Source organism: Myxine glutinosa, chromosome 1, assembly GCF_964187855.1.
Source record: "Myxine glutinosa chromosome 1, kmMyxGlut1.1, whole genome shotgun sequence".
Taxonomy (NCBI): domain Eukaryota; kingdom Metazoa; phylum Chordata; class Myxini; order Myxiniformes; family Myxinidae; genus Myxine; species Myxine glutinosa.
In genome coordinates this window covers 100310303-100382391 of record NC_136261.1, presented here as the reverse complement: position 1 = coordinate 100382391, position 72089 = coordinate 100310303, and the positions used below count along the sequence as shown (strand labels likewise).

At 45.7% G+C, this 72089-nt stretch overlaps 2 protein-coding genes across 3 annotated transcripts in view; one reads left to right on the top strand and one right to left on the bottom strand.

Moving 5' to 3' along the window:
* The window catches only part of SUGT1 (SGT1 assembly cochaperone of MIS12 kinetochore complex), a 33097-nt gene extending 1122 nt beyond the window's left edge, over positions 1–31975 (top strand). The window contains exons 3-8 of one of the 2 annotated variants that reach the window (XM_068115724.2): positions 2271–2306; positions 11681–11777; positions 12073–12177; positions 12261–12351; positions 22481–22656; positions 31066–31975. In XM_068115724.2, coding sequence (XP_067971825.1) covers positions 2271–2306; positions 11681–11777; positions 12073–12177; positions 12261–12351; positions 22481–22656; positions 31066–31173 — 613 coding nt within the window. In that variant the 3' untranslated portion in view covers positions 31174–31975. Of the gene's footprint in view, positions 1–2268; positions 2307–11680; positions 11778–12072; positions 12178–12260; positions 12352–22480; positions 22657–31065 lie in introns of both variants that reach the window. The other variant, XM_068115718.2, reaches the window with a different exon arrangement.
* A 5645-nt stretch (positions 31976–37620) lies between these two features.
* LOC137426365 (leukocyte cell-derived chemotaxin 1-like) lies at positions 37621–67443 on the bottom strand. The gene is made up of 8 exons (XM_078770924.1): positions 67321–67443; positions 67093–67197; positions 66706–66843; positions 65218–65361; positions 64919–65093; positions 64762–64814; positions 43587–43769; positions 37621–38394 (listed from the first exon to the last, which is right to left on the bottom strand). Exons 1-8 carry the CDS (start codon positions 67321–67323, stop codon positions 38167–38169), a joined length of 1029 nt encoding a protein of 342 aa, XP_078627050.1. The 5' UTR covers positions 67324–67443; the 3' UTR covers positions 37621–38166.
* Positions 67444–72089: the final 4646 nt, after the last annotated feature.

The following is a 72089-nucleotide window of genomic DNA, read 5'->3' as shown; positions in this document are numbered from 1 at the left end:
CCGTCACCGCGTAGCACCCTCCGGCAAAAGAGTGCGGTCCGTCACCACGTAGCACACTCCGGCAAAAAGAGTGCTGTCCGTCACCGCGTAGCACCCTCCGGCAAGAAGAGTGCGGTCCGTCACCGCGTAGCACCCTCCGGCCAAAGGGTGCGGTCCGTCACCGCGTAGCACCCTCCGGCCAAAGAGTGCGGTCCGTCCCCGCGTAGCACCCTCCGGCCAAAGAGTGCGGTCCATCACCGCGTAGCACCCTCCGGCCAAAGAGTGCGGTCCGTCACCGCGTAGCACCCTCCGGCCAAAGAGTGCGGCCCGTCACCGCGTAGCACCCTCCGGCCAAAGAGTGCGGCCCGTCACCGCGTAGCACCCTCCAGCCAAAGAGTGCGGCCCGTCACCGCGTAGCACCCTCCGGCCAAAGAGTGCGGCCCGTCACCGCGTAGCACCCTCCGGCCAAAGAGTGCGGCCCGTCACCGCGTAGCACCCTCCGGCCAAAGAGTGCGGCCCGTCACCGCGTAGCACCCTCCGGCCAAAGAGTGCGGCCCGTCACCGCGTAGCACCCTCCGGCCAAAGAGTGCGGCCCGTCACCGCGTAGCACCCTCCGGCCAAAGAGTGCGGCCCGTCACCGCGTAGCACCCTCCGGCCAAAGAGTGCGGCCCGTCGCCGCGTAGCACCCTCCGGCCAAAGAGTGCGGCCCGTCACCGCGTAGCACCCTCCGGCCAAAGAGTGCGGCCCGTCACCGCGTAGCACCCTCCGGCCAAAGAGTGCGGCCCGTCACCGCGTAGCACTCTCCGGCCAAAGAGTGCGGCCCGTCCCCGCGTAGCACTCTCCGGCTAAAGAGTGCGGCCCGTCCCCGCGTAGCACTTGCCGGCCAAAGAGTGCGGTCCGTCACCGCGTAGCACCCGCCGGCCAAAGAGTGCGGTCCGTCACCGCGTAGCACCCGCCGGCCAAAGAGTGCGGTCCGTCACCGCGTAGCACCCGCCGGCCAAAGAGTGCGGTCCGTCACCGCGTAGCACCCTCCGGCCAAAGAGTGCGGTCCGTCACCGCGTAGCACCCTCCGGCCAAAGAGTGCGGTCCGTCACCGCGTAGCACCCTCCGGCCAAAGAGTGCGGTCCGTCACCGCGTAGCACCCTCCGGCCAAAGAGTGCGGTCCGTCACCGCGAAGCACCCTCTGGCAAAAGAGTGCAGCCCGTCCCCGCGTAGCACCCTCCGGCCAAAGAGTGCGGCCCGTCACCCCATCGCACTCTCCGTCAAAAGAGTGAGGCCCGTCACCGCGTAGCACCCTCCGGCAAAAGAGTGCGGCCTATCACCGCGTTGCACCCTCCGGCAAAAGAGTGCGGCCCGTCACCTCTTAGCACCCTCCGGCAAAAGGGTGCGGCCTGTCACCTCTTCGCACCCTCCGGCAAAAGAGTGCGGCCCGTCACCTTCGCACCCTCCGGCAAAAGAGTGCGGCCCGTCACCTTCGCACCCTCCGGCAAAAGAGTGCGGCCCATCACCTCTTAGCATCCTCCGGCAAAAGAGTGCGGCCCGTCACCTCTTAGCACCCTCCAGCAAAAGAATGCGGCCCGTACCGGATAGCAACCACTCCTTCCCCCAGCTGGCTCTAAAAGAGCACATCCCTATTTGTTTGGACTATTAATTCTCAGACTAAGTAGGATGGTTACTGCTTGTGTGTGGTTGCGTCCTGTTGGAGAAAAACAAACAAACATTATGTTTAAATATATATTTGGTTGTATAGATGTATGGTACACTGCAAGTAAAAGTACAGGGTCCGTCCCCAGTGACTGGAAAAGCTAGCCATGGTGTTGATGAGATTAACCACAGATGTGACAGTCAGGCAGTTGTCCTGGGAAATTCAATCCATCCTATATCGCTCAACTTCACCAAAGGTGGCGCTATTCAAACGAACTGCACCAGCGAAGAAGTATACCCCATCATTTTTCCCAGGGCTTTCCCTTTGGCCGAAGGAGCCTCCAACCCTACGTATACCTGGCCGGTACAACCTTTTACCTCTGTGAAAATTTGGTCCAAATGCGTCCCGAGGTGTTGCATTGTGTATGTAACATACAGACAGGTCTACATTTATAGTTTTAAATTACTCGTTGGCACTTTTGGCCTCCATTTTTCAGTTTTCCTGTCAGCACAATCTTTATGGATTATGGGTATAATGAATACCTGATTTGAATGATTGTTTCTGCCTGCACTGCTATAGTCTGTTTAAACATGGTAATGGGATTTGAAACTTTCTAATCCAATATTGTTTTGTTCTTTCTCCAGGAGGGAAGATGTGTTTCGACAGCAGCCCCAAATATGAAGTTGGTAACCTGGAACAGCTGAATATATTCTGAGTACCTGTATATATATATGTGGCAGGAGGAATGGAGGAGCTGAATTAGTATAATTATTATTATTTTGACTTGTAATGAATCGTCGCACGAGATCAAATGTGAAATGTATATACAGACTTGGCATTTAATATGGAATATCTTTTTTGTGGGGGTGAACTTACTTTTCAAGATGACTTAGAACCAAAAGTTCATTGGAATTATGTTGAAATTATTCTAGCTTTTGTTAATGTGACCTTTAAAAGAAACAAAAATCACATTTGACATTTTGAAGTAAATAAATTGATCCTTGAAAGTGATGTAAACTGATATGGAACTCAATTCACGGACAGTACTGTGTTAAACTTCTGTACGTTTTCCAGAAGTATCTCTTTATTTTGCACATTAGCCAAAAAAAATTTCAACCAAAGTTAAATTATGACTGGGATTACGGACAGTAAAATTACACTTCAGTACTTCGTGTAACCCCCACGAGTATTCAGGAGAGCACGTACACGTCGAGGCATGCTGTTCACGAGATTTGCCAAGGTTTGGACAGGAATCGCTTGCCATGCAGTGAAAATAGCCTGCTGCAATTCACGCACAGAGGTCGGCTGCTGGTACAAGTTGTCGATTTGACGCGTTAATTCTGCCCACAAGTTCTCTATCGGATTCATATCCGGGGACATGGCAGGCCACTCCATATGCTCGACACCATGGTCAGCAAGAAAATGTTGGATCATGCGAGCACGATGAGGTCGTGCATTGTCATCTTGGAAGACAAAGTTTCCTCGAAAGGCTGCACGAGCAAATGGAAGCAATGTTTCTTCCAGAATGGCCCTGTACTTGAACTGGTTCAGGTTTCCATTCAGAACAACCAGGTCAGTTTTGCCCCCTGCATGAAAAGCAGCCCAAACGGTCACCCCACCACCTCCAGCTTGGACTCTTGGCACAATACAATCTTCGTTGTAGGCTTCATGCACTTGTCTGCGCACTCGGTTGCGGCCATCTTGACGATAGACTAGAAATCTAGACTCGTCTCTGAAGGTCACGTGATTCCAGTGTCCTGGCTGCCATTGACGGTGCTCTCTGGCCCACTGCAATCGACGCTGGTGGTGTTGTCTGGTCAGGCGTGGCTTTCTCAGGGGACGCCGGGCACGATAGCCTGCTCGTTGACTAGCCTTCTGGATACAGGCACAATTGTCAGTTGCTGCCACTCAGCCCGAAGCCGATTAGCTGACTTGGTACAACCATTGCAGACTAACCGGTGCAGCTGGCGATCATCTCTCCTTGTGGTTCTGCGGGGACGTCCTGGTCTCGGTATTGGAGTAGGGACACCCCTCTGAGCATTTCGTTTCAGGATCTTTGACACCTGACCTTGAGTGATGCCATACTGCCGAGCAATAGCACGCTGTTTCATGCCAGAATTTCGTAAAGCCACCACTCCATGACAAACGGCATTGTCGAGTTGACGGACCATCTCCAGAAGAAGCGGCAATAACTTTTGTAGACGTGCAGCAGTTGTTTTCCAATAATACAGAACGCAACGACCCTTATATACACGATTGTGAAGCCAATCGTCAAATGTACCTGTCCTTACATTTTTCACGCCACCTGTGATATTATCCTGTTATTGACTTCTTGCTGCGAAAGACAATCAGTGACATGGTTCTTTTAACAAAGAAATCACCGAAGCGTAAATGAAACTCACCAGATTGATATACTGAGTTCAGAAAGTAAACCCAAGTCAAGAAAATAAAATATTCCATATTAAATGCCAAGTCTGTATTACAAACAGCATTGTCTATCTCATCCCGGTGTGTACCCCGGTTTAGAATAGGTACACTGTATTCCTGCGTGTTGTAAGAGGCGATTAAAGGGTTGGCTTCAGGAAGGGCATCCGGCCATAAAACATTGCCTCAAAAAGAGAACCATGACGATTACAATTACATATGGGCAGGGTACAGCCTGAAGAAGACTGTGGGGGTCCTCGCCCCCTCTCGTCAAAAATCAAGGTGGGGAACCTGGTGGAAGCAAGGGTGGAAATCACTCCATTTATGACGACGAAACATCTGATGCCCCACGTGGAGATCGGTTTCTGAGGTTTGGGACACGGAATGTCGGGACAATGACGGGGAGATCAGGAGAAGTGGTGGAAGTATTGGTCAGAAGAAGAGTGGACATATGTTGTGTGCAGGAGACGAGATGGAAGGGAAGTGATGTGAGAATGGTGAAGGGTAGGCAGGGACAGAAATACAAGTTTGTGTGGCAAGGGTGCCCGGAAGGCGTGCATGGTGTTGGTGTGCTGTTTTCTGAGGAGTTTGTAGACAGTGTGGTGAGTGTGACCAGAGTTAGTGAAAGGTTGATGATGGTGAAAATGATGATTGGAAAGCTCTTGGTGAACATCATCTCGGGATATGCTCCGCAGGTTGGTCGGAGCGATGAAGAGAAGGACACGTTCTGGTGTGCAATAGAGAAGCTGATGGAAAACGTGAAAGATGAGGAAGTTGTTGTGGTAGGAGGAGACCTAAATGGACATGTGGGTAGACTGTTTTGAGGGAGTTCATGGGAGTTATGGATATGGTGTGAGAAATGGAGAAGGTGAAAGGATTTTGGAGTTTGCTGATGGAGCTGATTTGTTGATTTGTAATACTCAGTTCCAGAAAGCGGATAATAAGCTTGTTACATACACGTCAGGTGGGTCGACGACAACCATTGACTACCTGATGGTGCGAAGGCGAGATAGGGGGCACCTCTGGGACACAAAGGTGATCCCGGGGAGGAGGCTGTTTCACAGCACCACTTGGTTGTCTGCGACATGAGGGTGAAAGGTGCGAGGAGAGCTCGGCCGGTGAAGTACCAACCGAGAATGAAGGAGTGGAGGTTGAAAGAGGTGACAGTGAGGCAGGCATTAAAAGAGAGGATGAGTATGGCAGAGGATGATGTGGTTGAGCTTGAAAGTGGTTGGATGTCAATGAAAGGTAGTCTGTTGGGAGCTGTTGGTGAGGTATGTGGATGGACAAAAGGACCACCGAGGGACTCGGAAACATGGTGGTGGGATGATGCAGTTGGAAAGAGGATTGACGAGAAGAAGAAGAAGAAGAAGAAGAAGAAGAAGTTCAATGAGTGGCAGAAGGCGAACGGCTTGGGAGCAGAAGAGGCAGAGCCTGAAAGTTATGAGGCAGCAAAGAGGGCTGCAAAGAAAGAGGTAGCAAAGGCGCAGGAGGCATTTTGGAAAATGTTCGGAGAACCCTTGGATTCGGAAGAGGGTCAGAGAGAGGTATTCAGGATTGCAAAGCAGATAGCAAAAGAGAGGTGTGATGTGATGGGGGTGAGTTTGTTGAAGGATGAAGTGGGACAAATCGTTGTGGACCCAGATGGAATTAAAGGAAGATGGAAGAGATTGCTGCGCGGTGACGGACCAACAAGTGGAAATGCTATTGAATGCAGAGAATGAATGGGATGGCAACATAGAGAGTAACCCAGTTTTAGGACCGGCAGATAAGATAACTGAGAAGGCAGTTGAGGAAGTGATAAAAGCGATGAAGAGTAGAAAAGCGGGAGGGTCGACGGGAGTTGTGGGAGATATGTTGAAGGCAGCGGGAAGTTGTGGTGTGAAGACAATGACAGAGATCGGTAATCTGGTGGTGAAAGAAGGCCGCATTCCAGTGGATTGGGAACTGAGTACCCTCGTCCCTCTATTCAAGGGGAAAGGTGACCCTCTGGACTGTGGCTCGTATAGAGCGAAACAGTTATTAGAGCATGGAATGAAGGTATTGGAAATGGTGTTGGAGAAGAGGATAAGGAAGAAAGTGAAGATCGACGAAATGCAGTTTGGATTTATGCCAAGAAGAAGAACGAATGACATGCTTTTTATTGTAAGGCAGTTGCAGGAGAAGTACATGGAGAAGAGGAAGAAGTTGTTTCTTGCGTTTATTGATCTGGAAAAAGCATTCGATCGGGTTCCACGCGAAGTCGTGACATTGGCATTGAGGAAGTTGGGAGTAGAGGAATGGTTGATCAGAGTTGTGATGACAATGTACGAGAGCGCGTGCACAGCTGTAAGGACTAAGGACGAAGGACGGGGACAGTGGTGAGTTTGAGGTGAAGGTGGGAGTGCATAAGGGGTCGGTACTAAGTCCACTACTATTTGTAGCTGTGATGGATGTGCTGGCTCAGAACGTAAAGGAGGGTTTACCATGGGAGTTGTATGCAGATGATCTGGTGTTGGGGAGAGTATGGATGGACTGAAGGAGAAGATGAACAAGTGGAAGGAATGTATGGAGACAAAAGGTCTGAAGGTGAATATCGGAAAGACAAAGGTGATGGCAAGTGGAAAAGCATGTGGTGAGGTGGAAAGAACTGGGAAGTGTCCATGTGCTGTGTGCAGGAAGGGTGTCGGAGTGAACTCTATTCAATGTGCAATATGCGCTGAGTGGGTTCATCAAAAATGTAGTGGACTGAGAGGGTCATTAACCAGTGTGGCAGCTACATTCAAGTGTAAGGTGTGCACAGAGGGAGCTGCAGATGGAGGAAATGTTGACTTAGATCTTGGAGACAGTGTGAAGCTGGAAGGTGTGAAAACATTTTGCTACCTAGGAGACATGCTGAATGGAGAAGGTGGATCAGACTCGGAAACGGTTGCTCGAGTGAGATGTGCATGGAAGAAGTTTCGGGAACTGAGTGGCGTGCTGACGAGGAGGGGAGTGTCGTTGAAGCTGAAGGGAAAGGTGTATGCTGCATGTGTGAGAAGTGTTATGATTTATGGGAGCGAGACATGGGTAATGAACGTAGAGCAGGCACGAAGGCTGGAAACGGTGGAAATGTGAATGGTTCGGTGGATGTGTGGAGTATCGTTGAGAGAGAGGAAGACAAATGATGAATTGCTAAAGATGATGGGAATAGAGCCTGTAATGGATGCTGTGAAGAGAAACAGGTTGAGTTGGTTTGGCCATGTGTTGAGGAAGGATGAAAGTGACTGGTTGAGAAAAAAAAAAAAACAACCTTTGGAGGCCATTTTTCCCCGCAAGGCGGGGGTTGGCCTTTTTCGGGCACCGTGGTTGTTGTTGTTGTTTGTTGTTGTTGGTCCCCTTTTTTGAAGCAATGTTTTACGGCCGGATGCCCTTCCTGCCGCCAACCCTGTTTGTCGCCTTTTACGACAAACAGGGAATTACCAGTGAACTGGTACTCAATTAGCCGACCTCGGAAGGATGACAGGCTGAGTCGACCCCCCTGGTGTTAATTCAGCGATCGACCGGGATTCAAACCCAGGATCCTAGGATCCTAAGCTGGCACCCTAGCCGCTAAGCCAACACCAGGCCAACACCAGGCTGGTTGAGAAGAGTGATTGAAATGAATGTGGTAGGAAGTAGAGGATGGGGAAGATCGAGAAAGACTTGGCTGAAGGTGGTGGAAGAAGAAATGCGAGCAAGGGGGTTAACAAGGGGGTTAACAAGGGGAGATGCAGAAAATGGGATAAAATGGAGAAGATTGTCATGGGGCCCGCAAGGCTAATCCCCGCTCTCGCAGGGAAAATGGCCTTTAAATGCCTGTTGTTGTTTGTTGTGTTGTATTGTTTATCTCAGCTTTGCACTTCATTAATACTGTACATCAGAGATGAGAAGGGTGTGTGCTGTACGGTTTTTTTTTTTTTTGGTATGCAGAGTCCAGGCTCATGTAAGAGGTAACACATTACACATGAAAACATGCACGGACCCATAAAACGTACAATAAATAAAGGGAGCGGGAGACAAGAGGAGGAGAGAGAGGAAAGCATACAAGCACAACAACAGTAGAGAACAGGAACATTGGTAGATCTGTGGAAGGGAGAGTCCTGGTGGGGAGGAGGGGGAGGGAAAGGGTACAATGGTACATGGTATAAAGCAAAGGAACACTACTAGGAATTTCAGGAAAGAAGTTGGAGATTGAAAGAGGTGGATTTGGGGTGTTTTAACAGGCGTAGAAAAGATCAAGGTTTTGGATGGGGGAGGATAAGAGATGGTGGGGAACAGCTGTTTTAAAGATCTGGAGGGAGGAGTGGGATTGAACAGGGTGTGGGTGTTTTGTTCCAGAGGCTGGAGAAAAGAGGAATGAAAGAGTGAAGGTGAGCAGAGAGTCTTGATTTTGGCAGTTTTACCAGAAGAGGGTTTCCGGCAGATCTTGTACGTCCTGAAGGAATATTTGGGGGACAGAGCAGGGGGAGCTAGGCCGGCGACGAGTCCGTAGAAGCCAGAATGACCACCAACCTGCCTGCAGTGAGAGAGAGAAAGGCCCTCAGAATCGGCTTCTTTGTGGGAGATACCAATGATTCTGAAAGCTTTGGTTTCAACAGCCTGAAGGCGAACTTGGTGTGAGGCTGTAGCACCAGCCCAGACGGGAGAGCAGTATTCCATTGAGCTGCGGATGAAAGCTTTGTATGTTGTGAGGAGCTGAGAAGTGCGCAGAAAGGACTTTGCATGACGGAGGAAGCCCAGGTGGCGACTGGCTTTGGATGCCAGTTTGGAAATGTGGTTTTCCCAGGAAAGATCATGGCAGATAGTGAGACCCAAAAGCTTGATTGACAGAACTTCTTCAAGAGGATTGTTGACAAAGTAGATGGGAGGGTTTTCCAGAAGGTCTCTACGGAGAGACAAAGTGAGAGTGTGAGATTTGTCAGGATTAAAAGACATGTTCCACTTGTTTGACCAGTTTGTGATTTTGCCCAGGTCTGCAGAGGCTGCTGCCTGCCGATCTAAGGGTTGAGATGTAGAGCGGCAGAGAATGGAGTCATCAGCAAAGAGATAGAGGATTTTCCAGAATCGGAGAGATCATTAATGAAGACCAGAAAAAGCACAGGGCCCAGAACACTGCCTTGGGGAACTCCAGCCTGAACAGGAAGGGGAGATGAGAGAATTCCATTCAGGGCTACACGTTGACTGCGACCAGAGAGGACGTCCGCAAGCCATGCGTGGAGGTTTCCACGGATACCATAGGAGGAGAGTTTGGTAAGCAGGGCGGGATGCGAGACCATATCGAATTCGTGAGATTTGTCAAGGGAGACAGCTCTGATTTCCTGTTTGGCATTGAGGGCCTCCATCCATTGTTGAGACAGCAGAAGCAGCATGTCCTGATTAGAATGACCTTTTTGTTTAATACAAAAAGAATTTCTGTACTGTAATCTCAGTGCTCCATAAACTGTCAGAAAGGGAAAGGAGATGTCGATGTACTTTTACGGTTTGCCAATTACAGTGGCATTATCCAACAATGGACAATCGTCGTCCATGGGAGTTTTATCTGAGATCCAAATGCTTCCTGAAATACAATTTGAACTGTAGATTTTTCACGTGGACACAACCTGTCATGCAGCGGTGAATGGTGTTTGGGGGAAACACACATGCCGAGGTTTCACCTTGAGGCCTGGCCAAGCTTCGAGCTGAATTTATTTGAGTGCTCAGCCGAGCAGTGTGGTGAGCGACCCCTTTTCTGTGCGCAAAAAATCAAATCTTTCTGGTTATCAGGATTACCGTTTACTCCAATTCACTGTAAATCCCCATGTATAAGGCACACCCATATGTGTAATGCACATGGCTTTTTATAATCCCACTGCCCCCAAAAGCAGACTTTTACATAACTAATATACTGTACACCATACATCAACTTTAGTTCAGATGTCTAATATCTCAGGAAATCTCGGCAAAAAAGAAAAGAATAAAATTGTTTGCAATAATTTATATTGTTTGTAATAGTAATTGAACCGTTAATTAATGCTAAATTTCTGTATTTTTTTTACTTTGTTGAAACAGAGGTATGTAAGAAACCTTTCACAGCCATGTGTGTCCGTCCTTTAACTCTATAGCCGACGCTGCACCGGTAATGAAACGGTGTCGGGAGAGAGAAGAGGAAGACCTAAATATGTTTAGTGTTTATTTCTTCTTCTCTCATACCTTATTTTTTGAAATTGGGTAACCCTTGATAAGGGCTGTTGGGGGTTGTTTGTGACCACCAGAGGGTAATAAAGATTGATTAATTAATTTATTTGTGTTGGCCATTCGTCATGATGGGTCATTTCGTTTTGTTTCTCTTGTCTAATATCTTTATAAATACATTGTGTGTGTGTGTGTGTGTGTGTATATATATATATATATATATATATATATATATATATATATATATATATATATATATATATATATATCAAGTGGGGCCGACTCGGCCAAGGGCCCCAATAACTTGGGGCCGACTCAGAAGAAGACCTTTGTTGGTCAAAAGCTTGTCGAATTAAAGATCGAAGTCCTGAAGCTCCGTCCGCGTCTTATTCAATCTCCCGATTATATATTCAATGCAAATGAGACGCCCTGCTCGTACTGTGGAGTTTCTACTATTTCTCAGTTATGTATATATATATGTATGTATATATGTATTTTTATATATTTTTAAGAGATACGTGTGCGCTTTGTTTTTAAATCTTGCCACGCTTGATCAATTCTGCACATTGGGCTTGCCCTTAGGAGAATATATTGTTACAATTAACCTCTCGATAAGCAGCGGTGATAAAAATTTACCCTGAAGCACGGGATGAATGTGCCAGCAAAGGAGCCCCCGGCAAAGGGGTTACTCCGCAGTCCAGCACCACTGAGTGTCCCCTGCAAAAGAGCGCAGCCCGGCACCACAGCCTATTGGGCCATTATTTATGTCAACCAAATTTGGTAATTAAATTGGTTGTGTATTCGCAATTGCATGTTCTTTGATATTAAACGGAAAGATTCCTCAAATATTTGTTTATTATTTTGGGAGAATTTTCTTCTTTTTAAGAAGACCTGAGATGTGTTCAGTTACCAAGCAGCTAGCATTTGCCAAGCCAGCCATTGCCTATCAACAGGTTCAAATGAAGTGCTTGCTTGAGTTCTTAAGCCACTTGGTGAGTGCTTTACAAGAAACTTAGTAACTGAATACACCCTTAAATTTGGCTATACATTGGATCATTCATTCCTTCATTCATTCATATTCAGCCCTGGCTATTGGCTTGCATCATTTCATATTAGAGTGGCTAAATTGACTTTGCTATTTGTAGCAAAATCTGCCTTTTTTTTCATCTTCATATCTACTATTACTACTACTACTGATCCAAATGCCCAGCTAAGGAGCATGGCGACCCGTCCCTCCCTCTGGGAGGGGCGAGGGGGGGTTGAGGCTTTTGCAAATATTTCCCTTGGGTCAGGCAACATGAGGTTGTGGCAGGATGAGGAATTTTGGAAATTTCTGGTCGTAGTGTCAGCAATTGCTCACCGTTCATTTCTGCAGTCTGTCTTTTATTTTAGCTGCATTGTGTGGATATGATCATCAACCCCTCTCCCACTCCACCCTGTCCCAACCTCTCCTCCCCTCAGACATGACTGGTATCAGACAGAGAGCCATGTGGTTGTGACATTATTGCTGCGTCAAGCAAATCCTGATGATGTCGCAGTGAATTTAAAGGAAACTGAGGTCAGAATCTTTCCCACCACCAACCTGCTAGTTTCCCACCACCAATCTCACTTCTGCTGCAAAGCCTATCTATGCTTTATCAATTTATTGTAGTCTGTAAAGCACTGCCTACAGTATTTTGGGAGTCTTTGCATTCTCGTTTCATTTCCATTTTCTTGCACATTCATTTTTTCACAAGGAACATTTTCTTGTCCCACACTGTTTTTGTTTTGATACGTCACTCAGGTTTATTAACCTGATTTGGCAAGTAGCTTGTGTAACAACCTAGTGTTTTTTTGTTTGTTTGTTTTTTTAGGTGGACGTGTGTGCAACTGCTCCCTCTGGAAGTTATCATTTGAATCTGCACCTGGCTCATCCCATAACTGCAAAGCTCTCTGGGTACCGAGTGTTACCTTCCAAGGTTGGTCATCTATTAGATTTTGGTCACACGTACCAGCAATTTCATGAAGCAATTTGCACTTCCTATTTTATGTTCGTGAGCAGATAGAAGTAAAGATGCGAAAAGCCCATGGACATCACTGGGAGTCATTGGAGGGAGAAGGAGTAGTACCATCCATCCACTCCTTCAGCCAAGGTAAAGGCATCAATAAAATGGTGGAGAGGAGTAAATATGAATGAATGAATGAATCAATGATCGTTTTAAGGCCATTTTCCCCGCTAGAGCGGGGGTTAGACTTGCGGGCCCCATGACAATCATGGTTCCCTGTTTGAAGCAATGTTTTTATGGCCGGATGCCCTTCCTGACGCCAACCCTTAGTCGCCTCTTACGATGCGCAGGGATACGGTGTACCTATTCCAAACCGGGGTACACACCGGGATCATTCATCCCAGCAAGCTGGTACTCAATTTGCCGACCTCGGAAGGATGACAGGCTGAGTCAACCCCCCTGGCGTTAATTCAGCGATCGACCGGGATTCGAACCCAGGATCCTAGGATCCCAAGCCGGCACCCTAACCACTAAGCCAACACCAGGCTTCCAGGAGAGGAGTAAATATGAAGTGTTGAAATGTGACTATTTAAATATAGTTTTTAAGAAATTGCTTCTGACCATGATTCACTGTTATATACTGTGCTACAAACGTCCACTCAATATTGGAATGTCAAGTAGTGGGGATATGAACAACTTTACGTTGGTGGTGACCATTCCAACTTTGTAGAACGTTTCTATGCACACCGAGTACAACAACCACCTTTCAACTTATTTCGTCGAGTGGTTTAGGAGTGCGCAAAATATAGAATATGAATGTAAATTGGCAAAGTAGTTTTCAATAATATATGAATTTCATACAGAAACACCATTATAATACTGTACAGTAAACCACTCGGACTTGTAATACTCTCCCCACTGGGAGCAGCGCTATAAATACAGATTTACATGGAAAAAATTGCGTCTTCTACCCCCCCTACCCCCTCTCACCTCTCTGAACCCCCATGAAAAACATTTTAACACTTAAAATCCTCCTGAGCACAACCCAAGAACAACCACCAAATTTCAGTGGTTTAGGAGTGCATACAAGTTGAACAAACAAATTAGCATATCTACAAGCTCAATTTTTAGCTCACCTGAAACGAACTTCAGGGGAGCTTATGCGATGGCGCGTCGCCCGTCCGTCCGTCAATTCGTCCGTAAACACTTGCAACTTTTTCTCCTAAACCGCTGAAGGGATTGTGACCAAACTTGGCACAAATAATATTTGTTGTGTTGTGACTAAAGTTTGTTCACGGCATTAAAAAAATCGGGATCTAAGGGGGTTTACCGTGGTCAAAGTGGATCCAGGTTTGATCCCCCAAAATAGGTATTTGTTTTCTTCTCTGAAACTACATACACAATTTCGATGAAACTTGACCACAACCTTCACCACCCTTGCTGTACCAAAGTTTGTTCACGGCATGAAAAAAAATCTGCCCCTTTGTGGTCTTTTGGAGGAGGAGGGGGGGGGGGGGGGTTGCCCCTAAAATAGGTATTTGCTTTCTTCTCAGAAACTACACACACGATTTTGTTGAAACTCGACCACAACCTTCACCACCTGTGATGTACCAAAGTATGTTGAAAGCATTAGAAAAATTGGGGTCTTAGGTATATGGGGTTGAGGGAGGCGGTGGGGGGGGGGGGGGCAAAGAGGGTGGGGTTTGACCCCTAAAATAGTTTTTTTACTCCCACCAGGGAGTAATGCATTCAATCGTGTGTGTGTTTGTGTGTGTGTATGTGAACAAGATATTTGGAAAAGTTCTGAACGGATTTGGATGAAAGTTGGTGGGATGATTGCCCTTGGGATAAGGAAGAAATGATTAGTTTATGGTGAATCTCAGGATATTATTCCGGATCCAGGAATTTTTTGAAAGATTTTTTACCATTGGAAGATACGGCTCCAACTTGACCCACGGCTGGAGTATGCACTCTACTGAGTGGCATTTTAGTTTTGTTTGTTTGTTTGTTTCAAGTCTTATGATTATGTTAGTAAGATTCTACATGCTGTCCTGTCTTCTAGCAACCATTTAAATTGGTTTAAAATACCTTTAGCCGATGCAGAAAACTTTATTCTACCAGGCGAACGCCCAGGGGTATTTCTCTGTTCGTGGCCATGTGTCCTGTGAATTTGTGGTTTATCGTGAGTGCAAAAAAAATAAAATTGGTGAGCCGTGAGCATGACACAGTTATAAAACCCATCTTTCACCAGCCACCCACAAAGCAGCTGGACTTGCGCAAGAAAACGTCTTCTATGAGCCACGAGCATGACTTGCTTCTACATTTGCGGTGCTGTGCTTCACGTTTTCATGGCTTTTTCTGCCGCATAGGAATATTTTCGCCATGCTATAAGCATTCAGATGGTAGACATTGCTTCACGGGATGTCCCGTCATTCACACGGTAAACATTGCTTCGTGGGATATCCCGTCATTCACACTGAACATCTTCATGGGATATCCCATCATTTGGGTGGTCCAAAAAAAACGAAGCAAGTCAAATTGTTTCTCCACATACATTACTCACAATAAGTTAGGGATATTGTGGGAGTGAGTTTTTTTTTTTTTTTTCGAGGTTAGGGTTATGGGATTGAAATCAAGAATGCTGTATTTTTTCACACATTAATAACCATAGAATTAGGACCAACAACATTTTTCAACATAATTAATACACAAAATCAACCACACCAAAGAACCTGCCAATATCCCTAACTTATTGTGAGTAGTGTATGTAGTTTTTGTCCACGAGGGTTGATTTACTTGTGTGTAAAATTTGAGCTCGATTGGTGAATATTTAGAGATCGCCCCATACTAAAAATTTCATTTTTTCTTTTCACAAATAATTATGACGTCGTCTAGTTTTATATCTGCGCCTGAAAACTGGCTCCTTGGGAAGCCAAACTCTAACTTATCGACAGCAAGACTACCCCGTGGAATTGACGCACTCAGACTGGTCCAATTCCACCACATAGAAGAAGGAAGAAAGAACCCTGCCGGCAAGTTTCAAGTTGTCCTATGAAGCAGTTGTCGCTGTATGGGAGCGAGCCAGAATTCCTACTCAACGGATAGATTTGTGTGTCAGGAAACTGTCAAAAATGTACGAGAAGTATCTGGCTCTCAAGAAGCACTGAACTCGAGAATGAGAAAGTGACAGAACGAACAAAGAAATGTTCAAAGTGATCTGGAAGAGTTGTTTGATATCGCTACAAATAATGCGATAAAGGAAATCAAGAATGAGGAAGACCTGGAATTCCTTCAGCAGCAAAGAGAAGACATTTTTTCCTGCAGCTTAGTGGGGCTGACCAAAAAACGCCTGCAAATGAAAAGATAAAGAGACAGCGAGAGAAGACAAAGAAAGAATGGTGAAAGCGAGATGCATAGAAAGAAAGAGAAACCAACTCCATGATGGGGGCCACAATGGAACTTTCTTCCGCATAATCTTCTCACGAATCTCAGAGCAAAGAAGAATATCGACCTTCCATGTCAACATCTGCTGCTCCCTCACCACCAAATAAACTGAAGAATATCTTCAAGAACCATGATGTCGTTGTCACCTTGGATCGAGTCAATCTTCCAGATCGCAGAGCTTTGTTTGTAGCTGGAGCCGTTTCTTAGGCGCTTGGGCATAATATTTCACAACTCTCATTTTCCCGAAACTCAATCAGGCGGTCTAGAAGACTGGGAAGAGAAGAAGCTGCAGTAGCAGAAGAACAAGAATCTTCTGTGGAGAGACCTCTTCTTTTACACTGGGATATTTTTTTTTTTGTTTTTTTGTATACAACATCGAGGCTCGTGAAAGAGCTAACATTCATCACACAAAAAGTCAAACCGACACACAAAACACAAAATAAGGGGAGCGGTAGACAAGATGGGGAGAGAGGGGGAAGGACGGACACAGGCACAACATTTGAGAGCAAGGACATCGAGAGAACTGTGGGAGGGAGAGGGCTTGGGGGGGAGGTGGGAGAGGTATAAAACATGGATACTGCAAGGACTTCCAGGAAAGAAGTTGGAATTTCAAAAAAGTGTATCTGGGGTGAAAATTAGCGGGGGTAGAAAAGATCAAGGTTTTGGATGGGGGAAGATAAGAGATGGTGGTGAACAGCTGTTTTAAAGACCTGGAGGGAGGAGTGGGATTGAAGGGAGTGAGGGAGTTTGTTCCAGAGGTGGGAGAAAAGGGGATTCAAAGAGTGAAAGTGAGCAGAGAGCCTTGATTTTGGCAGTTTAACCATAAGAGGGTTGCTGGCAGATCTTGTGCGACCTGTAGGAATATTTGGGGGACAGAGCACAGAGAGAGCTGGGGGAGCAAGGCCGGAGAGGAGTCGGTAGAAGACAGAAAGACCACCAACCTGCCTGCGATGAGTGAGTGAAAGGCCCTCAGAGTTAGTTTCATCGCAGGAGATTCCAATGATTCTGAAAGCTTTGGTTTCAACAGTGTGAAGCCAGGCTAGGTGTGAGGCAGGAGCACCGGCCCAGAGGGGGGAACAGTATTCCATTGAGCTGTGGATGAAAGCCTTGTATGTGGTGAGGAGCTCAGGTATGCCAAGGAAGGACTTCGCACGACGGAGGATGCCCAGACGGCGACTGGCTTTGGAGGCTAGCTTGGAAATGTGGTTTTCCCAAGAAAGATCATGGCAGATAGTGAGACCCAAAATCTTGAGCGACAGAACTTCTTGGGGAGGATTGTTGAGAAAGTAGATGGGAGGGTTTTCCAGTCGGTCTTTTCGGAGAGACATAGTAAGAGTGTGAGATTTGTCATGATTGAAAGACATGTTCCACTTGTTTGACCAGTCTGTGATTTTGTCCAGGTCTGCAGAGAGTGAGGAGGCTGCAGACTGCCGATCTGAGGGATGAGGAATGGAGTGGCAGAGAGTGGAGTCATCAGCAAAGAGATAGAGAGGATTTTCCAGAGAGTCGGAGAGATCATTGATGAAGACCAGAAATAGCAAAGGGCCCAGAACACTACCTTGGGGAACTCCAGCCAGAACAGGAAGGGGAGATGAGAGAAATCCATTCAGGGCCACATGTTGACTATGACCAGAGAGGAAGTCCGCAAGCCATGCGAGGAGATTTCCATGGATACCATAGGAGGAGAGTTTGGTGAGCAGAGCTGGGTGCCAGACTGTATCGACGGCACGTGATATAATAATAATAAGAAAGGAGTCTTATATAGCCCCATCAAGCAGAGTAAACGACCCTCATGGCGCTTTACAGTATCATGCGAACGCACACACACCGCACACACATACACAAACATACACACACAGACACACCTTCACTCTTGCCCTATTCCTCTCCCTCCCCATTCAAAACCCACAGATGTGTACTCCCCCTCCTCCTCCTCCCCTCCCTCCTCCGCACATGTACACAGACATACACTCGATCTCTGTCCCACCTCAAACCAAAGGGAAAACAGGACTTACACTTTGAAAGACTTGTGAAACAGATAGGTTTTGAGGGAGGTTTTAAAGGCAGGAAGAGAGTCAACATGTCGAACAGAGGAAGGCAAGTCATTCCAGAGCAGAGGTGCAGCAAAGGAAAAGGATTTCTCGCCAAACGACTTGGTGCTGGTGCGCGGCGGCTCTAAGGTCATAGTCGTCGCTTGAACGAAGCCGCCGCCGAGGTTCATAGAGGGTGAGCAAATCGGAGAGATAGTGAGGTCCCGTTCCACACAATGATTTATAACATAGTGTGCAAATTTTGTATTGCACACGCGCAGAGACAGGCAGCCAGTGTAAAGATTCAAGAAGCGAAGTAACATGGTCAGACTTCTTCGCCTTACAGACAAGACGAGTGGCAGAGTTTTGAACCTTTTGTAACTTATCCAAGAGAAACTGAGGGCAGCCAGCATACAAAGAATTACAATAGTCTAGCCTTGAGAGGACAGGGGCACAGACCAGAGTTAGAGCAGCTTGAGGAGTAAGAAAGTGGTGAATGGATGCGATCTTTCGCAGCTGAAAGTATGCTGATTTGCAAGTTTGAAGTACTTGCTTGGAAAATGTCATGTTACAGTCGAAAACCACACCAAGGTTCTTGGCCGACGAAACAAAGTTTACATCGGTTTCACCAACATGAATAGTGGTAGGAAGTGAACATTGTAATGTTCATATGTCAACATATGTCAAGGGAGACGGCTCTGATTTCCTGTTTGGCATTGAGACCTCCATCCATTGTTGAGACAGCAGAAGCAACATGTCCAGAGTAGAATGACCTGGTCTGAATCCAAATTGATGATCGGAGATCAAGCCATTGGAGAAGAGGAAGGATTTGATATCCGAAGCAATGATGGATTCCATGACTTTGCTGATAATTGGGAGCAGGCTGATTGGTCTGTCGTTGCAAGGATCTGTTTTTGCACATTTTTTGTGTAAAGCGGGAATGTTTGCTGATTTCCAAGATGCTGGCAGATGACCTTGAGCAAAAGAGAGGGTGAAAATAACAAAGAGAGGGTGAGATAGAGCGGCAGAGCAGGATTTTAGGACCCGTGGGCTGATTTCTGTCTGGTCCAGTTGCAGAATCAGTCAAGGTTTGACAAAAACTTCTCCACCTTGTCAGGAGAGAAGGACACAGAGTCCAGGAGCAGTTTGGTTCGACTGGGTAAGGTGGGAACAGAGAGAGATGGGTTTGGGACACAAGATTTAGAGGCAAACACAGAGTTGAGTCATTCGACTTTGTCACGTGCGGTGTCAACTGTGTAGCCATTTGAAGTAAGGGAGGGGATGGAAGGGGAACAAACACCAGAAACGGATTTGACCAGACACCACCAGGATTTGGAGGAAGGAGACAGGTTTGAGAGTTCATTCTTGAGTGTGGAGAGATAGTGCTTCCTGGCACTCCTGAGGGTGGACACACACTTGTTCCGAGCTTGGTGGAAGGAACTGAGATTGCCTTCAGTTGGATTTGCCTTCCAAGAGGCAAAGGCAAGTTGTTTCAGGGCAACTGCCTCACCACAAGACTCAGTGTACCATGGACGGGAGGAAGGGTAAGACAACTGAAGACGAGATGGGATAAATCTGTGCATGAGAGAGAGCAGTTTGCTTTGGAAGAATTCCCAGGAAGAATTAATGTCAAAGGCAGTAGAGATGGGAGACCAGTCCAGATGATTGATGGCTGTCTGCAGACCGTGCCAGTCAGCCTGAGTGAAATGCCAGACTCGTCGGCGCTGAGGAGGCTCTCTGAGAATGGCCAGAGAGATGTCCACTTTAACAAGCACATGATCAGAACAACCGATTGGAGCAGAAGAAGAGCAGCAGACATTTGCAGGGAAGTTTGTCATAACCAAGTCTAGAAGAGAAGATACTCCATTGACTGAGATTCGGGTCGGGAAATTGACGGATTGTGTCAGTCCCAATGAGTCGCAGAAGTCCTTTGCTGAGGTGCCATGGCTGGTGAGAGAGGAACCCACACCCAGCCAGCTGGCATGATGACAGTTGAAGTCGCCATATATGAGGAAGAGAGAGTTTGGATGAGTTGATAGAAGTTGGTCCATGTTGTCAGACAGCGAAATGTAAATGGAGTCATCACTGTTTGGAGGACGGTACAGAACACATATGAAGAAAAGGTGGGAGCGGAGAGGAAGCCGTAGCCATAGGTACTCCTGGGGGTGGGGTGGAGAGAGGGCAGTGCAAGGAGAGTCAGGAAGAGAGTTTTTGATAAAGATAGCAACCCCGCCACCAGGACGAGGCTCAGGTCTATCGTACCGAAGGAGGGAGTAACCCGGGAGAGATATTAAGGAATCCGAGACATCCTGAAGGAGGAAAGTTTCTGTTAAGCAGATCAAATCTGGTTTGTCAGAAGCGACCTGTATGGAGAGATCAGTCAAGTTTGAGCGAAGGCCCCGGATGTTTGAGGTCCATACCGTTCATTGTAGAGGAAGGGGGAGCATCGGATACAGAACGGGGGGGGGAGGGGTCGGGGTCGGGTACGGGTAAGATGTGGAAGAGGAGGAAGAGGTCGGGAGAGCTGTTGAAAGTGTGTCAGATTTCAGAATAGCTCAGAGAAAGGGATGGGGGTGGACAAAAGGTTTGATGGAGATTCGGTGAGGGACAGTGAGGTGTTATATGAGGAGGGGAAGAGCGAGGATGAAGGTTGTGGGAGATGGAGGTGAGAATTGGAAGGGGGAAGAAGTGGGGAGGACGCTTTGAGGAGGAGGGGTGAGAGGGGGGAAATTGAGAAAAAATGAGGGTGGGGAGATTTATAAGGGGAGGGAATCAGGGGAAGTTTATGAGGGGAGGGGTTAGGGTGTAGTTTCGGAGGGAAAGGGCAAGGGGGGGGTATTTGAAAGGGATGGGAGATGGGGGAGATTTGGAGGGGAGGGGTGGGGGGCATTGAGGAGGGGAGGGGTGGAGGGGCGTTTAGGAGGGGAGGGGTGGGGGGCGTTTATGAGGGGAGAGGAGGGGTGAGTTTGGATTTTAGAAAGTGTTGTATGATTAATGGGAAACGAACATTTATTGCAAAATGAGTTTCTTGTGACCTTCGAGTCAGAGATACGTTTCAGGATGCTGGAGGCGGGGGTGGGGGGGAGGAGGGGGGGTGGAGTGCAGGTGAGTTTAGGGAATGTAGAAAGGAGGAGCTGTAAGAGATGGAAATGTTTTTTGGAATGAATAGATTTGGTGAGCAAGTCGAAAGCAACCTTTTCAATAATAAGAAGAAAAAAGTGTTATACAGCAATACCCCGTTTCACGCCATTTCGACCTACGTCAAATCTGACTTTACGCCACTCTTCTGGAGTAAATTTCATACGCGTACGCTATAATTTCATACGCTATACGTACGCGTAGCTGCTGGTTCTCATTCAAAACAAAGGCGACGCATATGCATTTTGTCCTGTGCTGCGGTCGCGTGCTTGCTTTGCCTTTCGCTGTTATTTTTGTGATTATTCCTTTCCTGTGTAAAACAACCAACGCAATGTGGCAATGGCGAAACATGACGACGATGCCGGCTCGGACGACCGTCCGTGGCAGACGTCACCGTGCAGAGTGTGCAATGTCCGCGACGAGGTCAGTCCCCATGGCCCATGTGAAACGAACGACCGTGTCATGCCTCGAGCCGGGGTGCCTCTTCGGGCACCCCGCCGGCATCCGGCGTCAACGAACCGATCGACGTGTGCATGTGCACATGTGCATGGATTTGCAAATGCCTGCCTGTACGTCGTTTCTGCGTATATCGCATCTTCCAAAAAAAAAAGAAGCACACAACTTCGGCCGCTCGAGGAAAGACGGGGCATGCCTACGACTCGGAGGCGAGCGTCGATCCCTGGGGCGGCCGGGTTCACGGAACCCTGAACTCGTTTGTTTGTCACAGACGACACGACACGACACGACCACCGGTGAAACTGCTCGGATACGTTGGGTAAAGCACGCCGTGGTGAAGCGGGCCGCGGAGCCACTCGGCACACAAGCCCGCTCACGGTCGACACGTCCGTGCCGGTCACCCCGTTCGAGGAGAAGACCCGACCGATAGAAAACAACGGAGGGACTCCTGACGGGGAGCGGCAAAGATTCAGGGCGAAGCCGCAGCCTCCTCCAGTTGTTTACTCTAGTTTTACGGTGTTTGTCTTCATTTGAATGCATTTTTAAGACATTACGGCCGGTTTACGTCAATAACCGAGTTACGTCACGGCTTATGGAACCAATTAATGACGTAGTCCGGGGTATTGCTATAATATACGACAGAATACAGCACTTCAGGGGAAAGTTGAAACATTTTTAAATTGAACAGTGAAAACTATCTGGGGAAATGGGGGTGAAACACATGGTCAAATAATGAATGAACGAACGAAAAGAACAAAGAAGGGAAAAAAAATTTTTTTTTTTTTTAGTTAAGATTTTAAACAAGGAAGTATGGGCTGAAAAGACTGGGAAAAAACTGAGAGAACGAGAGTAGGACCACAATCGACCACAGAGAAAACAAAGCCTCAAGGTAGGAAGCTTAAAGAACTAGGCCGCAAATAACGCGGCACGAAATACTCGAATAATTTTATACAGGTATGAATGATTAACACCGAGAATCTTCCTCGGGACACACTATAGGTACACACACGTAAGATAAATACAGTTTCGACAAAAATACAATTGTGAACAATTACTTAACTTCGAGCGTGCGTGAAGATCATGGACAGCTTCGAAAAACCCAAGGTTGAAGGGGTTGAAAGTTGAATTGAAAGGCACAGCCCACAATAAAGTGTTTAATCGGTTTTATTTAACCCAGTATTTCTTCTTCTTTTTCTGTGTTTTCTCAGATACACGACCAGCATACCCATCAGCATCAGGAAAAAACTGGGATGCTCTGGCCAGTCAACTGTCAGCTGAGGAAAAAAGAGAAAAGTCAGAAGGAGATGCAGCACTGAATCATTTATTCCAACAAATCTATGCAGATGGAAATGAAGATGTACGCCGAGCTATGAACAAGTCTTTTGTGAGTAGGGTGCTAAATAAACTACTGAATATAAAATGGAAATCGTAGTTTGGTGGACCGGGCATTTTAAAATGCATTCTTCAATATTTGGTTTGCAGTTCTTGCCATGCAGACGTCTTGCTTGGCTCTTCCAAAGCTAAGTTTTACCGGCTCGTTTGTTTTTGAACCCCTCCCACCCTCTCCCCATGTTGTAACTTTCTATTTTTATTTTTTAACATTTATCCATCATTGTGTTTATTCCTGTCTTCCTTCAAGTGCCCCATATGTTTGTTTTCCTGCTATTTGTAACTTATTTGGGTTTTCACAGCATAGGGTTGCATACTAGACGAGTTTACATCCCCAATTGCTGCCACATCTCTTGTCCCTATTCTCCACCCTCGCCCCAAAACTGTTCTCTTGCACTTTGTAGACGTCCTTTGTGTGAATTATTGGTATCTTATGTCCTTGAATTCCTCACATTCTCTCATACTGTTTTTCTTTTCCTCAATGAAGAAAATAATTTTAAAATGTATAATCTTTTAAACCAACTAACATTTTACCTTCCCCTCTTCGCTTTGTTATTCATTCTGTTTCCTTCCTCCTCTGCTCTTTGTAATTGGGTACTTCTCTGCATAATTAAGATGCACAGTGCATTCAGAAAGTATTCAGACCCCTTCACTTGTTTGAGCCCACAGAATCTTCTTTCTCACAGTCTGAGAGTCCTTTAGGTGCTTTTTTGCAAACTCCAAACGGCCTTTCATGTGTCTTTCACCGAGGAGAGGCTGCCATCTGGTCACTCTGCCATAAAGCCCAGATCGGTGGTGTTGCAGTGATGGTTGTCCTTCTGGAAGTTTCTCCCATCTCCACACAGGATCTCTGGAGCTCAGCCAGAGTGACCATCAGGTTCTTGGTCACCTCTCTTACCAAGGCCCTTCTCCCCCAATTGCTTAGTTTGGCCGGGCGGCCAGCTTTCGGAAGAGTCCTGGTTGTTCCAAACTTCTTCCCTTTAAGAATTATGGAGGCCACTGTGCTCTTGGGAAACTTCAATGCAGCAGAAAATTTTTTGTAGGCTTCCCCAGATCTGTGCCTCGACACAATCCTGTCTCTGAGCTCTGCAGGCAGTTCCTTCGACCTCATGGCTTGGTTTTTGCTCTGATATGCATTGTCAGCTGTGAGACCTTATATAGACAGGTGTGTGCCTTTCCAAATCATGTCCAATCAATTGAATTTACCACAGGTGGACTCCAATCAAGGTGCAGAAACATCTCAAAGATGATCAAGAGAAATGGGAGGCACCTGAGCTAAATTCCAAGTGCCACAGCAAAGGGTCTGAATACTTATGTCAATGTGATATTTCAGTTTTTTCTTTTTAATAAATTTGAAAAACTTTCTAAAATCCTGTTTTCTCTTTGTCATTATGGGGTATTGAGTGTAGATTGATGAGGGAAAAAATGAATTTAAACGATTTCAGCAGAAGGCTGCAACATAACAAAATGTGAAAAAAGTGAAGGGGTCTGAATACTTTTTGAATGCACTGTAATTGCTAATTGGGAATGTTCTATCGTTCTCTCCCTTTTTCCTTTCCCACCTCTGCTCCTGTGGTCTTCTCTCTATCACATTCTCCATCTCTTGTTTTTATCACCCCTTTGTTTTGCGCTTCCTTGCAAGCACAATAATCCAAATGCTGTACGTCCAACTGTCTGTCAGTCTGATCACTTGATGATCGTAAGTTTATGATCGAGGAACAACTTATTTCAATCGAATGTTATATTTTGGAACACGAATGGGAACATAAATAGGAAGACAAGTTTGCCGTACTTTGGCTCTGAATTTGTCCCGATTGCACACGCGCAGAGAGAAGTGAGATAATATTGTTACGGTTTTTAGAACCTTCACTAGTAAATTTTAGTAAATGTTTCCCTTATAAATGGTCTCCTGTAAATATCCCCATCAATTGGCTTGTTAAAGATCGCACCCTAGTTAGTCCATGTACAACACGTAGCGAACCATAGGACCTCTCTGTAGTTATTTCATTATTATGTGTTTCAGTTAAGGCTCTGTTCCCAATAGTTGAATCTGCGTTGCATTAATCAAATAAGATAGGCCCCTTTCAATTTCCCAATCGCCTCACCCACGTCTCCGCAACGTAACGGTCGAGCCCCCAATCGCCTCACCCACGTCTCCGCAAAGTAACGGCCGAGCAGCGTTCGCTGCTCCTTGCCTTGATGCGGTTGTTGGCCCCAAACCGCCATTAGCCATGCGGTCAAGCCGAGGAAGGAGGGGGTGGAGCCGCCACCACAAGGTGTGGCACGTCGACTCGTCATCGGAGGTGGAGTCAGCAAGCCCTTATCGACCAACCAGGGCTGGCGAGGTACCATCACGGGCGTGGCTCTTGAAGGACGGATTGATCTGAAAGGACGTAATATAAGCGCCAGCGCGAAGCCTTTTTGAGAGACGTGATCCGGCAGATGAGGGAGGTACCAGGCGAGCATACCGCTGGATCGTGAGGCAGAAGAGTGGGTCCATGACGGCGACAACAATGCAGTAGTCAATTGACATTGTCCGACCGTGTGTGAAACCGAATACATGAAGCCTGCCGCTGGCTGTTCGCTTTCAGCCCGGAGCGTGGACCTGGAGCGGACCTCCTTGCTGTGCCCTGCCCGAACCTTCCAGCCCTGCTGTCCCACTTGGACCCTTCTCTTTCTTCCAGTCATTCCTGCCTGCCATTCCCTGTCGTGTGAGTCTGTTTGTTTGTCGTGGGGAATAATATAAGACTGCTTAAGGCTGCCCTGTGTCTTCTTCTTCTGTATATTACTTTCGTTTCTTCTTCTTTGGTTTTGGTTTTGTATATCTATATATATAAAACACAGTTTGTGTGTGTGTAATGTTACCGATAGACTCCTAAACGGAGAGGCTCACGTACTTGATATTTGGCACAAACATGGCATTGAGCCTGGGAAGAACATGGCCGACCTAAAAATTTATTTCATAATATTTTTTTTACCATATTTTTACCTCAGCGCATTTCAGCGAGGAATATTATGACCGGAATGGCAGCGCAGCGCGCTGATTCGCTCAGAGCGATCACGTGATGTTCCTTGCCGCCATTAACTCAGTTACGCGTTCGCACGTATTTCAGAGCGAAAAGCGATTGCGTTTTTTCACATTTCAGCGAGGAACATTGCCATTTACACCACATAGGTTTTTTTTTCTTTCATCTCTAGATCCATATTTTTTGCCATAACGTGTGCATTATGGCTCTCTCGAGCTCGAGTTAGCCAATCACCTGGGAGCATGAGGCCACGTTGGCCACGCCCACGACACGACGCAGAGTTGCAATCGATCGCTCAGAGCGATCACGTGATGTTCCTTGCCGCGCGATTGCGTTTTTTTCACATTTGAGCGAGGAACATTGCCATTCACAGCACATAGGTTTTTTTCTTCTTTCATCTTTAGATCCATATTTTTTTTTCAGCGAGGAATATTATACACAGAATCTGAATCGGTGGCAGAGCAGTGCGCTGATTCGACGATTCGCGCGCCCTCCCCCCTCCCCCTCCCCCCTCCCCCTACCCCTCCCCCTCCCCCCTCCCCCTCCCCCTCCCCCCTCCCCCTCCCCCCTACCCGTCCCCCTACCCGTCCCCCCTACCCGTCCCCCTCCCCCCCTACCCCCTTCCGCTTCCCCTGCCCCTCCCCCCTCCCACCCCTCTCCTCTCCATCCCTCCCCTCCCCCTCCCCCTCTTCTCCCCTCCCCCTCCTCTCCCCCCCTCCCCCCTTCCCTCCCCCCTCCCCCCTCCCCCTCCCCTCCCTTCGCTTCTCCCTCACGTTTATACACAGAATGCCGGGTACTTCCCCCCCCTCTTCTCCCCCCCCTCTTCTCCCCTCCCCCCTCTCCTCCCCTCCCCCCTCTCCTCCCCTCCCCCCCCCGTTCCCCTCCCCCCCCCGTTCCCCTCCCCTCCTCTCCCCCCTCCCCTCCCCCGCCCGGCAATGTCGGGTACTTCCCCCCCCTCTTCTCCCCTCCTCCCCTCCCCCCGTTCCCCTCCCCTCCTCTTCCCCTCCCCTCCCTCCTCCCCCCTCCCCTCCCCTTCCCCCTCCCTCCCCCTCCTCCTCCCCCCTCCCCCCCTCCCCTCCCTTCCCCCGCCTGGCAATGCCGGGTACTTCTGCTAGTAGTTAATAAATGTCTGTTATTTCTTACCTTTGGTTTCTTCTTTCCCCGATCGCTTTCGTCCTGTCTCCAATTGAGTACCTGTGGCACGATTTGGCCAACGCTCGGAATCGGTTAGTCTTTTGTTAACGGCTCGAGCTGCAGGTTGCTAAACCGCTCGGCAATTACCATCTTGCCCATGGTTCGAGCAGTACTTGTCTCCCTGTTTTGCGGAGGGATTGGTAAAGGTATTCGGGAGAACACGTTGACCAATAACCCTGCCCAATTTCACCCCGCAAAAGAGCGTTATAAGTACCAGGACTAGAGACGGCCAGCTTAACAGGCCAAGGGGATTAACCCCCCCTTGCTAAGTGGAGTGCCGTCTCTGAGATCCGTAACAATATGTTTACTCTGTTGGCCTGCCTGGCAGTCAAGCTATTGAAAATCATTCCACCAGGAAACTTGGTTTTAAGGACATTATAAAGGTCAACAAACCTATGTAATTTGGGCCAGGCCTTCAATTTTTCATCCTGTGCCATCGCACAATATCGTGGCTGGGCAGTGTGGCTCCACTTACAGATCTACCCACCTGCTCAACTTGCGCATGCACTCCCCGGGCCACCACTGGGGCTGCCTCCGTGCGTACCTGCTCCTGAAGCCAACTCTGGGGGAGGCCCTTACTGTCTCTCCCCCCTCAATGCCTACCATGGCACCCCGGGCCCCTTCACTTGGGTACCTGCACCCACTAACACTAAACTGGCCCTCTGGACCTTACCCTGGCCGACAAGGCTCCCAGCGCCTGGGTTGCTCTTTACTCAAGACCCTACCTTCTCTGAACCACACTCCCAGCCTCTCAACAACAACCATTGCACCTTTGCAAAACACTTCTTACACACAGCACCATCCGCAGAACGACATGCATACCAAAACGTCAAAACCCCTCTACTTTAACGCCAATGCAGTGAGTTCGTCTCCATAGGGGGGTTGTACACTGCCCAACAAACACACCTTATACCATTCATTCAATCCTTATCGACAAAAGAAATTCCACACAACTCATTCACACCTCATCTCACTCGCAACAAGCGTTCCTGCATCATCCCTCAATGGTCGGGACCACGAGGAAGAAGGAAGGTGCTCAGCTCTCGTCTGCCAATTCAAAAGATAATTAAATCCCAACTCATAAATTTACATCACGTCACTAATTCTCTCCAATCTCTAACGCTGTCATTGTTCTGTCATTGTTCTGTCATCTGCCTACATACAGTCTCCTGCCCAATGCCTTCTACATTTAATTGTACCCTCTGGGTCACGTGGTTCCCCCACGGACCTAGGCCCTGACCTTTGTGCCGTTGCACGCGTGCGGAGGAACCCCGGCACCATGCCTCCCTCCATGCCTCCAAATGCGTGCTGCACGCCCGACACGGCACTCATGCCTCGAACAGGGCTGTGTCACTGGGCTCCGTGAACGCGAATTGCGTCATGCGAGCCCCACCCACACCCGTGGTGGTCACATCCATTCCTGCCGTGTTCTCAGCACCGCCACACCTCATAGCACTTTCCGTGCACCGTTCTTCTAAGCACGGCCACCCTCCTACACGCCTGACGGTTTGGCATGCACACAAACCCTGCGTCCCCCATGCTACCTCCACCTGCAATCTGCAGGTGCCCCCACTAACCTAATTAACCCCGCACTCCCCATTTGCTCCATTAATGTTGTTCACGTACCTTTTCTAAGCAGCAAACCCCAGCTCCGCCTTGTGATCAGGACCTCCCACCAGCTCAAACTGCACAGAAGCGCACACCTGTGGGATCATGCACTCCCTGCACGTATTTCTCACCACACGTGCTTCGACAACTTCCTTTCCCACACTCTATCTGTTTCCATGTTGTCTTCTACTATATAAGAGCTGTTTGGTCTGTCTGTCTGTCTGTCACCATTTTTCTCAGAGATGGCTGAACGGATCTTCGTCAAACTTTCAGAGGTTCATCAGTGAGTGACTGGGAGTGTTTTAGGCAAAAAAAAAAAAAAAAGCGGAAGTATAAAAGTTCGTTTTTTTGGATTAAAAAAAAAAATCGCTCAATAGTGCCTAAGCCTTTTTTTAAATTAATGACAGTTATATACAAGTATACATTCGCACGAATTAATACAAAACAATCACCGGACAATTGAACACAAATAAATCAAACAATTCCGGAAATGTACGACCTTCGTAGTAAGGCTTCTTCTTCTTCCTGTTCTGCATCACACTTAACTCAGAAACGTGATGAACAGCACATTCACCACCATATATTCAATGAAAAGGTGATGAACCCCCTTCCACTCCCCCCACTCCCTTCCTCACCCCCTCCCTCTCCTGCCTCCTCCCCCCCTCCTCCCCAACCCGGCATCACCGGGTACTCCTGCTAGTACATAATAAATCATTCTCGTGTACCAGCTGCTCTACAAATAACTTAACTATCCCGCATCCTGACTCTGTTATCGCTATCTCCCGTGGTTCTGTGTCTTCAGTTACTCCTAATGGCACTGTTCCCGGTACTCCCTCTATATTACCACTGGCCTCTTTGGCCGCCATTTCGCCCGGCTCGCCACACACACCTGCCACATTCTCCCGCGCATTTGTGTCACTGCCAGGGTCTGTCAGCCAAGCCTCTGCTCTCGCTTTTTGCCTCGCTTCCCATTCTGCCTTTATTTTTGCCTCTCCTTTAGCCATGCATCCCATTCTGCCTTGAAGGCTCTTGTTTTCAGCCTGCACCTTTCCCTCCTGAGCCTCAGTTTCGGTCTGCACCTTTTCCGCCTGCGCCTTTGTCTCCCGAGCCTCAGTTCTGCCTGCACCTTTGCCGACCGAGCCTCCGTTTCCACCTGCATCTCTTGCATAGCCAGCCTCATTGTTCCTCTCCCACCAATATTTACGTAATCATTGCTGTTAGCTGATTCATTTCTGACTGTTGGCTTCCATTTGGGCGCTGCATTTCTCGGGGGATGAGGGTGGGGGCCATTGTTCATGCTGGGTGCTTTTATTGGTTGCTGGATCAGAAATTTTACCTTATTATATACATTACTTACTACTCCAACCAGGATCTGCCCGTGTTGATCTGCCATTGCTCACACGAATACATTTAAATAAAATTTTGACTAAAGGCTCTGAATTGTTTGAGATATGTGAAGCACACCTCAGGTTCGAATTTGGTTCCTGATCACCAAATTGTTATGGCCATGGGTTTTGGGTGCACTTTGAAGGGGAATCCCTGGTTCTCCTCGAACTTATCGGGCCTGAGGCTACTGAGCACAAATAACTTTGTTTGCAGGTTGTGAGCCAACCGCGAACGCCAATTGGTCCACCACGTGGTCCCAGGGTCCTCCATCTGACCACCGTTTACCCGTGCCATGCGGCTTTCCAATCGGGGGATGCGCCCTTGGCTATGCAACAATGTTATCTTAATTAGGGCAGCTGAGCTTACCGCCGGTGCATGCCCGACTTGGATATGAATCAATTAATTGGAGAATTATAATCTCCCAGACTAACGTGTGTGAACATTGCCGAACCAATGAAGGAAAAGACAAAACGCAGACAGATTGGAAATGAAGTTCAACAAGAAGGGGGTTAATTATTTACAAACAGAACCAATTATGTAAAATGTGAATGCAGGATCTTGTGGGTAGGGAACTGAAGAACTTTAATGTTCAAACAGGCAATCAAAATGAATGTAACAAAAAAAAAAAAGTTAGAATGCAAATCAAAACGTACAAGGGGGAAATGGCAAGCAATAGAGTGCAGCAACATATGCAGCAAAGTGAAATGGACAAGATGCAGTCCTTCCTCTCAGGACCCAAAGTATCCATCTCTGCTTCGCTATGGGATCACGGTTCATGGACCAAGCTGTTCCATGCTTTCAGAGTTTTGTTTCAAGGGCTCTTTTCAGGATCATCATTGGTTGCAGATTGAACCCCAGATTGCCTCCAGTTGTAGTTAATTTATGGTAATATTCCCAGGCATGGTTTTTAAAATCTCAGGTGAGGTTCTTCTTTATCATTCCTGTTGCTCCAATGAATCACTGGTACAATTTTGATGCTCTTCAGCTTCCAAGATGTCTTGACCTCACTTTTGAGGTCCTGGTATTTGGTCATTTTCTTAGGCCTGTGTGTGTGTGTGTGTGTGTGTGTGTGTGTGTGTGTGTGTGTGTGTGTGTGTGTGTGTGTGTGTGTGTGTGTGTGTGTGTGTGTGTGTGTGTGTGTGTGTGTGTGTGTGTGTTTTTCAAATCACGTTTCACCTGTCTCTTTGCAGGTGGAGTCAGGGGGCACCGTTTTAAGTACAAACTGGGGTGAGGTTGGACAGGAGAAAGTCGAGGTGAAACCCCCAGACGGATTGGAGTGGAGGAATTATGAAATCTGATGCACCTTGCTTCTCCATACTTCAGCCACTTGTTAGTTCAAGCAAAAATAAAAAAAATGCTTCTGCTTTGCAAGATCTTGGATTGGCAGTGGTTATGGATTGGTTCTTTATTATGATATTTGGAAAGAAAGAAAAAAAATGGTCAAGGAAAGATGTTCTCACCTTTTTATATATGAAACAAAATTGCTCATTTATGACCAAAACACATGAAGTCAAAATAAAATTTAACAGGAGTACAAAATGTCAAGCAGGAACAGCTTTCCTTGCCATAATTAATTGCTTTGTTCACTTGTTTGATTTTATACTGCGCACAAAACCGTCCATATTTGGTGAAACGTTTCAACCTCGTTTTATTCGGAGTTGTGGTGTATGAATATGATTGAGCTGTTTTATGTTATGAATTGGTGTGAATGAGCCTAAAGCAACAACGACGACAAGCTTCTCACTTGTCACTTTTTCGAAGCAGAGCGGAAGGCTCCCCACCCCACCCTCCTCCACCCACCTTTGGCCTTGCCTGTCTGTTGTACATTGCCTAACCGAATTTGCTCCCACTGCAAATTGTCACTTTTACAGTTAAATCGGCAAACTACAAAAATTTTGTTCTGTGTATATAAAAAGATAACTGAGACTGATTGGAGAGGGGGTGAGGGGGAGATAAACCAGAAGGAGATAAAATACTTGTAATGTGGAAAGTTTAAAACAGAATTATTCTGCAGAGCAGTTTGCATCCTGACTACAAACACCTACCTGCAACATCAATTTCAAATATTTTTGAATTCTATAATAAAGTTTGTTTTCCGTGCATCTATTGCCATGGATTTGCCATGTCATTTATTCCATGCCATGGATTGCCCAGGATTTGACCATTGAATCTTGGGTCATGTTGAGGGCTTGCCTTTTGAGGTGAATTCTATAATCTGCATTATTAAATCGGTAAATTTGAAGACGGAGGGGTGCTAAGATGTGAATATCAGGTCAGGTATGGGACCGCATCCACTTTCTGACGGTACTCCAGGGGCCTCTGGCTGGTCAGCCCCTAGGCTGATGCCTGGTCCATCCCTATCTCCTTGAGATGTCGATCAACCTGCTGCAATCACGAGGCATGCGGTCGGCCCGTTGGCCTCCACTCACGAGGCTCCCTTGCTGAGAGTATCTGGTGAGCTGCATCAGCATCCGGAAAACAAGCCACATGCCCATACAGCCGCAGCTGATGCTCACGGACTATACAGGAAACAAATCTCATCTGGGTGTCTCTCAGCAACCGCTCGTTGGACACAAAGTCCGACCAGCGATAGCCGTTGGACACAAAGTCGCACATTTTCTTGGGGGTAGGGAAAAAAAAACTTTCCACCTGGTCTAGTCGCCCCAGTGGGTGTTTGGATATGGACACCTAGCAGGGCTAAAACAAGACCTGTCAAAGGGCGGAGGATTAACGGCCATCCATATCCGGTGCCCAACTGTGTCTGCGGACGTCCTGCAGGCGGGTAACCTTTTTCTAGGAGGTTGGGAGCAGGATTTGCACTCTGGCCACCATAAAAACATGTCATTCAGCAACACGCACAAAGAACACAACTTTTAAAAAAACCCACGCTGTGGGTGTTTTTCACAGGGCAGCTCACCTGATGATGGGATTGGGACAAAGCCTTCTGGACCTCCATTCCTTGATAATTAATAGGAGTAAAAGCACGGGGTAACTTTCCTGGGTTGGGTTGTGCAGGTATGTGTCGGGGCGGTGCTGAGGCGTCGTCCACCAGACGATGGTCTCCTTGGGTTAACACGAGGTATGTTTTGACATCTAGACTTGCTAAACATATACAACCAGAAAATCACAATACAGAAGCACATTTAATCAAAATAATCCGTCCACAACTTTTTGAGATATCCTGCTATATGTCAGTTTTGGCCCTATCTCCCAATAATGAAGAATCACTAAAAATTCTACGAGCTGGATCCGGATCTTCACCAAAATTGAACTGATTCTTCCTTGTCACACATACAACCTGTCCACCAAGTTTCGTCCAAATCCGTCCATAACATTTTGAGATATCCTGCTATGTATCGTTTTTGGCCCAATCACTCGATGGTGAAGAATCACTTTAAAATTAAATAATTCTCATATCCGAATCCATATTCAGATCTTCACCAAAATTGAATCAATTATTCCTTGTCACACACACTCAACCCACCCACTAAGTTTCGTCCAAATCCGTCCATAACATTTTGAGATATCCTGCTATGTATCGTTTTTGGCCCGATCACTCAATGTTGAAGAATCACTTTAAAATTAAATAATTCTCATATCCGAATCCATATTCAGATCTTCACCAAAATTGAATCAATTATTCCTTGTCACACACACTCAACCCACCCACTAAGTTTCGTCCAAATCAGTCCATAACATTTTGAGATATCCTGCTATGTATCGTTTTTGGCCCCATCTCCCAATGGTGAATAATCATTTTAAAGAATTGTAGTAGCCGGATCCGGATCTTCAGCAAAATCTAATCATTGCGTCATTGTCACATACACAACATCTCTGCCAAATTTTGTTCGAATCCGTCCACAACTTTTTGAGATATCTTCACAACAAAACAGACGGACAGGGGTCAAAACATAACCTCCATCCACCTTTGGTAGAACACGATAACCCCACGCAGTTACTTAATTCTCAGTTAAATTTTAATAAAAGTGATTTTAACAATATTGTTTAAAAATCTGAAAGTTTATTGCGATTGAAATAGTCCAGAAGCAGACCTGAACAGCACACTGACACACCACCTTTATTTAAATGTGAGTACTGCAAAACTGGAGGTTCAGGGACGTATTCAAAGCCAAAGTATGGTAAAAGGTCAACATAGGCGAAAGGTCAACAACTTCGGTGCAATTTCTAAAATCCTCAATTTTCATTCGATTGACTTGAAATTTGAAGAGGATTTGCATATGATCTCACTGAATTCAACCACTAATTGTTTTGAGGTAAAAAGTTGTGGAGGAGTTAGAACAAAACTAGGTGAATTTGAGTTGGTTCGGTGACGAGAACTAGCTGATTCGATTTTGGTTCAGATCCAGACTATCGGTGGAACACAAAACGTAAACTGTTCAGCCTGGTGGAGGTATGCACTCTTCCGCGTGCTATTCTACTTTGTTCTGTTTTTCCAATTGTCGCTCTGAGTAATTTTTCATTCATATGTTTGTATGTCCATCCCCTTCAGGTCTCTATTTGAAATGGATTTTCCAAAACTTAACCACCTGGTAGAGGTAGACACACTCTAGAACCATGGTATTTTTGAGGTCAAAAGTTCAATGCTCACATAAATCGTCGATTTTATTCTGAATGATGTGATCCACCTAGTTGGGACCAAAAATATTGGCACCCTGGCACTTTTTTCAACTAACTCAATTTTCTCTGAAAATAAATTGAAATTGTCGAAAGTATTTGGTCTCCACAATTCTTTATTTCACTGTTAATATTAAAGAACCTTTGTTTTTTATTCAGAACTTAATATATATTTTTTAATCAGAATATAAAAATAAATGGCATCAACAAAATGATTGACACCCTAGGGCCTAGACTTAATATTTGGTAGCACGGCCTTTGGACAAAATAACTGCAGTCAAGCGTTTCCTATAGCCATGAATGAGCTTCCGACACCTCTCTACTGGAAGTTTGTCCCACTCTTCTTGTGCAAACTGCTCCAGTTCTCCTAGATTTGAAGGGTACCTTCTCCCAACTGCTGTTTTCAGATCTCCCCACAGGTGTTTAATGGGATTTAGATCTGGACTCATTGCTGGCCACTTCAGCACAGTCCAGCGTTTTCTCTTGAACCATTCCTGAGTGCTTTTTGAAGTGTGTTTGGTGTCATTGTCCTGCTGCAAGACCCATGACCTTCGACGGAGACCCGTCTTTCTGTCACTGGGTTGAACATTGCGCTCCAAAATGCCTTGGTAATCTCCTGATTTCATGATGCCATGCACACATTCAAGGCACCCAGTGCCAGAGGTAGCACAGCAACCCCAAAACATCTCTGATCCTCCTCCATGTTTGACGGTAGGGAAGGTGTTCTTTTCTTTGAAGGCTTCATTTTGTTTTCTGTAAACATAGAGATGAGGTGTTTTACCAAAAGCTCTAATTTGGTCTCATCTGTGCACAGGACATTTTCCCAGAAGGATTTTGACTTGTTCAGGTGTGTTTTGGAAAACTCCAGTCGAGCTTTATTAGCAGTGGGGGTCTCCTACCATAGAATCCACTTTCATCGAGTTGGTGACGGATGGTGTGAGTTGAAACTGTCGTGCCTTGTGTCTGAAGGTCAGCTTGAATCTGTTTGGCAGTTGATCAAGGTGCTTTCTCCATCATTCAAACAATCCTTCATTGCAATCTTTGATCAAATATTATCTTGCTACCACGTCTTGGGAGGTTGGCTACAGTGCCATGGGCCTTAAACTTCATGATAACATTGCGTACGGTGGACACAAGAACATCAAGGTCTCTGGAGATGGACTTGTAGCCTTGAGATTGTCCATGCTTGGCTACAATCTTGTGTCTGACCTCCTCAGACAATTCTCTGGTTTTCTTTCTTTTCTCCATGCTGATTGCGGTACACACAGGAACACAAAACAGCAGAATGACTCCTTTTCTCTATTCAAAGTGGTGAGAGTGATTTTTATATTGCAGGCACCTGCAACTCACCACAGGTGAGTTCAATTCCAAAGTAAAGGAGAATCACCTGCTTGACATTAATTATTTCTAACAACTTCTAAAAGGTGCCAATAATATTGTACATGCTACTTTAGGATTTCTGTGTGGAGTAAGCTAAGATTTCGTAATTATTTCAGCTTTTTTTTTGTTTTGTTGTACTCCAAACCAAAGAAATATATCTGTAGATACCAAAATATATTTTTATTTTAACAATTTTCTGGAAGAAATGGTGCATTATTTGGATGGATGGTGAAGCCTCAAGATAAAGTCTCGGTCGACCCACATGAGTATGTCTATTAATTACATATGTTTGAATGTGAGTTGGACTGCATGTCTTCTAAATTACATGTTAATGGACCACGGTGACTACATATATTAATTACGGACTATTGGAATGTACCTTTCAGAACTGTAGTACTCCCATTGGACACTAACTACTATTGGAACATACCCTTTTAGACCCATTTAAGGTATTTGGACCACTTGAACCCAGTAGATCCTTAACAACCTAATTGCTATTGAGCCTATTTAGAACCAAATTACTTATGCAAAATACCCTTTTCACCTTTAGACCCCTTTATAGCATTTAACCCCTATAAACCCTTTGGGCCAATAAAACCTTTTTGACCTTTACCTCCTTTACACCACTTATCCCGATGCACTTGTTGGACCCCATTTGACCAAAACCACACAAAAATGTGAATAGAGTCTTCTTGCAATATACAAACTCTCCCTTTTCAGCAAGTAATGCAAAAACAACGCACCCAGAGGGTGGGTACTCTGCTTGGTTGAACAGAATTACCCTGCGCTCCAAAGCGAAAAGCAGGGTTAGGCATCTGGTTGCATACGTGTGGCGTCTGCCTTTTTAAAATTCATTTTTTCGGCAACCATTGGTCTGATTGACACAATTTTACCAGAGGAGCACCTCCTCTATCATTTTTACCCTGCGCTCACGAAGCGAAAAGCGTGGTAAAGCATTCAGCTGCATACGTGCCACGTCTATTTTGAAAATTCATTTTCTCGGCATCCGTTGGTCCGATAGACATGAAATTTTCACCATAGGAACGACTCCTGTAGAATATTTTAATGATTATTATGACGTCATAGGTCACGTGGAACAGGCGTAATGTTGGAAAAACTTTGCACCTCTATATCTCTGAAACCACTACATGGAAAAAATTGAGATCTGGCTGATTGTCAACTACTCCCCATGGGAATAAGATATGTTAATAATGATGTCATCGGTGCCTTCGTTATGACGTCATAATTCGACAAATACAACACATCCATCCGATCATTGCATTTTTTTCAGCAACTGTTGGTCTGATGGACGTGAGATTTTCACCATAGGAGCACCTTCTCCTTTAGAATATTTTAATGATAATCATGACGTCATAGGTCATGTTGTACAGGCACCATCTTGGAAAAACCGAAAAATGTTACACCTCTATCTCCAAAAAAGCTGCATGGAAAAAATTGAAACATGGCTCATTGTAAAGAACTCCATATGGGGAAAAGGCGTTAACGATGACGTCATTGGTGCCATAATTATGACGTCATAATTCGACAGGGACAACGCTTAGTCTGATCACTTTGAAATGTATTGAACGTGATCTATGCAACAATTATATTAGAGAATATAAATTTATGATGTCATCGCTCTCGTAGTCTGGCAGCCATATTGGATAATAAAAAAAAAAGTTCAAAACCAGAAGAGTTGGCTCGCAACAAGTTTTCAAAATTGCCAAATTGCTGTTTCCTTGTAAACTATTCTTTATTTCCATTTCACAATATTTGTTGTATTTTCTGTTCATTTGTTTTGTGTCCAGTACTTATACAGCGAGCACAATCACGAAAGTGTGTTTATTCATGAGGCTAAAAAACACATTCTTTTGAGAACTGCATACTCATATATGACGTCCAGAAGTTATATTACTACATCCTTTTTATTCATTGTTCTACATACTTTGGAATTATCCAGAAAAATGTTTCTTTGGTAAGGAATTTTTCAAATTGAAGTTTAGCAATAATTGGGGCATATGGTGTAAATACGTAAACAGGAGAAATGAAGGCAAAGTGAAACTAAAAGACACATAAGGAATATATAAGTAGGCATCAAACAAACTTGCAAAATACAGTTTTGGTTGATAAAATAGGTGTGGAAGCGCAATGAGCAGGGCTCATTGAAAACTGATACAACAAAAGGTTAATTGCTCGGGCAGATTAACTAGGGCAGTTATGCATTTTGACAACCAAGTGAGGCAGATTAATCTGTGAATGATGGTATGGGCCACCCCTCAGACCACCCCAAGCACTCGAGCTGCCCACCATGAGCAGGGCATGATGATGTTGCAATGCTTGCGGCAGCCACGATAATTGTAGGGCCAAGGCCAGTAACCACGCAGCGGTTCACAGACACGGTGGCAGTGGCGGTAACCACGACGGCATGCAATGCAACAGAACCCCTTGTGATCCAACATAGGGTCAAAGGTCATACCTCGATCCTGCTCACCCAATTCGGCCCTCTGCTTGGGGAAAAAGTGGAAACAAGAAAGACATTAAATCAAGTTAAAACAAATAGTTGAACGTGACATTTAACCCCAAAACCCTCCCTAAAGAAAAATGGGTCCCAAATTTCCATCCTTTTGTGAAACTTAACATTTTGGTGTGACGAATGTTTCCACAACTTTTAAAAATAAAAGTGTTAAAATTATACATAAAGATTAGTTCGTTTGATAAGATCGATTTCCTTGTGTGACAATTTGCCTTGAGTTATCCACATCAATCAATCAATGGAACATACCATACTCTTAACAGCATCGGGGCTGCCAAAGTTTAAATAAATATATATGTAGGTAGTGTAAATAGTAAAGTGTATATGTATAAATAATTCAAAATTGAGTGTTGGTCGTGGAGATGGTTAAGTGTACACAAATAAATAAATAATTCAATATGAAATGTAGGTGAAATGGTAAAAGGTTTATAAATAAATGATTGAAGGTAGTATGTTGGTGGTGGTGATAGTGAAGTGTAGGCAAATAAATAATTCAAGGTGGTATGTCAGAAGAAGGTGTTAAAATGAAATTTAAACAAATATGTAATTCATAAATGCTTTGTACGTTGAGGTAATATGTTGAAAATTTCAGCATTCTTGAGTTTTATTAAGAAAACCCTCGAGTTCACGTTGGTGTCTGTCCGTCCATCCGTCTGTCAGTCCATCTGCCCAAAATGTGTTGGCGCTCATATCTCAAGGGATATACATTGAAACGAGCTGAAACTTGTAATATACATCGGCCAATACGTCTAACCAATGGCTTTCAAAACAAGTTCCACCGAAGTGCTATAATATTAAATATATCTACATTGTTGGGGAAAATGCCAGGGGCATAGAAAAGGCCCCTTTATATGGTATGTGCCATGCGGCAAACTATAGAAAAGAAGGGACATTACATGGCTTCTGGAAAATGCCTGACGATAGAAAATAAGGGACGTTCAAAATAACTTGTGTGCATGCTGGACTACCCTCATGTTCTTAGGAGGAACCAAGTAATGTTCTAGTATAGTTCATATAAAGGGGCGCCCTACATATATCGGCTAAAACCCATCAGTACATAAAGTCAGTACATCAGCACGTAAAGCTGTATGAATCAAATTGGTGCCCCTTGAATCAAAGCTTGAATCTTGGAATTGAATCAAAGCTGAATGCAAGTTGGAGGATAAGGAGCTTGTGATTTTTTTTTGACCAGTTTGTGATTTGTTTTTTCCCCAAGGTTTGAAGAGAGGAAAGAGGCTGCAGCCTGCCTGTCTGAAGCATGAGGGATGTCACAACACAGGGTGGAGTCATCAGAAAATAGATGCAGATAATTTTTTAGAGAGTCAGAGAGATCACTTATGAAGATCAGGAATAGAACTTGTCCCAAAACACTGCCTTGGGTACTCCAGCCTTGACAGGGAGAGGAGATGAAAGGATTGCGTTGAGGGCCACACGCTGGCTACGATAGTCGAGGAAGTCAGTAAGCCATTTGTGGAGTTGGCCTTGGATACCGAGGAAGTCAGTAAGCCATTTGTGGAGTTGGCCTTGGATACCATAGGTACAGAATTTGGAGAGTATGGCGGGATGTTAGACCATATAAAAAGCTCGAGATACAGTCGTGGCCAAAAATATTGGCAGCCTTGCACTTTTTCAAATAATGCAACATTTCTTCCAGAAAATTGTTGAAATTTAAAAAATATTTTGGTGTCCACATACGTATTTCTTTGGTTTACAGTGGAACAAAACCAAAAAAAGCTGAAAAAATTACTAAATCTTAGCTAATTCCACACAGAAATCCTAAAATGGCCCAGACAATGTTATTGGCACCTTTTAGGAGTTTTTTTTTTTTTTTTTTTTTTTTTGGATACAACATCGAGGCTCGTGAAGGAGCGAACATTTATCACACAGAAAGACAAACCGACAAACCGACACATAACCGACAAACCGACACATAAAACAAAAAGCATCGGGAGCGGTAGACAAGATGGGGAGAGAGGGGGAAGGACACAAACACAACATTTGAGAGCAGGAACCGAGAGACATGGAGACATCGAGAGAACTGTGGGAGGGAGAGGGCTTTGGGGGGGAGGCATGCGAAAGGGGGTGGGAGAGGCATAAAACATATGGACACTGCCAGGACTACCAGGAAAGAAGTTGGAATTACAAACAAGGTGGATCTGGGGTGAATTAGTGGGGGTAGAAAAGATCAAGGTTTTGGATGGGGGAAGATAAGAGATGGTGGTGAACAGCTGTTTTAAAGACCTGGAGGGAGGAGTGGGATTGAAGGGAGTGTGGGAGTTTGTTCCAGAGGCGGGAGAAAAGAGGAATGAAGGAGTGAAGGTGAGCAGAGAGCCGAGATTTTGGCAGTTTAACCATCAGAGGCTTGCTGGCAGATCTTGTGCGACCTGTAGGAATATTTGGGGGACAGAGCACAGAGAGAGCTGGGGGAGCAAGGCCGGAGAGGAGTCGGTAGAAGACAGAAAGACCACCTACCTGCCTGCGGTGAGTGAGTTAAAGGCCCTCAGAGATAGCTTCATCGCGGGAGATTCCAATGATTCTGAAAGCTTTGGTTTCAACAGCGTGAAGCCGAGCTAGGTGTGAGGCAGGAGCACCAGCCCATAGGGGAGAACAGTATTCCATTGAGCTGCGGATGAAAGCCTTGTATGTGGTGAGGAGCTCAGGTGTGCCTAGGAAGGACTTCGCACGACGGAGGATGCCCAGTCGGTGACTGGCTTTGCAGGCCAGCTTGGAAATGTGGTTTTCCCAAGAAAGATCATGGCAGATAGTGAGACTCAAAGGTCCTTCAGGTCGCACACCTGAAGAAATAATTTCATGAGTTGGTAGAAATAATTAGATTTCAAGCAGGTGATTCTCCTTTACCTTGGAATTGAACTCACCTGTGGTTAATTGCAGGTGCCTTCATTATAAAAATCACTCATTCAACCAGTTTGAATAGAGAAAAGGAGTCATTCTGCTGTTTTGCAGAAAACAAAGAAAACCAGAGAATTGTGGAGGAGGTCAGACACGAGATTGTAGCTAACCATGGACAATCTCAAGGCTACAAGTCCATCTCCAGAGATCTTGATGTTTCTGTGTCCACCGTACACAATGTTATCAGGAAGTTTAAGGCTCATGGAACTGTAGCCAACCACCCTGGACATGGCCACAAGAGAAAACTTGATCGAAGATTGCAGCGAAGGATTGTTCAAATGGTGGAGAAAGCACCTCGATCAACTGCCAAACAGATTCAAGCTGACCTTCAGAGACAAGGAAGACACTTTCAACTTGCACCATCCGTCGCCAACTCAATGAAAGGGGGTTCTATGGTAGGAGACCCAGGAGGACCCCACTGCTGAGAGAGAGACATAAGAAAGCCTGACTGGAGTTTTCCAAAACACACATGAACAAGCCAAAATCCTTCTGGGAGAATGCCCTGTGGACAGATGAGACCAAATTAGAGCTTTTTGGTAAAGCACATCATCTCTATGTTTACAGAAAACAAAATGAAGCCTTCAAAGAAATGAACACCTTCTCTACATTGAAACATGGCAGAGGTTCAGTGATGTTTTGGGATTGCTGTGCTGCCTCTGGCACTGGGTGCCTTGAATGTGTGCATGGCATCATGAAATCAGGAGATTACCATGGCATTTTGGAGCGCAATGTTCAACCCAGTGTCAGAAAGGTGGGTCTCCGTCGAAGGTCACGGGTCTTGCAGCAGGACAATGACCCCAAAGACACTTCATAAAGCAGCCAGGAATGGTTCAAGACAAAATGCTGGACTGTTGTGAAGTGGCCAGCAATGATTCCAGATCTAAATCCCATTGAACACCTGTGGGGAGATCTGAAAACAGCAGTTTGGAGAAGACATCCTTCAATCTGGGAGAACTGGAGCAGTTTGCACAAGAAGAGTGGGACAAACTGTCAGTGGGGAGGTGTAGGAAGCTCATTCATGGTTATAGGAAGCGCCTGACTGCAGTTATTTTGTCCAAAGGCCGTGCTACCAAATATGAAGTCTGGGAGGGCAATAATTTCGTTTTTTATATTTATTTTTATTTTCTGATTTCAAAAGGATATATTCAGTTCTGAATCAAATACAGAGGTTCTGTTATATTTACAGTGAAATAATGAATTGTGGAGACCAAATACTTTTGTCAATTTAAACTTATTTTTAGAGAAAATTGTGAGTTATTTGAAAAAAGTGCATTGGTGCCAATATTTTTGGCCACGACTATGTCCAGAGAGACAGCCCTGATCTCATGCCTGACATTGGGGCCTCCCTCCATTATTGGTGAGTATAAGCAGCATGTCAAGTGTATATAGAGAATTGAATAATTCAAAGTTAGTTGTTGCTTACAATCCCGAATGGGTCACCACTCTCGACTGAGGATACTCGACTGAGTGTGCAGATTTTTTTTTGAATTACCCAGGGTGCTGAAAATAGCTCGTCTACTCTTCACGGAGGACACAAGTTTTCTTTTTGCTGATCGTGACACCAAACTTGTCACATGCTTTGGAGAAAGCATCAAAGATTGCCTGTAATCTGATGGCCGAATGGGAGAAAAGGGTGGCATCATCAGCAAATAACATCTCGCGGATGAGGAGTGTTCTTGTCCTCGTACTGACATTCAAGCGAGCAAGTTTGAAAAGATTTTCATCACATCCTGTGCGAATGTAGACACCCTCATTCATTCCACCAACTTCATATCACAACAGAGAAGAAAAAAAAGACTCCTTTTCGTGTTGGTGCCAAGACACGCAACCCTGCTTTACTGAGAATGGTTCAGACTCCTTGCCATCATAGATAGATAACACGTGCCTGCATACCATTGTGAAATGCCTGAATCGGACCAAGCATGGAAGGGGGGGGCAAGCCAAGGCATTCCAGGAATATAAACACATAATTAGTGCAGTGAGGAATTGGTTCGGTTGGAGTTTATTTAACCATAATTTCTGGATAAATCACGCTTTTATTTCCTTTTTTGGGGTGAACTGTTTTATGCATGTGAAGCTGAAATTGTCGTGAATAAAAAGTGTTGTTTAATGCAGACTTTTTCTTGACAGTTTTTGGCTTTACGTTTTCCAGTCAATCAACATTGTTGCCTCTAACAGATATTAAATTAGATGTAAATGACTTTGAATGAGGTTTTGAATAAATGTGATGGAAAAGCAAAAAGAGGAACTTACATGATAAGGATTTTCTGGGTTGTACGAATAATTCCCAACGCTGGAAGTCTGGCGTTCTTCTTTTTCTTCTATCAATTGCTTTTCTTCCTCTTCCCTGTCCCATACTTCTTCTGATTCCTTGCTCTCCTCTTCTGCATCATACACTTCTTCCCAGCCTCCCTCATAATTGTACTCTGTATCTGTCTGGAGGAAGGTGAGTGATAAGGTGACACAGGTGAGCAGATATTTTATTTCCATCTTTTGTGATTTTAGCTACAAAATAATAGCTTAACCATCGAAAAACCAACAGCAGAACCATCAGCCAAAAATTAATCATGAAAATGAATACAAACTGACATTTTGTTGCACAAACTCCTCCATTCTGTTTCAAAGGTGTTTTAATTGATTTGCATACTTTTGCTGTGAAGAAAGTCAAAATACAAGTGTCAAAGAATGCCCTCTAAGGGTTAAAGGTCATTCCTGCTAATATTTACTCCCTCTTTTTTAAGGACTGTGTAATTATATGTCCCCCTGAAGAGCTTTTTGTCATTGTAGCTGGATGTAATGTCATATACAGGTGACATGTCAGGAGGCTTATCTTTGTTGGTTTCACCACTTCTACAGGCAGTCTTCCCTGACGTTTTGTACTACCCAAGTAAACAGCATCGGAGATACCTATTTGCAGTTGTTGCACCGCCCCCCTCCCCCTCCCCGCCCAAAGCAAAAGCGAAGCGACCGACTATCATTAACCAGTATATAAGCCGGAAGGCAACAAAGTCACGAAGTGGATGGAACAGCACGCATTGCCCTGACGAGCCCCAATAAGGGTGAAACTAGTCAGTCACTTCGCTTTTCATCTGCTTGATGACAGCATATGACCTTGACATCTTTGCACTGCCAGAGGCCCTTCTGGGTTTGCAGTCACGACGTCGTTGTGATGGTATCATCATGGTGTTGGTCCAGGTTAGAGAACTTCAATAATCGTATTCTTAAAACTCGCAACTGCTTAAAATAATGGTGATACTTCCTGGTTGTGATTGGTAGGGCGAAAGCCAATGTGTCCATGTGGCAGGTGGCACTTTGGGCTCCAGATACAATCTAGCAACCTCACAAATCACAGTTACAGGTGTATCATTAAACAATATAAAGTGTATATATGTAGACACAAATATAATACAGTTTATAAAGGTCTTTCTAAACACCGACTCACAGACTGATTGATATTAATGTTCGGTACCTTCCGGATGTCGTAGAAAGCTGAAATTTGGCCTGCTGATGGACATCGAAGCCGGTAAACCGGGAAAAATCACAGAACCGTCAGAAAGCATCAGTAAATGAAAATTTACATAAAAACCCATCCGTAAAAAATAACCTCAATCGATATGTAGCATTTTAAAATTGTAATTTCTATAACTGTAAACTGCGAAATAAAAATGACAATATTCACCAAAAAGGGGAAAAAATAAAAAGTGTCCGTAAATGAAACTTCACGTAAAAAAACTGCAAAAGCGTCCGTAAAAAACCCCAAAAGTAAAGCAGTAGATCATTAATGCTTGCATATAATCATAAAGCTTCTATTTATGTACAACAACAACAACAACAGGCATTTTAAGGCCATTTTCCCTGCAAGAGCGGGGGTTAGCCAGTAAGTTAGCGGGGGTTAGCCTTACTTTTTCCACAAGCAAAATTTGCATTTATGTTTATTTAAATTATACAATGGACTACAAAATGTAAATGTTTCATGATATTTGTTATATTATATCACCTTTATCTATCAATATTGTTGAAATGAAGATCAAATAGCTGTATGTTGAAATATGTTGAAAAAGTCAAAACTTCACATGGGGTGTACTTACTTTTTCACGCGACTAAGTATTCATACCCTTTGCTATGACACTTAATTTTAGCTCAGGTGCCTCCCATTTCTCTTGATCATCTTTGAGATGTTTCTACACCTTCATTGGAGTCCACCTGTGGTAAATTCAATTGATTGGACATGATTTGGAAAGGCACACACCTGTCTATATAAGGTCTTACAGCTGGCAATGCATATCAGAACAAAAACCAAGCCATAAGGTCGAAGGAACTGCCTGCAGAGCTCAGAGACAGGATTGTGTCGAGGCACAGATCTGGGGAAGCCTACAAAAATTTATTTTTGCTGCATTGAAGGTTCCCAAGAGCACAGTGGCCTCCATAATTCGTAAATGGAAGAAGTTTGGAACAACCAGGACTCTTCCTAAAGCTGGCTGCCTGGCCAAACTGAGCAATCGGGGGAGAAGGGCCTTGGTAAGAGAGGTGACCAAGAACCCGATGGTCACTCTGGCTGAGCTCCAGAGATCCTGTGTGGAGATGGGAGAAACTTCCAGAAGGACAACCATCACCGCAACACTCCACCGATCTGGGCTTTATGACGGAATGGCCTGACGGAAGCCTCTCCTCAGTGAAAGACACATGAAAGCCCGCTTGGAGTTTGCAAAAAAAAAACCCAAAAGGACTCTCAGACTGTGAGAAACAAGATTCTGTGGGTCCCCACGTATTTGCAGTTGATAAATTGCAACCTACTTCTAGATTCGCGGCCCTGTGTCCCGCGAATTTGTTGTTTTTCGTGGGCGCAAAAATGTTTTTCCCATTAGCCAGGGAGCATGACTAGCTTCTACGTTGTTGGTCCTCCTCTTCGCTTTTTCACAGCTTTTAACAGCCATGGAAAACATTTTTAGCCATGCTAAATGCGAGCTTCGCAGGAGATCCCACCATTCACATAGTAAACATTGCTTCACAGGATATCCCACGATTCACACGGTAAACATTCCTTCGCGGGACATCCCGCTATTCACACTGTGAACAGCTTCGTGGGATATTCCACCAGCTGCCTAAAACATCATCCCCCACGAGTTACTGTACAGAATGAAAACACTGTACTGCATCTATTCGTGTGATTAGCTGTCTACCTTATCCCCACTGGAACAATGCCCTGACATTCGCAGATTTTCATCGACATTTGCGTTCCGATTTTGCCTCGACATCCGCGGATTTTAAAATGCTCAGAACCTAACCCCCTTTTTACATTGAAACAATGGCCCCACATTCGCTGTTCCAACTTTTGCGGCATTTCCCATGAACGGATCCCCTGCAAATGTCATTTGTGGTATTAAATATATTAACAACCAAACTCCACATAATTCAAAACACGTCACCACCACGAAATTCAAAACACCACACCACCACGTAACTCAAAACATCTCACCACCACATAATTTAAAACACCTCATTAACATGAAATTCAAAACACCCCACCACCACGTAACTAAAAACATCTCACCACCACATAATTCAAAACATCTCATCACCACGTAATTTAAAACACCTCATCACCATGAAATTCAAAACACCCCACCACCAGGTAACTAAAAACATCTCACCACCACATAATTCAAAACATCTCATCACCACATAATTTAAAACACTTCATTACCATGAAATTCAAAATACCCCACCACCACATAACTAAAAACATCTCACCACCACATAATTCAAAACATCTCATCACCACGTAATTTAAAACACCTCATCACCATGAAATTCATAACACCCCACCACCACGTAACTAAAAACATCTCACCACCACGTAATTCAAAACATCTCACCACCACGTAATTCAAAACACCTCACCACCACGTGATTCAAATCACCTCACCACCACGTTATTAAAAACACTTCACAACCACGGAAACAAAAGTTTGAGGGAGTAGTTCAGTGACAACACAGACACTGCCCAGCTATGTAGATTGTAGATATATAGATGACTGTACTTGAGTTGCTGTGTTGTCATGGTTTACACGAATTATAATACAATTATTTTGCACAAATGTATTTGTAATATGCGTGATATTACATTTTAAAAACAATTGAAGTTGAAGCTTTAAGTAAAAAAAAAAAAAAAAAATCAAAAAGTTTTTTACATTTTTTTTTTTTCCAAAAAGAATACCCTAAGGACACACGGGAGAGATAGGTGCATACCAGAAGTTTGGTGCGATTTCACAAAAGTTTGAGGGAGTAGTTCAGTGACAAGACAATACAGACACTGCACATATATATATATATGTATATTGCTACGGTTTTGAGATTGGCACATTGAAGTCATTAAAGGTTAAACGGTTGCCCCCCCATAGTTAGTCACACGAGCAACATAGGCCCATTTGTAGTATAGTTATGTCTTAGTATGTGTAAGAATAGGCCATTTCCCCTCTTAGTGCCTGCATTGTGTAAAGACAGAAATAGGCTTTACTTGCCACCGATTTCCCAGCCACCCTAGCCTCGATCCAGTTTGTTAAGCATTGGCTGCCCACTAGTCAAGTAACACGAGGTAGGCCTAAAAAGGGTGGGGCTGGTATTGAGGTCGGGGAGCGGCAGCGGGAGACGGTAAGAGCCACCAGCCAATCAGGGCTCTAGCGGCATGGCGTGACAGGGCGTGGCGAGGCACGTCTGGTGAGTTCGAGAAGGTTCGCGGGGCGGGCCTATATGTCACTGCGCAAAGCCCTTGAACAGGACTTACCAGAAGGACTTGTTGGAAGAGGACTTGACTTGCATCACTAGCGTGGGAGGACTCGCAGAGGAGAGAGAAAGGATAAGGACTCACACGCCAGGACTCACAGAGGAGAGAGATAGAGATAAAAGGACTTGCGGGGGTTTGGTCATTGTGAAAGGGATCGTTGTGAAAGGACTCGCATGCCAGGACTTGCAGAGGAGAGAGAAAGGATTCGGACTCGCAAGATACGTGCGTTTTTTAAGGGCTTGCGCAGAGAGAGGACTCGCAGACGCGGGAGGACTCGCAGAGGAGAGAGAAAGGATAAGGACTCGCACGCCAGGACTCGCAGAGGAGAGAGAGAGATAAAAGGACTTGCGGGGGTTTGCTCGTTGTGAAAGGGCTCGTTGTGAAAGGACTCGCACGCCAGGACTCAGAGGAGAGAGAAAGGATTCGGACTCGCAAGATACACACGTTGTTTAATAAGGGCTTGCACAGAGAGAGAGAGAGGAAGAGGCGTTGAACCGTGCCAAGTACACGGGCGCAGCCAGACGCGCCGGGAACGCGAATAGCACTTTTCACCCACGCTAGTAAGCGTGGCCATAGCCGCAAGTGAATAACCGCCAGCCGCATCAAAGTCCACTCTCTACCAATTCGCCCCGTGATAACTCGCTCCGTCCAGACGACACGCGGAGAGCTCCTGCCTTCACCTACTCCAAAGGACGTGCCGTGGACCGGAGAGAACTGCACGAGAGCCATCCCTGGGCGATCTGGTGAATATCGTCCTGCCATCTGCAAGCCCCGTGTGAGTGTGTGTGTGTGAGACGGGCCCGTGTCCTTGGGATTAAGTATAAGACTGTTTTAAGGATTGCTCTGTGTCTCTGCTCTTGAACCATTGTACATTGTAAATAATAATAATTAAACCTGTTATTCCTTTGCTTCCCAATTCGATAGCCTTTGTGATTTCTCCATTGACGAAGCGTGGTACGAATAAGAACCGCTTGAATCGGGGTCTCGGAAGTGATAACGGCACGGATCGTGTGTATGCAACCGCTCGGCGTATCACCACACGTGGTTCGTGCGGAGCTTATTTCCTCGCTTCCAGGGCAGCGCGAGCGAGTATTTAGGTAATAGCGAATTTGGTCCTAATACCCCATTTCGCGCTGTCCCGAAGGGCTGTCATAGGTCCCGGGTCCCACCAGGCCAGTCAAAGACAAGGGGACTAATCCCCCCTCGGTAAGAGGGGAAGGCCGGCGGCAGATCCGCAACAATATATATATATATATATACACAGACTTGGCATTTAATATGGAATATTTTTTTTGTGGGGGTGAACTTACTTTTCAAGATGACTTAGAACCAAAAGTTCATTGGAATTATGTTGAAATTATTCTAGATTTTGTTAATGTGACCTTTAAAAGAAACAAAAGCCACATTTGACATTTCGAAGCAAATAAATTGATCCTTGAAAGTGATGTAAACTGATATCGAACTCAATTCACGGACAGTACTGTGTTAAACTTCTGTACGTTTTCCAGAAGTATCTCTTTATTTTGCATATTAGCCAAAAAAAATTTCAACAAAAACAAAAGCTAAATTATGACTGGGATTACGGACAGTAAAATTACAGTTCAGTACTTGGTTTAACCCCCACGAGCATTCAGGAGAGCACGTACACGTCGAGGCATGCTGCTCACGAGATTTGCCAAGGTTTGGACAGGAATCGCTTGCCATGCAGTGACAATAGTCTGCTGCAATTCACGCACAGAGGTAGGCTGCTGGTCCAAGTTGTCGATTTGACGCGTTAATTCTGCCCACAAGTTCTCTATCGGATTCATATGCGGGGACATAGCAGGCCACTCCATATGCTTTACACCACGGTCAGCAAGAAAGTGTTGGATCATGCGAGCAGGATGAGGCTGTGCATTGTCATCTTGGAAGACAAAGTTTCCTCGAAAGGCTGCACAAGCAAATGGAAGCAATGTTTCTTCCAGAATGGCCCTGTACTTGAACTGGTTCAGGTTTCCATTCAGAACAACCAGGTCAGTTTTGCCCCCTGCATGAAAAGCAGCCCAAACCGTCACCCCACCACCTCCAGCTTGGACCCTTGGCACTATACAATCTTCGTTGTGGACTTCATGCACTTGTCTGCGCACTCGGACGCAGCCATATTGACGATAGACCAGAAATCTAGACTCGTCACTGAAGGTCACGTGATTCCAGTGTCCTGGCTGCCATTGACGGTGCTCTCTGGCCCACTGCAATCGGCGCTGGCTGTGTTGTCTGGTCAGGCGTGGCTTTCTCAGGGGACGCCTGGCACGATAGCCTGCTTGAACCAGTCGTTGGTTGACGAGCCTTCTGGATACAGGCACATTTGTCAGTTGCTGCCACTCAGCCCTAAGCCGATTAACTGACTTGGTATGGCCATTGCAGACTAACCGGTGCAGCTGGCGATCATCTCTCCTTGTGGTTCTGCGTGGACGTCCTGGCCTCGGTATTGGAGTAGGGACACCCCTCTGAGCATTTCGTTTCAGGATCTTTGACACCTGACCTTGAGTGATGCCATACTGCCGAGCAATAGCACGCTGTTTCATGCCAGAATTTCGTAAAGCCACCACTCCATGACAAACAGCATTGTCAAGTTGACGGACCATCTCCAGAGGAAGCGGAAATAACTTTTGTGTATGTGCAGCAGTTGTTTTCCACTAATACAGAACGCAACAACCCTTACATACCCGATTGTGAAGCCAATCGTCAAATGTACCTGTCCTGACATTTTGTCACGCCACCTGTGATATAATCCTGTTATTGACTTCTTGCTGCGAAAGACAATCAGTGACATGGTTCTTTCAACAAAGACATCACCGAAGGGTAAAATAAACTCACCAGATTGATATACTGAGTTCATAAAGTAAACCCAAGTCAAGAAAAAAAAAATTCCATATTAAATGCCAAGTCTGTATATAACTGTGAGAAATAGTAGAAACTCTACAGTACGAGCAGGGCATCTCATTTGCATTAAATAAATAATTAATCAGGAGATTAAATCAGACGCGGACGTAGCTTCAGGATGGTCGATCTTTAATTCTCGACAAGCTTTCGACCAACAAAGGTCTTCTTTTTCGTCTACAGAAAAAACAGGCATGTATATCAGACAAGTATGTATAGTGACATGTGTGTAAGATGTGTGATATGTGTATAAAATGCATACAAAAGGAATAGCCACGATAAAGCTCACTCACCATCCCCAAGTTCAGCGGAAGTGAAGCGCAGCTTACAGTTATCGTTCATGTTACAGTTGGTGCACGTGCATATACAAATATAGAGATACAATGATATATACATACATAAACACACAAGCATATTGTTGCGGATATGGGATTTGCATCCATCCATATCCGCTTGTAAATATTCCCCTATTTCCTCAATACTTCCCAACTCTCCCCAATCCCCCATTCCCTAGTCCCATTTTCTATAAACAACACTCTGTAGACCCGACCTCCCCCTATTTCCCCCATTAAATGTCGCATCCAGGTCCACCGCATCTCAGGTAGACAACGATAGGACATCTTGCTAGTTATTCTTAGTCTATGTCAGTTAAGGTTTCATTTCCATTAATTCTGACCCTTTGTTGCACCAGAATGTGATTGTATGGCACCGTTAGGAAGTTTAGGACCTCCCAATACCTCCCCGCAGCTCTTCCTCACAGTTCTCTTCAACAACAACAACAACAACAACAACAACGAGCGCAGGGAGTGCGCGTCCTCACTCCGGCTTGGTTGGTAGGAGTGGTGGGAGGGCACCAGGCCTTCCCAACGAGCCGCCATCGGACATGTGCTCGACGGGGTTACCCAACAGGGGCGGAACGTGGCTCCCTGTCGGCTCCTCATCAAGGGCGGAGCCCGGTAACCCCCGCACCCAATGGAAGCGGCGGACCGGCCCCAGTTGGGGCGGAACCAACCAGCCGAGGGCGTGTCACTCCCCGCTGAGCATGCGCAGTGAGAGAGAGGTGACGTCAGATGCGCGCTGAGCTTGGAGCAAGCAAGACCACCTCCGAGCGCTGTGAGACCTCCCTGCATCTTTGAACCGTGCTTTATCCTGTCCCCGAGCCAAGGTGCACCTTGTGCCAGCGACCTACCTGTCCATTCCTGCCATCAATCCCCGTGTGAGTCTACCTTGTCCGTTTGTCCGTGGTCTGTCCGGGATTTGATAAGACTGTATTTAAGTGCCCATCTCTTCTGTGTCTTTACCTCACTCTGCCTTGTAATCTACCCCTTTTCTCCACCACTGTAATTATACCCTCCTCCGGAGGTCTTGAGAACGGTACCCCCCTTGCGTCGTTTCATCTTTCCCAGTCGTCGTGTCCTTTCTATCATTGATTTGGCATAGCGCGATTTGGCCAACGTTTGGGTGAATCGGTTGAGTCGGGAAGAAACGGGGAACAACTGTTCGGCCGCGGTTACCTCCGCTCGGTAAATAACATCCAATCCGCGGACCGTAACAACTGGTGTCAGGGAGTGAGATACGAGGCCCGAACCAAATTTTTAAAACAGCTAGACAAAATTTGGTCGAAATTACAAAGTACCGAAATTGCTTTTGTTTTACAAAAACCCGAATTTTGAAAGTCGCGCTATGGGAGATCAAGACGGCTGGGTTCCAGTAGAGGAGAGTGAGGCAGGGTCGATCCAGGACCAAATTGAGGGACATGAGGAGAGCGAAGCAGTGAGGGCGGCAGGTTCGCAAAATGGCGACACTAGGCATGGGGAAGAGGAGCGCGAACAACAGGTCGGCGCCGCGCAGGGGATTGCGGTAGCTGTACCCGTTCCGCCGATGGACATGCAAGTCCTCATGGCGCAAATAGGGGCCCTGTTGGCCCAGAATAGCGAGAAATTGAGGGAGGACATGGGGTCCAATAGCGAGAAATTGAGGGAGGACATGGGGGCCCAGATCAGAGGGTTAGGGAGTAGAATAGAGGGATTAGGAAACAAATTTGAGGGACTAGACAACAAATTTGAGGGATTAAACAATAGATTAGGGGAAATACAGGAGGGGTTAACGGGGGTAGAAAACAGAATGGCCGCTCAAGAGAATCAAATGCAAGGGATGAAAAAGGGGTTAGAGGGGTTAGAAAACAGTATGGAAGGCAAATTGAGGGACATGAGGGACCAAGCGGAAAGGGAAGTTAAACAAATGGGGCAGCAGATAGAGGGGGTCAGAATGGGGGTAGAAACTAAATTGGATGCTCACAGGGAGGAAATGGAGCAGATGAGGGTGGCATCTGGGCAGGAGATGCAAGTGATGGGAGGGGAGATCAGAAGAGGTGTGAGTGAGGAGGTCGGAGGAGTGCGCGAGGAGGTGAGGCACTGTGAGGAGCGCATGGAGAAGGAGGTGAGAAAAGGGACTGTAAAATTGCAAGGTGGTATAGAGGAGTTGACGCTGGGAGTAGAACAGCTGACAGTGGGACAAAAGGAGTTGGGGGACCAGGTAAAGAAGAACACAGCGGTAATAGAGGGTTTAAAATCGACACAGAAGGAGATGAAAAAGGACGTAGGGGTAATTAAAAAAGAGTGTCAGACGGTACATGAGGACCTGACGAGGAAAATGAACAAGGTGGTAGAGGTGATGGAGGTTAAAGAGCGGGAGGTGCGGGAGCACATAGAAAAAAATAAGGTGGAGTTAGAGGAAGAACTTAAGGGGGCGCACGAGGAGATGAAGGAGGTGAAGCAGAAATTAGAAGAAGTGGAAGAAGGGGTGAGCGAAATTAAGAAGCGACGGAGAGAGGATAAGAAAGAGATAAAAGGGGAAGTAAAAGAATTGGTCCAAAGTCTGTGTTCGGATCGTGATGATGTGCTCATTAACCGGATGAGGGATTCGCAGGTGATGGAGGAGAAGCGAAGAGAAAGAGGACCCGGTGTAAGTGGTGACCAATATGGTCGTGCGTATGATGCGCCAGGTGATTTAATAAACTTGGGGGTCGAGATGGACCCGGATGTTCGTGAGAGGCCAAGAGTGAGGTGTATGGCTGGTCCAGAGTGTATGGAACGAGGGTGCGAGCGAGAGGGTCCGGTGATGGGAGAGGTGTGAGTGAGCAAGGTTGTGGTGGTATGGAATGGGTAGCGGGTTGCGGAAGCGTGACCCATGCATCGACACCAACAGGGGTAGTTTTTAGAGGGACAGGGGAGGCACGGGAGCCCCCTGGGGGTAATGTACTGTGGGAGCCCGGCCGGTTCGGCCCCGCGCTGACCCCGCAAGGGGCGACGCACGGGGTCCGGCAGGCGGGCAACGACTCGCATATGAGGTGGTCCCACAAGGTCCCACTCGCGCCGTATGACGGCAAGAGTGATCTACGAGCGTACCTGGCGCAGTTTGACTGTGTGTGTAAGGGCAACGGTTGGGGTGAGGACGAAGGTGTAGTACACCTGGTGGCCGCGTTGCGCGGCACGGCGGCGGAGGTGCTGACGGCATTACCACCGGGTGCTCTCACCCTGCCAGCCCTCTGCGACGCCCTAATTAATCGATTCGGCATTGAACAGCAGAGCGAGCTTGTTAAAGCTCAGCTCGCGCTGCGAAAACGCAAGCCCCAGGAAGCCATCGGGGAACTTGCCCACGACATTCGCCGCGCGGTGGGGATCGCACATGCTAACATGGCAGCGGATTCCCGGGAAAGCCTGGTGCTGGACCATTTTATCCAGGCCCTCCCGGATATTGAGCTCCGGCAACAGCTCGCCATGTGGCGCCCGCAGACTCTTAGCCAGGCGGCTGACGCTGCAGCCCGTTGGGAAGCAGCGAGGCCCCTGGCCCGGGGGAGCGAGCGTCACGCAGTGGCGGTCCGCCAGGTGGGACCCCCGATGGAGGGAGGACCCCTTAGGGGGCCCGCCCCCGACGTGAGTCCTGACCTGGCGGGCATGGTCCGGAGGCTGGTGGACCAGTGCCTGGCGGGACCTGGACCATGGTAGGCGGCCCCGGAGGTGGCCCGCGGTGGACCACGAGCGGGTAATCCAATTCAGACCTTCAGGGGGGGAAATTTGGAATTCCGGAGACAAGCACCTTATCAGGTGAGGTGCTATACTTGCAACCGTCTGGGTCACCTGGCGCGGCACTGTCGAGCCACGCGCCGGGATGATCCCCGGCGGTTGAGGTCCTTAACTCCGCCCAGGGGGGAGCGGGTTAGCCGACCCCAGACACCCCCCCCCCCCCCCCCGCCAGCCCCCGGGAAACTAGAAGGTTAGTAGGAGACTTAGGAGTAGGAGTAGGTTAGTAGGAGTAGGTTAGTAGGAGAAGATTTAAGTAGGAGACTTGGTACCTGTACCTTGGTACCTGTACCTTGGTACCTGTGGGGACGTAGTAGCTTAGTGTTTGATAATGACGTTGGAGCGCTGAGTGTAAGGGAAGATGGAGGAGCGCGAGTTTTAGAAGGGAGAAGACAGAGCAGATGATGCAGTATGAATGGAAGTGCTGGTGAGCAGCTTCAAATGAGGTATTGGTGAGGCAATGCTCCGAGGTGTGTGTGAGTGTACAAGTGATGAATGAGAGAGCATTGCGGATGAGTGTCATGGTGAGTAGTGAGTGTTGTGGATCAGCGCGAATGCGCTTGGGGGAGAGAAGGGTGCAGGCGGCACCAAGTATGAGAGCACAGGTGTGCAAGTACAGGTGTGTGGAATATATGGAGCAGAGAATGAGTGGTGTGGAGAGAGTTGGAGTAAGTGGTACGGAGTGGTGTGCGTGGTGCAAAGATGTGGCTGGGGGAAGAGTGGACCCTTTTCACGAGTACCCGGGGAGGGTAGTTTAAAGAATAGTTAGAAGGTATAGGTAAATTGTGGTTGGATATTAGCATTTGTGGTGCGGTTGCAGAATGGTATTGTGGATGGGTGCATTGGTGTGGTGAAATTGGCTGGTCGTGTGGCCTGCTAGTATGAGGGTGAATGGTTGGGCACTCCGCCACTGTTAGATGTCGGCCAGGTGAGGCCGCAGGTGGGCTCTGAGAGCCATTAGTGTCAGTGGGTGCCTGAGGATCCCGGGTGTGGATCGGGCAGCCCGTGCCAGAGAGGGCACCGAGGGGGTGAGAGTGCGAGAGGGCCTTCCCCAGTTAGTTAGGATAGGGTGAGGAGCAGGTGAGCTCGGTAGGCAACAACAGTGGTGGAGGTGTGCAGGTGGGCAGACCAGCTGGGAGCGTCACATGACCCAGCCACCGAAATTGTGCGGGAGCACCGAGTGTTGAATCGGGGAGTGAGACCCAAATTGATGGTGTGCACCACAGATGGTCAATGGGATTTTGGTTCTTCGAACCACATAGAGTAATGAGGGCCAATGGTTTGGCAGGAGAAAGACCCTGGGTAATGTAAAGTTGTTAAAGTCATTTAGGAAATAGTTAGGATTGATGAACCTGTCGCACCATACGCAGCCACTTACCTGAGGTGATGATGATGACTCCACACCTGTGTTTTCTTTGTCTTGTGTTGCAGGAAATGAGAATTGCTGTTTGGATTTGTGAGACGCATCACGACGTGGATGAGACATTGGGGTGATTCCATCTCTCCCTCCTTAGGAGGGACTGATGATGAGTTGGAGATGGCAAATTTTGATGAGAGTTGGAAATGGCAAATTTGATTGGTTAGGGGGGAGAGAAGACGAATTTGGTTTATGGGAGGAACGGGGAAGACAGTAGGGACGTTTGTTGATGTGTAAAGTAGATGTTTATGGGTAGTGTTGTGTTTTGTGGATACAGTAAGGGGTAAGGGAGGGGCAATGTAGGTTACCTGGTGGGGGGGGGGGGTGTACGGTAGGAACGTACCTGTCTCACCTGGTTCCCATGTGCCCCCAGTGTGCATTACCTTCTATTGCATGCACTTTTGCGCCCTTACCACCTTACTCACCTGTCTTCTTTTGTCTCCCACCTCCGAGGATCTGGCTTTGGGGCAGAGAGAGAGGAGAGAGAGGTGCTGGCTCCGCAGTTGTGGGCCTGTACTTCCGCTGCTTGCTGCCTGGATCGATACACCATATGGACCGCAATTCTTGTGGCCGCCCACAATGGACCGCAGTTCTTTTGCGGTCAAGCACCACCCGTTGATGGACCTCTGGGTCAACGTGGCACCTATGCCATACAGGTGAACCACTTTTAGTTGGCCCCCCTGATGGCCACAATTAAGAAATGGACGCGGTTGGCGCCTTTCTTTATTTCTAAAGAAGCCAGAAGGCCAAGTGCACTCCATGAAGGCAAGACCAGCAGCAGAACATCGGCCGGCTGCGACACCACCGGTGACCATGGACACTTGATTGTGCATTTTTATTGAACACTTTATTGGTGCACCGGATGGTGCTGACTGTGCATAATGGGGTGGTGCTTTTGGTGCTTGGAAGGGGTGCTCTGCACATTATTAAAGGCCGTAGGGCCACAGGGCACTCGTGGGTTGGTGTATCGATGCTGGCATGCGTGCTCTCCCTATGCATAACATCTGCATGTGTTCCTCAAAGAACAGGTCCTGGATCGCAGTGTAAATATCAATGTAGTCTTGTATAAATGATGCTCCCTACCAGCTGTATGTTTAGTTTGAGGATGCTTTCCGCGATTCGGTTATCCTGTGGGTGTGTTTCTGTTAGGAGAAGGGTGCAACGTCGCAGGGGGACATATTTACTCATTTGTGAACATCTGTAAAACTGTCGCACTCAGGGTTGAGTTAAGAGTAGAGGGAACTACATCTGAGTGCCACACTAAAGTAGGTAAAAATTTATCGGGTCGGGACGCCCCGAGGTCGAGAAGGGCGCCGTGTTGCGGATATGGGATTTGCATCCATCCATATCCGCTTGTAAATATTCCCCTATTTCCTCAATACTTCCCAACTCTCCCCAATCCCCCATTCCCTAGTCCCATTTTCTGTAAACAACACTCTGTAGACCCGACCTCCCCCTATTTCCCCCATTAAATGTCGCATCCAGGTCCACCGCATCTCAGGTAGACAACGATAGGACATCTTGCTTGTTATTCTTAGTCTATGTCAGTTAAGGTTTCGTTTCCATTAATTCTGACCCTTCGTTGCACCAGAATGTGATTGTATGGCACCGTTAGGAAGTTTAGGACCTCCCAATACCTCCCCGCAGCTCTTCCTCACAGTTCTCTTCAACAACAACAACAACAACAACAACGAGCGCAGGGAGTGCGCGTCCTCACTCCGGCTTGGTTGGTAGGAGTGGTGGGAGGGCACCAGGCCTTCCCAACGAGCCGCCATCGGACATGTGCTCGACGGGGTTACCCAACAGGGGCGGAACGTGGCTCCCTGTCGGCTCCTCGTCAAGGGTGGAGCCCGGTAACCCCCGCACCCAATGGAAGCGGCGGACCGGCCCCAGTTGGGGCGGAACCAACCAGCCGAGGGCGTGTCACTCCCCGCTGAGCATGCGCAGTGAGAGAGAGGTGACGTCAGATGCGCGCTGAGCTTGGAGCAAGCAAGACCACCTCCGAGCGCTGTGAGACCTCCCTGCATCTTTGAACCGTGCTTTATCCTGTCCCCGAGCCAAGGTGCACCTTGTGCCAGCGACCTACCTGTCCATTCCTGCCATCAATCCCCGTGTGAGTCTACCTTGTCCGTTTGTCCGTGGTCTGTCCGGGATTTGATAAGACTGTATTTAAGTGCCCATCTCTTCTGTGTCTTTACCTCACTCTGCCTTGTAATCTACCCCTTTTCTCCACCACTGTAATTATACCCTCCTCCGGAGGTCTTGAGAACTGTACCCCCCTTGCGTCGTTTCATCTTTCCCAGTCGTCGTGTCCTTTCTATCATTGATTTGGCATAGCGCAATTTGGCCAACGTCTGGGTGAATCGGGTGAGTCGGGAAGAAACGGGGAACAACTGTTCGGCCGCGGTTACCTCCGCTCGGTAAATAACATCCAATCCGCGGACCGTAACAATATATTCATATACCATTTATATTCATATAATATATTTATATATTAATTTATATATTTATATAAATGACATATAAAGATAGAATGAATGAATGAGTGAATGAGTGAATGAATGGGTTACGGTTAATGATTTGATTGGGTTGATGTAGGAACATTCTTTAATCATCAAAATTTATGCCATGAGGGATTTTTGTCAGAAGTTTATGTATCCAAAAGGACTCACGTTTCAGAATCGTGGTGTGTGATCGATTTGTGATTGATTCAATGGCAGAGATTTGAATGTCATTTATAGAGTGATCCGGTTGATTAAAGTGTATCGTGTAAGGTATAGATTTTCCCTGACTGGTGTGGAAGTTATTGATTTCTGACCGGGTGTTATTAAATCATGTGTCGTGTATTCTCAGTTTTTCCAACATATTGTTTGGTGCACTTTTGGCAAGTGATTAGGTATATGACCCATGTAGATTTGCAGTTCATATAGGAGGTGATGGGGAATTTTTGTCCAGTGCTGGAACTACAAAATTTGTTTCCTTCTAGTAAATGCTTGTGAATAATACATTTGTTTGCTGTGCATTCATAGAAGCCAGGGATCCTAGTTTCTTTGTTGTGGGGCTGTGGGTGCTTTGCTTTTACCAAGAGGTCCCTGAGTGTCCGACCACATCAAAATGATGTTAGTGGAACCTTATGCGCCTATTAGAACTGACACTCAAACTGAATAATTTCCAATTCAACGGACGACATTATATTCAAACTCAAGGTACCGCTATGGGTACCCCTGTTGCACCATCGTACGCTAACATCTTCATGGGAATGATGGAGGCCAAGATCAATGCACAACCTCATCACGGCATCTTGGAAAAATCCTGGGTACTGTTACGGATTCGTAACTTCCGTTATTGGGGTTTTCACCCACTTGACATGTTTCTGATATTAGGTATTATTATTATTCTCAAAAGGTTTATTATTCAGGAACAGCTATCTAAAGTTAAAAAGGTTAACTTAAAATGATACAAGAAATCGTGGACTGGAAAACGACGAGCGAGGAGGAGGAGGCGGTGAGACAGGTCGGAGAAGAAGCTGGTTGCTTTGCGTTCTGGATCGATCGTTGTCGAGCAAGAGACACGAGTGAACTTTGGGGTTTCCTGGAAAGGGATTCCACGATAGAGTTGTTATCGCTGAGACTGATCAAACCTACGTGTCAGGTTGGCGTTGGATTCGGAGGAACCATCGTCGGGTGATTACGTCTCAAGTGCGAGCCGTCCGCCATTTTGACTCATGCGCTTCGCGCGTCGAGCAAACTTTCCTTGCTTCGTCAACCGTTTCCACCGCGTTCAGACGTATCTGTGGTGTGTGTGTGCACCGAGGCTTCTGACGATTACTTTGCGGCTCGCCGACCGTGAACAGTGAAAGTTCGTACCTGGAGGGGGAATTTGGATTTCCCAGTCGCCGTGAGTGCGCCTTTGTGCCACGTTAACCACGTGACCCTTTTCTCCGCTTTGGGTCGCGTGCGCCTTGGTGCCGTTTTGGGTGGCGTGTCTGTGCCTGTCATCTGAACGAGATTCTGGTTTCGATTCGACATCGTTCCGTTGATCACTGGAGGCGACCAACTCTGAGCTCGAAAACGGGAATATAGAGACATTGGGGAAGGTTCTTTCCACTCACTTGGAACACTGAGTTACTTTATGCATGCTAGCTGATGGAATAGAGAGTGCACTCTTAATTGTCATTGGTGGTAATGTTATTCCTGTGTGATTTATAATATATTATTGGTTTGTTCGTAATCATTGGTGTTGTTTCCTTATTGATTTCGACACGGAAATATATATTTTTCTGCCGTGATTCCTCCCGGGGTTCGGTGGTATACCGAGACCAGGAGGTCGGAGAGGAGTTCGTAACAGTACATTATATTGATGACATCCAGTTCCCCGTACAACATGCATTTTAAGGCAATTTTCCCTGCTAGAGCGGGGGCTAGCCTTGCGGTCCCCATGACAATCTTCCCCATTTTGCCCTATTTTCTGCATCTCTCCTTGTTAACCCCCTTGCCCACATTTCTTCTTCCACCATCTTTAGCCAAGTCTTTCTCGGTCTTCCCCGTCCTCTACTTCCTTCTACATTCATTTCCATCACTCTTCTCAACCAGTCACTTTCATCCTTCCTCAACACATGACCAAACCACCTCAACCTGTTCCTCCTCACAGCATCAATCACAGGCTCTATTCCCATCATCTTTCGCAATTCAACATTTGTCTTCCTCTCTCTCAATCATCATTCTCTCAGTCATCATTCATTTCTCAGTCATCATTTGTCTGTCATCTCCCCCGTAGTCTCACACAATTCCAAAATGAATTAAATTTGATTCATCCGACCATCAAGTTTACATTCGACAACTCACAGTTCGAAGTTCACTTTCTAGACACATCACTCACACTTCAAAATAACAGACCCGAAACAGAACTATACACCAAACCAACAGACACTCACTCTTACCTTCTCCCTTCTTCATCTCATCCTAAACATACAATTATTGCAAGCATACCATACAGTCAAGCACTCAGAGTAAGACGCATTTGCTCAACAAAAATGGCACAAGAAACTTCTCTCTGCCAATTAGAAGCACACTTCATTGCAAGAAACTATGACCCTCACTCTGTGAAAGAAGCAATAAATCGAGCAAAACGCATACAGAGAGCAGACCTTCTGACTTACAAACCCAAACCTGCAACTAACCGTGTCCCACTGGTAACCACCTACTCTCCTACCTCATCCCAATTGCCAAGTAGTCTGAATAAGGCCCTTCCTCTCCTCCATCAATCAGAAACACTCGGCACCACATTTCCTCAACCTCCACTAACATCATTTCGACGTGGTCAGACACTCAGGGACCTCTTGGTAAAAGCAAAGCACCCACAGCCCCACAACAAAGAAACTAGGATCCCTGGCTTCTATAAATGCACAGCAAACAAATGTATTATTCACAAGCATTTACTAGAAGGAAACAAATTTTGTAGTTCCAGCACTGGACAAAAATTCCCCATCACCTCCTATATGAACTGCAAATCTACATGGGTCACATACCTAATCACTTGCCAAGAGTGCACCAAACAATATGTTGGAAAAACTGAGAATACACTCCACACACGATTTAATAACACCCGGTCAGAAATCAATAACTTCCACACCAGTCAGGGCAAATCTCTACCTTACACGATACACTTTAATCAACCGGATCACTCTATAAATGACATTCAAATCTCTGCCATTTAATCAATTACAAATCGATCACACACCACGATTCTGAAACGTGAGGCCTTTTGGATACATAAACTTCAGACAAAAATCCCTCATGGCATAAATTTTGATGATGAAAGAATGTTTCAGCATCAACCCAATCAAATCATTAACCGTAACCCATTCATTCACTCATTCACTCATTCATTCATTCTACCTTTATATGTCATTTATATAAATATATAAATAAATATATAAATATATTATATGAATATAAATGGTATATGAATATATGCTTGTGTGTTTATGTATGTATGTATCTCTATATTTGTATATGCACGTGCACCAACTGTAACATGAACGATAACTGTAAGCTGCGCTTCACTTCCGCTGACCTTGGGGACGGTGAGTGAGCTTTAGCGTGGCTCTTCCTTTTGTATGCATTTTCTACACACATCACACATCTTACACACATGTCACTATACATACTTATATTGATATACATGCCTGTTGTTTCTGTAGACTAAGAAGAAGACCGTTGTTGGTCGAAAGCTTGTCGAGAATTAAAAATCGACCGTCCTGAAGCTACGGCCGAGTCTGATTTAATCTCCCGATTATATATATATATATATATATATATATATATATATATATATATATATATATATATATATATATATATATATATATACTGTATATATATATATATATCAACGTCAATTAAAGATCGACGTCCTGAAGCTACGTCCGCGTCTTATTTCATCTCCCGATTATTTAATCAATGCAAATGAGACGCCCTGCTCGTACTGTGGAGTTTCTACTATTTATTACAGTTATATATATATATATATATATATATATATATATATATATATACATACACATATATATATATATATATATATATATATATATATATATATATATAAATGATCGTTTTAAGGCCATTTCTTCCCCGCTAGAGCAGGGGTTGGCCTTGCGGGCCCCATGACAATCATGGTTCCCTGTTTTGAGGCAATGTTTTATGGCCGGATGCCCTTCCTGACGCCAACCCTTAGTCGCCTCTTACGATGCGCAGGGATACGGTGTACCTATTCTAAACCGGGGTACACTCCGGGATCATTCATCCCAGCAAGCTGGTACTCAATTTGCCGACCTCGGAAGGATGACAGGCTGAGTCAACCCCCCTGGTGTTAATTCAGCGATCGACCGGGATTCGAACCCAGGATCCTAGGATCCCAAGCCGGCACCCTAACCGCTAAGCCAACACCTAGATATACATAGATACATACACATCATTTTTTAAAACATATTGAGACACTCATATTGTTTATGAAAAGGTTTACAAATGCAGTTTGTTTATTTGGGAGAACTATGCAGTCAAATTATTATCATTGTTGATGAAGCATAATGTATACAAAGATGTTCTGTCTGCATGAAATGTTGCATAGTTTTGTCCTAAACTGGGAAATTCAAAATACCTTTGGAAAATCGGACTGATTCGTAATAAACTTTTTGAAAATTTCAACCCAGGATTAGTATAACTAGAAGCACCCGCTCCATATGGAAGCAGCCGGGGGGTTTATGTTATCTTTATTCAAACGTGTAATTCAAAATACCTCTCGCTGTGTAATTCAAAACACCTCACTGCACTGGAAAATGTGGGGACAATAATACTGTTATGTAAAGGTTTGGGACTTGTAATACCTTCTCCCACCTGGAGCAGTGTGACACAATACACATTTCCATAGAGAACTACAACTATCGGGAATGCCTCTTAGTGGTGGTTGTACCCCCCATGCAAGTCACGGAGCAAATCTTCCAGATTCTTCCCTGCTGCCTGGATTTGTCAGGGCAGTGTGGTCACGGTCAGAGTGGTGATCTGTCCCCATTAACCGGCCCTTTCCTGCTTGTCTCTCTTTCTTTCTCTATTTCTCTCTATCTCTCTCTCTCTCTAACTCTGTTGTGGTCCTGACTTCGTGAAGGCAGGGGTACACCGTCTTGGATGTGCGGGATCTCTGAGTCGCTCCTGTAAGATTGATCGGCTGTCTCCGTGCCATGGGCTTGTTCGAGAGAACTGTCTGGAGCTATACAACAACAGAGAATTTGAAAAGTTGCATTTACATAGACATTAATATATTTTATATAGAGATCCTTAATTAGGCCTTTTTGTGCGTGCTCAACAGACGAAATATTTTCCCTATAGCTGAAAATAAGCTTGCTGTTTTTCACGTTTTCATCTCTTACTGATGGCATATGAAGCAGCCATTTTGAAAGAGTATGATTTCCTTTGATGGAATGCCATGAAACAATGTAAAAGTGTGACATTTCAATTATTAACATTACTTATTATTCCAAATCTCTACCGGTCATTCTTTGAGAAATAAGGATTGAAAGAATTTCTTTGGAGGTAATTCTACTTCACTAGAGTATCATGATGTGCTAGATGTGGTAATGTGATTCTGCAATTTCTGCACTTTCCTACATCCCATCATGATTTTATTTTTTTGTCAAATATCTTTACCCCATTTCTTTCATTTACACACCTCAGGATATCCTTCCTCCAATTGCCTCCTGTGTCTTTTCTTTCTTTCCATACCTGTTGAAGGTGGTTAAAAAAAAAATTGGTTAATATGTACTCACAAACCCACCAGAAGCCCAAGCCCACAATTGACTCAAATCTCTCATTTCCTCCATATTAACCTGCTTTCCGATGGTCATCGAATGGTTGCAACCAATACACAGGGCGGTTGGCACACAGCTGACTTAGCTTTGGGCCTAGAAATGAGGTGTCCCTCAAAGGCATAGAGCTTGGCATCCAAATGGGTTCTTGAGGGAGAGTGTCTTGAGAAATGGGAGGTCTGGAAGAGATGACAAGCTGTGGAAATACACAAAGGAACAACTGATAGTTATGAGGGGGAACAATCCTGTTATTGATGGCTTTTCCTCCATCTTTTTATTTTACAACTTCAGTTATAAACTCTATGAAATGCTCCAATCACCTTTTCTTCTTGCATTTGCATTTCTTTTGTAACAACAGATGATTTCCTCTTGGGAACCTTTGATGAGAGGCTGCCAAAGTGAAGATGAGGTAAGGCCTTGATGTAGCAGTGAGGGCTTTGATAAAATTTCACTGCAGCCAAACCCTGAGAAGCAAATGGAGAAAGTTGAAATGCAGATTATAAAAATGTTTTTAAACAGACGCGGTTGGGATGAGAGTTATGGTGCAAGCATGAATAATTGTGAACAAGTATTTGTGTCACATAAGCATCAAGTGAGAGCTTAACTTTGACTTATTCAAAGAGAGGCCCAAAGCCACCCTTATATAAAGCACATACCCTTATGTAAAGGGGCCTTTTCTATGCCCCTGGCTTGTAATACCTAACAACTTTTTTTATAGTACGGCAGGTAGGTGAAATATTTGGGAGAATTGTGCCTTTGATGATACAAGCACGAGAGTTGGCACACAGTTAGAGTTTGCCCTAAGGAAGATATTTGGCTTTAGGGCCATCGCAGATTTGTCCTGCGACAACAATGGCGGCCATTTTTCAAAAAAGGATAAATCTGCGATGGCCCTATAGCCAAATATCTTTCTTAGGACATACTCTGTGTGCCAAATGCCATGCATGTATCATCAAAGGCACAATTCCTGCACCTATCTGCCATACTATTAGGCCAACCCTGTGTACTTCTATTAGCCTGGTGTTGGCTTAGCGGTTAAGGTGCCGGCTTTCGATCCTGGGATCCTGGGTTAGAATCCCGGTCGATCGCTGAATTAACGCCAGGGGGGTTGACTCAGCCTGTCATCCTTCTGAGGTCGGCAAATTGAGTACCAGCTCACTGGTAATTCCGTGTGTCGCAAGGGGTGACTAACAGGGTTGGTGGCAGGAAGGGCATCCGGCCATAAAACATTGCTTCAAAAAAGGGGACACGGTGCCCGAAAAAGGCCAACCCCTTCTCTGTGGGGAAAATGGCCTCTAAAGGTGTTTTTTTTTTCCTGTGTACTTCTATTGACATTATTGATGCAAAATTTCATTCTTAAAGTCCCAGCTGGCTCCGAGATGCAGCTCAGAAATTGATTCAGTTTGGAAATTTGGTGTGTTGAGAGTGCAGGAAGAAAACCAATAAATAAATTAATAAAACTTTCTAAATGCTGGTTTAGTACTCCTGGGGGTCTGATGTAGAAATTAAAGGGAAACAAAATGATTGCAGGTGAGCAGACAGTTGAGATTGTGTAAATTACAGGGTGGGGTTAAAATTTATTGAAACATAAAATAATGAAAATACAGAATTACAGAAATCGATATATCGATATAATTACTGAATTACAGGAATCACATTGCATACTCAATGCACACAGTTGAAAAAAAAAATCAATTTGCCACGTAGTCGTGGCGTTGTTTGTGCTGCCATCTACTGACTACCAATATGGTATTGCGAGTCCAACGTGACAACTCATGTGAATTAATAAAGAGGAATGAGATTCTTACCAATGTGTAGTCTCGAATTTCAATGATCTGGTCATGACCTTGTCCAGTTCTAAGCATCTGTAGGTTGGTTTTCGGGTCAACTTCAAACCACACATCACTGAAGCCTCCATCTATCGCCACACGGAATCGCAGCGGCAGCTCCAAGAGCAAGCGGGATTGAGGATGTCAGGGAAGAAACGGTGCAGATAAATTTACCAGGATCTCAATCAGAATAGATTTTGTCTACATTTAAATAGTTTAAAGTTTAACATTGACGTTAAACACTCATTTATACGAATCCACCTCAAATTGGATCTTCATCTCAGTTAATCAAGAGCTGTTTACACACCTGGCACCTTCTCAACAATATCGTGTATCGTCATACTCCCTTAAATGATGCCCACTTACCTCTTTCTTTTGCTCCTCAGGAATCCTTACAGATGAAGCTACAGTCATGAGAGAAAGGGCAACTAAAACAGCCAGGTGGAGGCATGCCCAGTCATGATGTCCCATCTGAGGAGATGCAGAGGGAAAGAAAGAATAAAATAAACAAGGAGATGGTTCTAGAAAATACATGGAGGAGGAACATGGAAACATGGAGGACATGTCTGACTGCCTTACAATGGCTGGGCTTACCATTATGGAAGCAGAATGCACGATTGCAAAAAAATCCACGCTCGTCTCCAAAGACAGCAATGTCTGCCGAGGATATGGCTCACGGTGCCACGTTCTTTTCCTCGTTCCTCGTCCCCCTATACAGTGTGTGCCACAAAAGTGTGAGTGGAATGAGTAAGCAGGCCAGACCTATCAATAACCGGCCTGTTCTCAAAGAGCACACCAAACTTTCCTAACACACCAATGTCAATCCACATTCCTAGTGTAGCAGATGAAATGCTCAACATTCTTGCCACTAGCAAAGTGAGAGTAGAAAAATAGAGATCTATATATTAGTCTTACAGACGGCATGATGAAGTTAATATGAGATTGCACAAGCTCAGTTGTTAGTTGTTGGCTTTAACTATATCACTCACTCTTCTCTTCTCTTCTCTCGTCCAGACTATGTGCACAGAGCGTCAGTGCTACTGAAAGCGTTTCATGGCAAGAAGAGTTATGTTGGGTACTTTTCCATTGCCTTCTGAAGAGTCAGTCAGGTAGAGATTTTATTCAGGTAGTAGGTTTCAGGTAGATTCAGGTAGATTTTATTCAGTCAGGTAGTAATTTAGCCAGGATGCTGGTTATAACTCGCATAATCTTCTCAAAAGGCGCAGTGGGATCTTTAACATCCTCCAAGTAATGCTATGAGATGGGTGCAATGTGCAATACAATGCCCTGTCTGTGAAGTACCAATCCGACAGTTTATAGTTGTATCAGCAATAAAACTCAGACCATACAATTCAAAGGTAAGAGTGTTACCTCTGCACCATCCGATCAGACTTCTAAATTCTCTCTACAAGAGCGAGATGAAATTAACAGTGGAGTAGTAGGGCATTAATTTGGGACAGGCAGTAAAGGAATAAACCAGCAGGATAGGAAGAAAGAAAGGAGAAGAAATGCTGAAACCACTAAGTAAGAGGGTTGGGTTAGGAAGGATTAATGGGGGTAATAAAAATCATGGGTCAGAATGGAAAATGACACGAGTTGGTGGTTCACTGCCTGCTTGAAGCCCTGGACTTCTAGAACTTCCAGGCCTGGAGGCAAGAGTGGTAAAGAACGGCCTCTGGAAGGCGGTTCCTTCGATGGAGCAATGAAGAAAAAAGGAATTGAGGTGTGCAGTCTCCCTGGATTTTGGAAGTTTGGAATTTGGCATCTGTTACTGACTCAGATGACTGGTGCTCCAGACCCCAGCTCGATACACAGCGCACTTCAAGTGCTACAGTAAGACATCTCGAGTCGGTGGGATGTTTCCCATTGCTTTGGATTTTGACTGAATATCTCCTTGCGGGCATCGTTTACAGAGATTTTGGTCTTGGCATAGAGAACAACAGTAAAATGCTCTATTCATTCCAAATGACTGTTCTCGAAGTACAGTGCAGGGTTGGGATGCAGTGCTATAAAAGTGCCTCTGTTACCTCCGCAAACACTTCCACGCCTGCCATGCAAGTTGCTTTCCTTTGCCAAAGAATGCATATACTTCAATGCATATAACTTGCATTAAACACCGAATACTGCACATGAAAAATGCAAATAATTTGCATAAATTAGCATTATATAGCATATATCGTCAGATAGTTTAATTTAATAATGATTTAGAATAGTGATGATAAACAGGCAGCAGGTATTTCCTACATACAGTTTTTGAGCTTGGAAGTTGTTTTCAAACAACTTCCAAGCTTAGAAGAAACGATTTCAATTAAATATTAATAAACACATGTAATTTGCATAAATTAGTATAATATTACATTAAGGCAGAATTTGATTAAGTGGCTCCTATCAAAAAATTTAAACTATAGGTCAAACAAGTACCTGGAGAAAGTTTGGTGATTTTGTCCGCTCTGTCCCCATAACTCAAAAATATGGGTCGAAGCTGCCTGACTTAAAATATTGTAGTATTCGGATCTGGATCTACACCAAAATCTGATAAATTCTTCCTTGTCACACACCCAACCTGTGCACCAAATTTCATCTGAATTCGTCTACAACCTTTTGAGATATCCTGCACACAAACAAACAGACAAGGGTGAAAACATAACCTCCTTCCACCATAGGTGGCGGAGGTAAAGATCCAGGATCTCGGCTCACCTACGAGGGCCAGTCAATAAGTAACCTTAAAATGGCGATATAAATTCTAGAATGTAATGTGTGTAGTTGTAGACGACATATGTTATATCTATGGGTAAGAGTCATGTTTTGCCTATTTTAGATCTGGCAACATTGAGTGTATGACGTCAGTAGAGCAGTTCCAAGATGACGGCTCCGTTAGAAGCATGCACCAGGGAGGAGCAACGGTCTATTATCCGTTTCTTGGGAAGCAAGGGTGTGAATCCCAGTGAAATCCATCGCAGAATGAAGATGCAATATGGTGACGCATGTTTATCGCTGCAGCAGGTGTACGACTGGGACAGGAAGTTTAAAAGTGGAGTGTCCAGTGTGGCAGACGCTGCTCGTCCGGCCCGGCCTCACACAGCCGACACACTAGAAGTGATTGCAGGAATTGAGCGCGTGCTAAGGGAAATCCGTCACATTACGCTGGATGAAGTGTCTCCAAATTGAACATTAGCCATGGTTCAGCACACCATATCATTCACAACGTGCTGGGGTTCCTCAAAGTGTCGGCAAGGTGGGTGCTGAGACAACTCACACCCGAACTGAAAGAACGGCGAGTGGACGCACGTGAAGAACTTCTGCGACGTTACGAAACAGAAGGCGATGCTTTCTTACAGCGCGTAGTGACTGGGGATGAAAGCTGGGTCCACTACCTTCAGCCAGAAACGAAGAGGGCAAGCAAAGAGTGGCGCCATTCAACTTCACCGAAGCCCAAAAAAATCCACAGACTGCCGTCCACTGGAAAAGTGATGCTGACGCTCATCTGGGATAGCCGAGGCCCACTTGTAGAGCATTACATGCCCAGAGGGACCACAGTCACCAGCGCATCATACTGCGACCTCCTTAAAAATCATCTGAAACCAGCAATCAGATCAAAACATCATGGACTACTCACTACCAGCGTTTTGCAGCAGCATGACAATGCCCGGCCCTATACTGTGCGCACTACAGCTGCAACAATCAAGGACCTGCATTTTGAGTGTCTTCCTCATCCTCCCTACTCGCCAGACCTCATCCCTTCGGATTACCACATCTTTGGGCCACTTAGAGGCGATTGGTGGAACCACTTTCTGATCTGACGAAGAGGTCCAAGAGGCAGTGCACGAATGGTGACACAAGCAGCCAAAATACTTTTTTCGAGAGGAATCCAGGCCTTAGTAAAGCGCTGGAAAAAATGCATTGAACGCAATGGAGATTATGTTGAAAAAGAACACAGTTACACAGGTACATGCAATAAACAAGTTGTGAAAAATATTTTTTTATATTACTTATTGTAATATAAAATATTACTTATTGACTGCCCCTCGTACAATCATTCATTCTGTTTTTTTTCCTGCTCCTGTAGAATCAACTTCCCTATTCACTTCATATCATTCTTCCCTCCAGGTCTTCAAGACAGCGGTTCACCACCATCTTACTGTAATTCACCAAATGTCCGTCTGTCTGTCTGTCCATCCGTCCATTCGAAGGTACCGCAAAAACGGCTGAACCGATCGCAACGATATTTTGGGTGGGTAATCCTGGGATCTCCTGGAGTAAAATAGGGTATATTGTTTTTCCAATTTCAGCTTTGGCCTCCAGCATTTTCAGGTTTGGACTCCCGCATAACGTTATTTTCCTGGGTGCCACACAAACGGCTGCACCGATCGCTGCACGGCTGCACCGATCGGCTACACCGATCGGACTCGGTGACCTCAGACAAAGACCTTTTATAAGGACATGGGTTGAATCTCTGCTTGAGAGAATGCCAACCCCCTCCCCACCATCATGGTTGTCTTTCCAACTCACAATCCCACAAGATATGCGGAAAGGACGACCCAAAACCAATTATCTTATTTCTGATTCGTATATAAACATCATTAAAAGTAAACAATGACCTCGGCCAAAGTTCAAACGACGTGAGTTTAATCTCTACATGAGAGAATTCCACATAGCTATTTGGGCAGTGTATACGCTAACAGATCGCTGTCTCCATCGATCTTGCCAAACCGTAACACCTATCGGCTCAAAATCCTTTTAACTGTTGATTTGGTAGTTTTGACAATGAAGGAAACATTAACAATGTTGTTAAAAGTTTATTTTGTGATTAATTTGTGATTGGAGTTATGTTGTTTGGAATGAAAAAAGATACCGAGTTTAAGTAAATGACGACATGCCGTGAACATCGCGGATCGCCATATGCAGATTCGCCACGGACCCACTATCGGTTTCTATACATGAACGTACCCGTTTGTTTGCGAACGGGTACGTTTTTCATAGAAGTCTTTCACGAACTTGCTGTCCATGTCTGATGTGCGACTGAAGGTGCTACAGGAATGTGGAATTGATTGGTTTCATGCTTTCGCATTCGCCGTATCTGCATTGCCTGTTTGCTGCTGGCCTCCTACCCATGCGTAGCATGGGTATCTCACTAGTAGTAGTAAATGAACGAAATGCGGCTGCGGCCGGATAGTCAAACTCCGCTGCTTTGCAAGGCCGCGTTTTATTCCTTTTTTAGTACAGAAGATTAAATTCATTCAAAAAGAACCCGGGCAACGCCGGGTGCATTCAGCTAGTCTCAGATAATCCCCCATCTTCCAAATTCCCAGTTTTTCCTGAGAGTTTGCTTCTGTATGCATCTTTTCCACCCCTTGCATCCTCTC

Bases quoted from the DNA above. Each gene is read 5' to 3' on its own strand.
- LOC137426365 (XM_078770924.1), bottom strand. The intron at 65,094-65,217 runs GTGATTGGAGCA...GTATTTCCACAG, and splicing joins TGCAAATGCAAGAAGAAAAG to CTTGTCATCTCTTCCAGACC. The intron at 64,815-64,918 runs GTTAATATGGAG...CACCTTCAACAG, and splicing joins CGATGACCATCGGAAAGCAG to GTATGGAAAGAAAGAAAAGA.